The sequence below is a fragment of the Furipterus horrens genome, unplaced genomic scaffold (genome assembly GCF_987537825.1).
Source record: "Furipterus horrens unplaced genomic scaffold, mFurHor1.1.pri manual_scaffold_20, whole genome shotgun sequence".
In the NCBI taxonomy this organism is placed as follows: Eukaryota; Metazoa; Chordata; class Mammalia; order Chiroptera; family Furipteridae; genus Furipterus; species Furipterus horrens.
Genome location: NW_028327190.1, coordinates 2,846,907 through 2,918,995, shown reverse-complemented (window position 1 = coordinate 2,918,995; position 72,089 = coordinate 2,846,907). Strand labels below are relative to the sequence as shown.

At 42.4% G+C, this 72,089-nt stretch overlaps 1 protein-coding gene across 1 annotated transcript; it reads left to right on the top strand.

The window, feature by feature from the left end:
* Positions 1–21,837: 21,837 nt before the first annotated feature.
* Positions 21,838–71,559, top strand: LOC149990257 (A-kinase anchor protein 4-like). The gene is made up of 6 exons (XM_090265511.1): positions 21,838–21,882; positions 63,278–63,373; positions 64,677–64,727; positions 65,254–65,355; positions 68,514–70,649; positions 71,288–71,559. The coding sequence occupies exons 1-6, from the start codon at positions 21,838–21,840 to the stop codon at positions 71,441–71,443; spliced, it is 2,586 nt and encodes an 861-aa protein (XP_090121637.1). The 3' UTR covers positions 71,444–71,559.
* The last annotated feature ends 530 nt before the right edge of the window (positions 71,560–72,089 follow it).

Genomic DNA, 72,089 nt, shown 5'->3' with positions numbered 1-72,089 from the left:
TTTTTTTTTCATATTTAAGCTTACAGAATGAGAGAAATAGGAGAGAAGATAGAATTTAAGACCAAAGTAAGAAGAGGAGATCGGAGGTTAAGGTGGGGTAATACAAGGGGGGAGCAACATATGATGTTTGGAATAAACTATAATATAACAACTGATATAGTGACTTAAAATGCATAAACTGAGAGGACAAACAATAACTCACGAAAAATACCATGGTGGAATTTTCCCCAGTAATATCTGGTTTTTACTGCTTTCATCTCTTTCTGGATCTGGCCCTGGTCAGAGTTCCATGGGTTTCATATCTTCCTTTCCAGCTCTCTGTCTGTGAGGAGATATAGCTAAATTCTAGGGCTGCTATTCTCTCGCTCGTGAGTCTGCCACAGCTCTCTGCTATGACCTGCACTGAGTTGGGGTCTCCCCCCCCACTGGTTCTGTGGTACCTTGTAGTGCTCTTCATTTTTGTTTAGCAACTCTACTCTGCCGATGAGCTGGTGTGCATGCCCATAGTCCTTGCCCAGTCTTGGGCCTTTTTTCCTCTCCTTTTCCAAAAAAGTCTCTGTGTGGCTTCCAAAGTGCAGCACTGGTCTGTCTGTGTTTTTTCTGGCAGAACCTTTGTGTGTGCATGCTCGTGGGTACAGGGCTGCCAGACCATGGTCCCTACCAAGTCCCAGGTTGTCCCTCAGGTTTCCCCCATGTGCATCCCTCTCTGTAGCTCAATTCTGCATTTGTGTCTGGCAGAGCCTCTGTGCGCATGCGCCCATGGGCGCAGGGCTGCCCGCCCCGGGGGTCCCTACCAAGTCTTAATCCACACAGTTCCTTGCAGTCAGGGCTGGCCTCTGTGTTCCTGTGCCTCCGACTGTTTCACCAAACCTTCTGGCTGACTCCATTCCCGGATGTCGCTGGTCAGGACGCCTACGGTGGTAGTGCAGTTTCCAAGCAGCTCCCGGCTAATGAGCCGGTCAGCAGCTGCCCCTTTTGGTACATCAGAGGTGCTGGGCTACGAAGCCCAGTGACTCTGCTTGGAGAGTGCAGGCCATGGTTACTGGCCTCTCCCATGCTGTTCCCACACTCCCATCCCTGTTCGCCCTCTCTGAAAGCTGCTCTCACTCACTCTCTGCTCCATGTGTATACTCCAAGTCCTTCCGCGATGGGAGCAGGCAGACCACACTGCTATTTACTCTGCCACCATCTTACTCTTGTCTCTCCCACATCTTTTTTAAGAGATAAACTGGCACGACCTGCAAACCTGTTAAAATTTTGTTCATGGACATGAAGCTCCTCACGGTCCTGCACTCCTAAGGTGGAGGGGTGTGGGATGAGCTGTGAGGTGGGGAGTTGGGGCTCTAGCTTCAGGCCCCTCTATTGACACCCCTCCTCGGTGAGACAGATGCTCAAGGTGGGTCTCTATTGTATATTTTTAGTTCAGCTCCCCTCCAGGATTTATTTTTGATTCTATCTTACATTTTCTGTTTCTTTTGAAAATTTCTCATTTTGTGTATCTTGTTTTCCTGAGTTTTAGTTATCTACCTGTGTTCTTTTGCTGCTCACTGAGCTCCTTTATAAGTATTGTTTTATTATTGAAGCAGTTCATGGGTCTCCATTTTATTTTAGTATTGATTACAGGAGCTTTATTAATATTCTTGGGCCATTATGGTTGCCTGATGTTTGAAATCCAGGGAGCCTTATGCTGATGTAACTTTGAAAGAACTGAAACATCATCCAGTCTGTGCAGAATGATTGTAGCTGGCGAACACCTCTCTTGCTCAAAACTGAAGTGATTGCCTCCATAATTGCTGTCCCAGAGGACTGAAGCCTGTTCACAGGATTGCTTCATGTACAACCCTGTCTGAGGTCTACATCCCTGTTATGGGAACACTTATAGTTGTGATTTCTACTGGGTCTCTTGGGTGGTCCACTGTGCATGCAGTATTGACTTGTGATTCTGAGAGAGTGCTATTACACTCAAGTTATGAACTGCTTTAATGAACATAGTTGGGTCCACGATTCTCAAGCCTATTACCGATGGTACAGATGGTCACGGCTCCTCCTGGTTGGCAAAGGGATCGCATAAGGGAAAAACTACACCTGAGTTAAGAGAAGGGTAGGACTTCTTTCTGTCCATAGCAGAGTCCATGGTTCGGCCTACCATTGCTGTGTGTTTTTCCCTTCAGAAAGCAGTCATCCTTAGTCTTGGGTTCCGCTGGGATTTCACAACCTTCTGCATAGATTTTAAAGCTACCACAAAGTCATTTTGGTCTATGGATGGCTGAGAAATATTTGTTTCTTTGGGGGATGCGGGCTGGTGATCTGCTATTCTGCCATCTTGGTGACATCACTCCTCAATTTTTAAAATTTTGCCTATGATGTAACTTATCAGAGATTTATTCAGTTTATCTTGTTTGGATTTCCCTAAACTTCTTTAGTCCGTAGACTTCAGTCTTTTAACAAATTTGGAGAATTTTCAAACAATATTTTTTGAATGCTTTCCCAGATACTCTCCATTACTCTCCCTTTGAAGAAATAAGCCAAGTGCAAAAACATTAGATCTTTTATTACAGTCTTCCAGGTCCCTAAAAATCTGTTCGATTTCTAGAATATTTTTGGTGTAGTATTCAGATGGCTAATTTCTCTTGAGCCAATCTCAAACGAAAATATTTTAAAAATTCAACTAACACACAGGTAAGCAGAGGAGATTTAACAGAACAAAAAAGGAGCCAACTAAAAGAAAGGTAATAGTAAAGTGGCATAATTAAATCTTAAGTTATAAATAGTTGTATTTAATATAAATGGCCCATCTAACAGAGACTGTCAAATTAATACCAACCAAAATCATCCCATCTATATTCTATGAGAAATTTACTTCATAAATAATGATGTAGATATGTAAAAAATAAAATAGTAGAAAAAAGAATTCCATGCAAACTAAGAAGAATAAGCCTGATTTTGGACAAGACGGCAGAGTAGGTATACTATGAGCTCACCTCTTCCAATAAGCACATTGAAATTGCAACTAAATTATGGAAAAACAGACATTGAGAGCTACTTGAAGAGGAGCTGAACAGAACTCCTGTAACTAAGAATATTAAGAAGAAGCCATGTTGAAACTGGTAGTAGAGGCAAATATGTGGACCCTGCAGGTCCACACCCACAGGGTGGTGATTATAAAACAGGAGAGGAAGCTCAATAGTGAATCCCCCCCCCACTGAGAAGTGGGGGATCCCAGGCCCACACCCAGCTCGCCAGTCCAGGTAACCAGTGACATGAAGAGGAATCCCCATAATATCTGTCTGTGAAAACCAGCAGAGATTGCATTTGAGAGACAAAAGCTGTGGGAGATAGATACGCTGCTCTTAAAGGATCCAAGCACAAACTCACTCCTTCTAAGTTCCAGTGCAGCTCAGAAAGTGCCAGGAACATAGGAGGTAGACCTTAATTGAATGTCAAGGGGAGGACTTAAAGGCAGGGGTTGGGGCAAATCTCCGAGGAAGGAAGTTCTGGCATGTGTCATTGTTACTTGGTTGAATTCTCTTGCCACTCAGCTGGCCCTGCACAGGTGGGTACCAAACGTGTTCTCTCCACTAACCTGGTTAACACTTCTCCCTGCCCTGGCGACTCCCTGTGATTCTGCACCACCCTCCTTGCTCCCCTGGCCAAACATTTCATGGCAACTTCTCCAAACAAGCAACCTGCCTAGCCCATGAGGCGGACTTTCTCCCAAATTTACAAACCTCACACAAGTGGTGGCTGCCTACAGTTTGCACTGCAGACTTTCTCAGAAGTTTGCAAACCTCGCACAGATGATAGTTACCCTGGGCTCATGCTACAGTCTCTCAAAGATCCACAAATGCCACACAAGCAGTAGCCATTGCAGGTATTTTAGCTCCTGCCAAGTGTCCCAAAGCCCAGAACAGCCAACTACCAGTTTTAACCTGTATTGTAAATCCCATCAAGTAGCTCACAGCTTGTTGTAAGAGGCAGCCAGTCATGGCCTGGAGTATAGTTCTAACAAAGCATATCTGAGCACATCACGACTGGCAGCTGGAGTCTTCTCGCATGGTAGTGTCCACTGAAGACTCTCAAGCCTGGCACAAATGCCAGCCCGTCTCGGTTCACGCTGCAGCTTCTCCCAAGAACTTCCAAACCTAGCCTAAGTGGAAACCAACTGAAGATTACTTTGTAGCATCTCCCAAGTGGCTCTGAAGTTTGGCATAACTGGTGGCTGCCATCAGCTAGTGCCTCAGACTCTCTTGAAGGTCGGCAAACCTCACACAAGTGGCAGCTGCATTTGGCTCACATTTCAGACTCTCTGAGAAGTCCAAAAGCCACAGACAAAGAGTGGCTGCCCTCAACTCATGCTAAAGAATCTCTCAAAGTTCCACAAACCCCCCACACAAATAGCAAAGTTCCACAAAACTTCCACACAAATAGTAGTCAGCTTTGATGTACATTGTAGCTCCAGCCAAGTGACCTCAAGCCCAGCACAAGCAGCGACCAAGCTTGATTTGCATTGTGAATCCCACCAAGTGGCCCCAAGCTTGGCATAAGTGGCAACCGGTCTTGTCCTTTAACAGCTTGTACTAAGCAACCACAAGACTAGGGAAAGTGGCAGCTGGCCTCAGCTTTTAGTGTATAGCCTCTTCCAAGTACCTCCAAGTCCAACACGAGTAGCAAGCAAACACAGATCACCTTTTAACTTGTACAAAGTGGTCGAAGCCTGCCAAAGTGCCAGCTAAGTTTGACCCGCACTGGAGATGCTCCAAAGAGTCTCCAGGCCCAACACACAGATGACCACTTTCAGACTGCAGCAGAGCTTTAATCAACCAGTTCTGAAACCAACACGCCTGAAGGGTGGCATCAATGGCACCAGAGGATCACTAAAAATAGTCTTGCACTATAGATCAGCCCGTGCACAACAGCTCTTCTTTTGTACCACCTGGTTTTAGGACTTATTATATAGTTACATTAACACTTACAGTTAATAGTTATAGATATGAGACTCACTGTCAAGATCGTGTATATTGGCATAGGAACAAAAACCTAGCTCAATCAACCATAGTGGAAAGTTTAGAATATGTCTCAAACAAGTATAGCCAACAACTTTTGACAAAGGTGGAAAAGTAGTTTAATGAAGAAAGGATACTCATTTCTATGAATGATGTTCAGAAATTGGAACTCCATACATAAATTAATGAATCTTGACCTTAATATCTTATACTTTAAACAAAAATTAACTCAATATATAACTTTTAGAATAAAATAAAATCTTCAAAACTTGGGTTTAACAGTTTTCTTAAACATGATACCAAAATCATGATTCACAATTAAAAAAAAAATTACATCTCGTTAATGAGGCTGTTACAGTTGTCCCCATTTCTTTTCCCTTTGCTCCCCTCTGCCCAGTACCCCCCTTCCCTCCAGCAGTCCCAACGCTCTTAGTTCATGTCCATGGGTCATGCTTGTATGTTCTTTGTCTATTGCCTTTCCTATACGACTCTTAACATCCCCTGGCCTATTTTGTACCAACCAATTATGCTTCTTAATCCCGGCACCATTTCCCCATTTCTCCCCCTCCCCCTTCCCAGCTGATAACCCTCCAACTGATTCCCATATCTTCGATTATGTTCCTATTCTGGTTGTTTGCTTAGCTTGTTTTTGTTCTTATTTCTCAGATCCTGTTGTTGATAGTTGTGAGTTTGTTGCCATTTTAATGTTCATAGTTTTGATCTTCTTTTTCTTAAATAAGTCTCTTTAACATTTACTATAATAATGGCTTGATGATGATGAACTTCTTTAGCTTTACCTTGTCTGGAAAGTACTGTATCTGCCCTTCCATTCTAAATGACAGCTTTGCTGGATAATCTTGGTTGTAGGTCCTTGCTTTTCATCACTTTGGATACTTCTTGCCAGTCCATTATTGCTCACAAAGTTTCTTTGGAGAAAACACCTGATAGTGTATAGGGACCCCTTTGTAGGTAACTATGTCCTTTTCTCTTGCTGCTTTTAAGATTCTCTCTTTATCTTTAACCTTTGACATTTTAATTATGATGCGTCTTGGTGTGGTCCTCTTTGGGTCTAGCTTGCTTGGGACTCTGTATGCTTCCTGGACTTGTATGTCCATTTCCTTCACCAAATGAGGAAAGTTTTCCTTCATTATTTTTTTTTCACATAAGTTTCCAATTTCTTGCTCTTCCTCTTCTGCTGCTGGCCCTCCTATGATTTGGATGTTGGCACGTTTGAAGGTGTCCCAGAGGTTCCTAAGCCCCTCCTCATTTTCAAAAATTGTTTCTTCATTCTCTACTGGTTGACTATTTATTTCTTCCTTATGTTCCAGATTGTTGCTTTGAACCCTGGTTTCCTTCCCTTCACCATTGATTTCATGCATATTTTAATTCATTTCACTTAGCCTAGTCCTCACTTCTTTCCTTCTGCATTTGCAATAGTCAAGCGTATTTGTCAAGTCTGTGAGCACCTTTTCTTTTTTAGAACTTTATTTATTTTTTATAATATTAATTAATGAATTAATTTTTCACAAGGGTGACTTTATTTATTTTATTTATCTGTTTGAGAGAGAGGGGAAAGGAGAAAGAGAGGGAGAGAAACATCAATGTGCGGTTGCCTCTCACGCATCCCCAGCTGGGGATCTGGCATGCAACCTAGTCATGTGCCCTGAATGGGAATCAAACCAGCGACACTTGGTCCGCAGGCCAATGCTCAATGTGAGCACCTTTATCACCAGTGTTTTCATCTCTGCGTCTGTTAGGTTGGCGATCTCCTCATCACTTAGTTCTCCCGCTAGAACCTTGATCTGCTCCCTCTTTTGGGCGATACCTCTGTGTTCTCAATTCACATCTTCCTGTGTTTGCTTCTGTGTTTTAGGTGGAGCTGTTGCACCTGTCACATTGTAAGAAGTGGAGCTTTAGGTATTTGTCAGTGACAGGCGACTTGTTTCACCGCATTGTGGTGTACGTGGGGGAGGTGTCTGCGTGGTAACAATGCCACTTGCTCAGCACTTGCCCCTTTTCCAGGCACTTGCCCTACTTCCTGTATGGGACTGGCACCCTTCTAGCTGTTGCTCTGGTTGTGGTTCCCAGAGTGGGTAGGTTTGTGGATATTCTAGGACCATGGAGGCCTTCTAAAGAAATGGAGTCTGCTGAGAGACCAGCAGTTTCTTCTGCCACCCCACCCCCCACTGCTTTGCACAGTCAGAAGCAATGAGGCTTTGTTTTCCCTGGAACCAGAACTGTGAGCTGTGCAGCCTTGTCTGGGGCTCGGACCGTTCCCCAGATGTCCCTCCCTACTTTTTTCTTAATGTGTGACTGTGCTTTCTGTCGGCCAGTCACAGCTGCTGTCACTGCTGCCAACACACCACATTCTCTCCACCCCAGCTCTGCCCCTCCTGCCTGTCTGAATGAGTATTTCTTCTTTATATCTTTGTTTGTTGGACTTCCATGCAGCTCGGATTTCTGGAACTTCTGGTTGTCTACAGTTTTGAGGTAGTTGTATTGCTTCTCAGTTGTGGAGGGAGACGCAGCGTGTCTGTCTACCTACACCTCCATCTTGGCTGGAAGTCCTGAAACATTTATTTATAACTACTCTTTTTTTCTTTTAAAATTATTTTTAAGTATATTTTATTGATTATGTTGTTCCAGTGGTCCCAATTTTTTCCCTTTGCTCCCCTCTGCCCAGTACCCCTTTCCCTCCAGCAATCCCACCCCCTTAGTTCATGTCCATGTGTCATACATATAAGTTCATTGTCTTCACCCTTTTCCATATTGTTCTTAACTTCCCCCTGTCTATTTTGTACCAAACAAGTATTCTTCTTAATCCTTCCACCATTTCCCCATTTATCCCCCTCCCCACTCCCAGCTAATAACCCTCCAAATAATCCCCATATCTTTGATTCTGTTCCTATTCTGGTTTGCTTAGTTGGATTTTGTTTTTACTTTTTAGATTCAGCTGTTAACAGTTGTGAGTTTGTGTCATTTTAACGTTCATAATTTTGACCCTTTTCTTAAGTAAGTCCCTTTGATATTTCATCTAATAAGAGCATGGTGGTGATGAACTCCTTTAGCTTTAACTTGTCTGGGAAGCACTTTATCTGCCCTTTCATTCTAAATGATAGCTTTGCTGGATAGAGTAATCTTGGTTGTAAGTCCTTGCTTTTCATCACCTTGAATACTTTTTGCCAGTCCCTTCTTGCCTGCAAAGTTCCTTTTGAGAAATCAGCCTATAGTCCTATAGGCACCCTCTTGTAGGAAACTCTTTGCTTTTCTCTTGCTGCTTTCAAGATTCTCTCTTTATCTTTAACCTTTGGCATTTAAATTATGATGTGTCTTAGTGTGGTCCTCTTTGGGACTAGTTTGTTTGGGACTCTGTATGCTTCCTGGACTTGTATGTCTGTTTCCTTTGCCAAATTTGGAGAGTTTTCCTTCATTATTTTCTCACATAAGTTTTAAAGTTTTTGCTCTTCCTCTTCTCCCTCCAGTACCCCTACGGTTTGGATTTTCACATGTTTAAAGTTGTCCCAGAGGTTCCTAAGCCTCTCCTCATTTTTTTTCTTAATTGTTTCCTCATTCTGTACTGGTTGACCGTTTTTCCCTTATGTTCCAAGTCATTGATTTGAACTTTGGTTTCCTTCCCTTCACCATTAGTTTTGTGTGGATTTTCCTTCACTTCATTTAGCATAGCCTTCACTTCTTCCCTTTTGCACTTGCTTGCCATACTTAAGTATATCTGTCAAACCAGTGAGTATCTTTATCACCACTGTTCTAAACTCTGATTCCATTAGGTTGGCTATCTCCTCGTCACTTAGTTCTCCCACTAGAACCTTGATCCATTCCCTCTTCTGGGCCATACTTCTCTGTCTCCTCATCTTGGCAGGCTCCTGAGTTTGTTTGCCTCTGTGTCTTAGGTAGTGCTGTCATTGCTGTTAAGTTATAAGGGGCAGAGCCTTAGGTATTTGTCAGTACAGGGCTACCCGTTTCACCACGTTGTGGTGCTGTTTGTGGGGGAGGGGTCTGAGAGGGAACAATGCCACTTGCTCAGCACTCGCCCCTTTTCCAGGCACTTCTCCCACTTTGTATGGGACCGGCGCCTCTCTAGCTGTTGCCCTGGCCATTGTTCCCAGAGTAGGTGGGTCTGTGGACGTTCTAGGATTGTGGGGACCCTTTCAACAAGTGTACTCTGCTGAGACACTGGCAGTTTCTTCCTCTGCCTCAATCCTCACTGGTTTGCAGAGTCAGAAGCAGTGAGGCTTTATTTTCCCCAGTGCTGGGACTGTGAGCTGTGTGGTCTGGTCTGGTGCTGGGAACGCTCCCCAGGTGCCCCTCCCGACTTTAAAAAATGTGTGACTGTGCTTTCTGCTGGCCTGCTGCTGCCGCCACCGCCGCCGCCGCCGCTGCCACGACACCGCATCCTCTCCACCCTGGCTCTGCCCCTCCTGTCTGGATGAGTATTTCTTCTTTATATCTTTGTTGGACTTCTATGCAGCTTGATTTTCTGAAACTTCTCATTGTGTTTAGTTTTGAGGTAGCTGTATTCCTTCTTAGTGGTGGAGGGAGATGCAGCGTGTTGGTCTAGGTCTCCACCTTGGCCAGAAGTCCCTATTTATAACTACTTTTAACCATCACTTGAGCTATTACTTAAAGATTGTTTTTAGCTAATCAATCACACATATTTAGTATCGCCCCTGGCTCAGTTAGATTTATAGGGCTACAGTATCGATTGCCCCTGTACTAATGCTTGTTATGGAAGAGAAGGCATGCCTTTTTTATACTATATCCATTTCCATATAGCAAAGACTTTGTGTAATTCAGTAGAGAAAACAATGCTCATAGCTCAACTTTTAAATCTAAACCAAGCATTCTGAGCCCACAATGAAATATACTAGTTATACTACCGATTACAAGCCAAAATTTATCTCATACATTAAGTATTAAAATAAATAAATTCAATAGAACATTTCATAATTCAAAATTGTCCATCATATTAGAAAGTGTTACTAATTTGCATTTTTATAAACCACTGTGAAGTGAAGAGCCCCACATTAAGAGTTATTTTATTTTCTTTATTATTGGTGAACTCAATATATTGATAAAAGCTGGTTCATAGGAGGCCACTATCATAAGTCCAATCGTTACAAAGGAAGAAATCTTATGAAGAAACGAACTATTATATCATCACCTCCCAAACCACAATCCTGACTAAGTGACTCAAAATTACAAGTTCATGGTGTAAAAAAAAAAATAATAATAATAATGAGGAGAATAAAAGCTAATAACTTAACATACATTCAACATTATATGCCTAAACATTTCATTATCATTATTACATATCACCTTCAGAATAATACTATTAAAACTACAATCATTGTTCTCTGTTTTTACAAATAAACTACAATAAATCTGTTAAATAAACAGACTTAAACCGAGGGTTATAAATTTAGAAACCTTAATATCTTTCTTTTCAGTGCTAAGAGGTTTCTGATTCACGTGAATTCAAATGTGGGAGCATTTCTGAATCCATTGAGATATTGCGTCCTGGCCATCAATTTGGCTCAAATAAACTCTCCAAAAATTCTCTGTATTTTCAAATGTTTCTTACATCGATAACAACTTGACAGAGTCAGCAGGATTCCGAAGAATCTTACCCCGGACCACGTTGCAGACCCAGACTCATGCTATGTATCAGCAGAGGCCCATTGTGCCTCACTGGCTCTTCGTTTTGCAAAGGGTGAACTAGGGTGAGTTTCAACTGGAATTCCAGACCTCCCTGTTTTAAGGTATGAGACCCTGACTTTATCTGAGTTGTCTTTTTAAATCTTCAAAGTGGAACTAAGATTAAAGGTTGACAGAACCCAGGTTAAGGCAGGGCTGGAGGGGAAAAAATGAGTGGGTGGTTTTTTAATTTTGCTTTTCAATTCGTATTGCTTTCTGTGAATGTGAAGTACAGACTGTACAGATCTCAAAATCAAACTAAAATTAACATGGTAAACTGTGCCTCCAAAGCCAGAGAAACTCCCACCCCCCAGCCCTCATTAATACTCCTGGTAGAAAGCCTTGACTTGTACGTGCATTAAAGAAAGGGGAGGGTTTAACCAGAAGTGTTACCAACTTAAAATGGACAAACTACAGTTTTCTTTTGGAGCCTAATTTTTTTTTGCATGCAAAATTAGAAAATACTGGCTCTAAAACTAAACTGAATGAATGAGAAGCTTATTGATTTAGAAATTAAAAGCCTCTAGGAGGAGCACAGATAAACTTTTCAAAGGTTAACAAGAAAATTTAGAGACTATCTCTGAGCTAAAGAAGGCTTCTGAAGCCTGTGGGCTCACCTCGCGCCCACAACTCCAAAACCAAAGTTTGCCTTTGAAATGCAAATGCCTGGTGTCCAATAACTCTTATCTGGACTATCTTAATGTGCAAATTTCTGGAAGGTAAATCTTATGAAAAGTGTTGAAAAAAAAACCTCGAGCCACACCTGATCACCTTGATTTAATTTACTTCACCTATTCCTCTCTAAATTAGTGAATTTTGGTGAAAGTTATTGGATATCTAGATATTTTGAAATGCTAAAACGTTGATTGCTAGACAAGTCTTGGGTTTGCCTGCTTTGGCTTTTGTTGCAGAGGCTGTAGAATGGATTTGGAGCTGTTAATGAGTGCCTTGCTGATAAATGTCTTTGTTAGAGGTGTGATTCTTGAAAGCGAGTGTATTTGCCAATAGAAGAAACTATGTTTCTACAGGTTGTGAAATGTGTTCATAAGAGTCAAACTAGACTTCCCTCTGGTGCCAGCAGCCCTGGGCGCGTGCCCAGGTGAGGTGAGGTGACTTCAGCGGGGAAACAGAGGCAGAGGTGGACCGCCACCGGCCCCGGACACTGAAGGGGTGAGGGATGACGGGCCCGAAGGCCAAAAAGCACGTGGTGCTGCCCACTCGCCCAGCGGCCCCCACGGTGGAGCAGATCCTGGAGGATGTACACGGGGCGCCCGCTGAGGACCTGGTCTTTCACTGTCCTGGCCCTGGAAGACTCGTCAGACCCCCTAGGAGGGCTGAGAACCCTGAGGCCCAGTAGGAGCAGCTCTACCAGCACGGGCTGATCAAGTGTTTACTGCATGCTGAGATCTCATTTACTCACAGGTGGGCTATATGCAGATGATCCCTTCACTTGGTCTGGATTTCAGATTGCCTTTCCAAGAACCATCTGATGGTAGTGATAATATATAGAAAAAGATCTCTGTCATTGGTCTCACATCTCAGGGATGTTCCCGCCCCCTTCCCCCAAAGGAATACACATAGCAGGGGAAACTCAGGAATTATATTGGGAAGGAATTCAATCGTTTATATGAATGTATCACAAAAAGAACGAGCAGCTCATGTGACGTTTCTGTAAAATACGTCTCAGAGTTTTAAAACAATTGTTGCTTAGTACCTGTTACCAGGGCTCTTTCAGGTAGTGACAGAGTGTGTGTCTTATAAGAAAATACAAACTATATACGGTCAAAAGCAACTTTATTAAATGACCTGGAGAGTCACACATCTGAGCAAGCAGAGGCAAGTACAAGTGTCAGTGATATTTTAACAAATTAATTTGTGAACAAAAAATGATGAGGACCGTGCCACCCACAACTGCCAGAGAAAGATCTAAAACAAACTTAGCACATTCTCGAATTTCCAGAATGTCTTTATGTGTGGTAAAGGATGGAGGGATCACACGTTTCGTGCAGTCGGGGTTTCTTACTAATGCTACGAGTGAGAGGTCTCTTGGCTAAGGTGTGGGTGCAGGGGGAGAGTTATTTCGCCTTGCTCACGATTGCTGATCTCTTTTTTATTTCCCTTAAGATATTTTTATCAAATAGTTCTTTTTCCCGGTAATGCACAGGTGGCCCTTGCAGGTACTTTACTTCTGCCTCCTTGTAATCTAGCCCATCAAGGGCAGCAATTGAACAAATTATGGCTTCTGGCAGAAGGACTTCCAGAACAAAACTTACTTTGTCATCCCTTGTCAGAGACAGCGCCTTCTTGTCTATTTGCTTGTAGAGCTCTTGTAAATGCCCTACCACGTCATCCAACTGGTCTTCATCCTCCAGGTATGTCTCAACGCAGATCACATATCTGGCTGATTTCATAAATGACACCAGCCACCTGGACTGTTTCCTGCCTTTGAGGATGTCCAGAAGATGGGAGTCGGCTCCCTTTCTCCTCACGATGAAGTCCACGAGCTTCTGGTTTTCTCGGTCCCAAGCAGCCCTCATCTGGTCAGGGAGCGTTTTCTTGCAGGGCCCCTTCCCGCCTGGGGAGCTCTCCTCCTCGGAATCTTCCAGGTCGGCGTAATTCACCTTCGGGAAATCAACCTCAAGATGCGCCTCTTGGATGGCTTTCCTAATTGGGTAGCTGATGTCGGCGGCATAGTAGTCCAGGAAAGAACCCACAAAAGACCCGTGACTGAGCTGTTCTCCGTAGTGGGAAATCAGGGAGAAGCACCAGTTCACACCATGCTCGTACACTTTCTTGGCTCTCTCCATTAGTTTCTCCTTCTCCTTACAATGCAGATGCTTTAACCTGCGAAGAGGCACTCGAATGCCGCTCCATGCTGCGCACATGTTTGCATCAATCAGAAGCACCCTTGCAGTCTTCTCTGGGTGGCTGACAGTCTTCACCACTGCTGGCCAAAACGGGTGGTTTTGAAATTTAAACCAGACCACCATTCCTCTTTCAATGGGGCCGAGCTCCTGTGGGACAGCCTTGCTTATCAGTTGTGGCACATCCTTGGCGCCATGCTTCCTCATAGCGGTGGTGGGGTTCAGAGCCTTTGAGTCAACAAAAGGTTGAGGTTCCTGCCGTGTTCTCTGAAACTCTGGTGCCCACCGCTTCCTTGGTTTGCATGCCAAACGGCGTGAACACCGCAGCTCTGGGTTAGGGGCACTGGAGGGTGCTGCCACACCTTCAGAGCCTGGCTTCCAGGCACCCTGTGCAGGGTCCTTGATGTTCACGGAACAGTCAGAGGAGACAGTTGGGGTCTTGGGGCAGGTGCTACGTGATGCCTTTCTTTTCGGAGCCTTGGGCACAGTGACTATGGAACTGTGTGGCAGAGATGGAAGGATGGCTCCCCTTTCAGCCCCTGCACTGTTCTTCCTGACGATCGGTTGTCCCACATCCTCAGCAGCATCCTTCTTCATAGCGGTGGTGGGGTTCACAGCCTTTGAGTCAACAAATGGTTGAGGTTCCTGCCATGTTCTCTGAAATTCTGGTGCCCACCGCTTCCTTTGTTTGCATGCCAAACGGCGTGAATACCGCAGCCCTGGGTTAGAGGCACTGGAGGGTGCTGCCACACCTTTGGAGCCTGGCTTCCAGGCACCCTCTCCAGGGTCCTCGATGTTCCCGGAGCAGTCAGAGGAGACAGCCGAGGTGTTTGGGCAGCTTCTGCATGGTGCCTTTCTTTTCAGAGCCTTGGGCACAGTGACGATGAAACTGGGTGGCCGACATGGAAGTACGCCTCCCCTTTTAGCACCTGCACCGTTCTTCCTGACTGTGCAATTCCGGGACCTAGCTTTTGAGGTGTTTGTCTTTTCCTTGCCCTCTTTCTCATGGTTGTCTTCTGAAAGCAATGGGGAGTTTGAGCACATGCTGAAACTCTCTGAGGACTTTGTTTGCTTTTTTCTTGGAACAGGAGTGACACATGTGTGTACCTGTGATTTGTCACCATCAGGGGTGTCTTCATCCCCTGAATGTACCAACAGTGATCTGGGGGTTTTCCTTTGGCTAAGACATCTCAGTGAATGCCCTTTGGGCTTCCGAGATTTTTTATGAGACTGTATCCGTGGCCCCTTTGGAGACATTGTAATGGTCTCTGGATCATCTGATGCTCTGGACGGACCCAACTTTGCTCTCTTTTTCAGAATCTTCTGTGCCAATGTCAAAGCTCTCCTGTAGGCTGCTCGCTCTCCTGGTGGGACGCTGGCCTTTGGCTGGGCCACTATCGAAGAGAAGATGGATTCAACTTGAGACTCATTTAGGATCTTTACTTCCCTGCGTTTCACTTGAATAGTTTTACCTACTGAGAGTATTTCAACTTGTAGATAACATGGCTTTTTCTTCTTATTTTTTGGTGAGCGTCCGGATCTGGACAAAACCCTTGCTGGCCAGAACTGGCCTTTCCAACTGCACAAGACATATTTGGAGTCCATTATGACTGGTCTTGGGTATTGAAAGGTAATTAACAGAAGTCTAGGGGTGCAGCTGTCCCACAGCTACAGCAGGTTTGTCCTCAGGCAATGTGTTTCACCACATGTTTTTGCCTAGGACTTGAGAGGGATTATTGCTTGTGTGACCTGTTCTTCTCCACCTGAATCTCCCAGAAATGCTGGAACTTGTGTTTTGATAGACTGAACTGAAGAATACTGGAATATGGAAAAGGAAAAGAAGAAGAGTGTCAGAAAGAACTGTTTTGGTGTGTAACAGACAGAGTTGGGCGAGGCAGAGTACAAGGCAACTATTTGGGAAAAAATATGAAAGATACCAGAAGAATTCCACAGCCCTCTGAACCCACTTTGTGTCCTGTTGTCACTACTGCATAATAAAGATCACTTGTGTGTGGAGGTTGGCGTCATGTCCAGGATCTCATTTGTGCCATTGGACATCCAGTGCCTTTTGTGCTCCTCGGGGCTCATCCTAGGGGAATGCTTCAGGGTCTCTTTTCTGGTGTGCGAGCATGGCCCTGTGCACCCAAGGAAGTCAGAGATGACCTCCGATCTACAGACATGGGTATCAGCATGATAGCATGTCCAAGAGTGGGAACATAGAAGCCAGGGGTTCATGAAGTTCTTGTGGGTGTTAGAGGTATTCCCGTTCATAAGGATCGCTGCAGGCACAGGCCACTGGCTGGGACACACACCTCTTTGCTTCTCCATGGTGGTTTAAATGGATCCCCACCCCCACCCTCAAGCACCAAATCAGTGTGAAGTAGTGACTGTGCAGTGAGGAGCAAAAATAAAACACATGCCAAATGTCAACATGAAACAAATGATTGCAGATGAGATGTGTAGTACAATGGGAAAGTCTTACCGAATGCCAGGTGGACTGTGGTAGGCGAGGTTCTGTGAGCAGGATCTGTTGAACTCCAACTGCTTGTGGGACAGGCCCTTTACCCTTCTCTGGGCTTCTGAAGTGCACTGCTCTTCCAGGGATAAAATGGTACCAAATGCACCTCTATATTAATCTAGGAAATCCAAGCGAGTTAGTTAAATGGGGAATGAGAGAAGAGGGTGTACTTCCAGCCAAGATGGCAGCACAGGTACACATGCTTCCCCTCCCTCCACAACCATAAGAAGGAATACAGCTACCTCAGAACTAAAAACACCCAGAACTACCAGAACATTGCACGGCATGGAAGTCCAACGAACAGATACACAGAAGTAATACTCATCCACACAGGTAGGAGGGGCAGAACTGGGGTGGAGAGCAGGTGGTGTGGTGGCGGTGGCAGAGGCAGCGATGGCAGTGGCAGCAAGGCAGTGGCTGTGGACGGCCAGCAGAAAGTGCAGTCACACATTATGAAAGTCTAGAGGACAACTGGGGAATATATCCCAGCTCCAGACCAGACCACACAGCTTACGGTTCCAGGGCTCGGGAAAATAAAGCCTTGTTGCTTCTGACCGTGAGAACCAGTGGGGATTGGGGTGGAGGAAGAAGCCGCCAGTCTCTCAGCAGTCCTAGAACATCCACAAATCCACCCACCCTGGGAACGACGGCCAGGGAAACAGTTAGAGGTGTGCCAGTCCCATACAGGAAGTGGGAGAAGCTCCTGGAAAAGGGATGAGTGCTGAGCAAGCAGCATTGTTCCCTCTCAGACGCCTCCCCCATATACAGTGCCACAATGTGGTGAAACAGGTTGCCCTGTACTGAGAAACACCTAAGGCTCTGCCCCTTACCATGTAACAGGTACAACAGCTCTACCTAAGACACAGAGGCAAACACAGGAGCAGGTCAAGTTGGGGAGACAGAAATATGGCCCAAAAGAGGGAAGGGATCAAGGTTCCAGTGGGAAAACTAAGAGATGAGGAGATAGCCAACCTAAGAGATGCAGAGTTAGATACTGGTAATAACGATGCTCACAGACTGGAAAGACATGCTTGAGTATGACAAACTCTTAAGGGAAGAAGTGAAGACTATACAAAGTGAAATGCAGGAAAATCCACACAAAACCAATGGTGGAGGGAAGGAAACCAGGGTTCAAATCAATGGTTTGGAACATAAGGCTGAAATTAACAGTCAACCAGTGCAAAATGAAGAAAAAGAATAGAAGAAAACGAGGAGAGGCTTAGGAACCTCTGGGACAACTTTGAACGTGTCAACATCTGAATCATAGGGGTGCCAGAAGAAGAAGAAGAAGAAGAAGAAGAAGAAGAAGAAGAAGAAGAAGAAGAAGAAGAAGAAGAAGAAGAAGAAGAAGAAGAAGAAGAAGAATAGCCAGAAATTGAAAATGTAGTGAAAAAATGGTGAAGAAAAACTTTCTTAATATGACAAAGGAAACAGACATACAAGTCCAGGAAGCACAGAGAGTCCCAAACAAGCTGGATCCAAAGAGTTCCACACCAAGACACGTAGTAGTTTAAATGCCAAAGGTGAAAGACAGAGAGACTCTTAAAAGCAGCAAGAGAAGAGATGAGTCTTCTACAAATGAGTTCCTATAAAACTGTCAGCCGATTTTCCAAAAGAAACTTTTCAGGCAGGAAGGAACTGGCAAGAAGTATTCAAAGTGATGCAGAGCAAGGACCTACAACCAAGATTACTCTATCCAGCAAAGCTATCATTTAGAACGGAAGGGGAGATACAGTGCTTCCCAGACAAGGTAAAGCTAAAGGAGTTCATCATCATCAAGCCATTATTATATGAAATGTTAAAGGGACTTATTTAAGAACAAGGATATCCAGACTATGAATATTCAAATGACAACAAACTCATACCTATAAACACAGAATCTAAAAGTTAAGAACAAAAGCAAGCTAAGCAAACAACCAGAATAGGAGCATAATCGTCGGTCTGGGGATTAGTTGGAGGGTTATGAGCTGGGAGGGGGAAGAAGGAGAATGGTGGAAAAGGTGCAGGGATTAAGAAGCATAACTGATTGGTACAAAATAGACAGGGGGAAGTTAAGTATAATATAGGAAAGGGTGAAGCCAAAGAACTTACATGCACGACCCATGGACATGAAGTAAGGGGGGTGGGATAGCTGGAGGGAAAGGGGGTACTGGGTGGAGGGGAGCAAGGGGAAAAATAATTGGCACAACTATGACAGTATAATAAAAAATATATATTTAAAAGAATAAATGGGGATAGAGTCATCATTTTCCCTTCCCCAACCTTGGAACGCATGCCATTCTTAAACAGAAATGTTAGTTAAATCTTATTTATAATGTAGATGCCATGCTTCTTTTCTTCCTTTTTTGCATTTCAATCTATTTCCAACTGAAGCTACTCCATTGATGCCAGTCCCTCCTACTCCACAGGAGTGGGCACTACTGCTTTCATGACAGTCCTCCTTTTCCTTGGACTCATAGAGTCTTTCAGAGTAGCAGCATGTGTGTGCGTGGTGTGTGTGTGACACAAACATTGGGTCTGTAATGCTAGTGTGTGTTGTTTTGTCCATCTAAAGACACATCACATGGGCTTGTGGAGAATGTAAAACGTGCAGAGCAATGTATGCAGGAGATGACACATTGTAGATGCTCGCTCTCAGTATGATGGCGAATGGGCTTCCCACACATCTCCCGTGCACTCGTATGCACATACCTGCACCTATGACCTACCATTGCATTTCCTCACTCAAGAGCATCTTGATCACCGTTTCATGTGAGTGCCTACTTTCACACCATTCTTGTGAATCTCTTGACAATGTGGACCTTCCGAAATTTAAGAACTTGAAGTAAATTTCAGACATTTAGTTGTATGGGATGCACATGCAATCCTTTTCTTAATCCTCCTCTTCCCACCCAGAAGTACCATGTTCATAGGTTCTACTTTTCTGTATTCACCGTACAGATAGGCATTATAATTCACTTATAGATTTTAGCTCATCCGTTATCAGTCTCCAATGATGCTCTTTAGAAGATGGAATATGATTTCGGTAGTAAATGCCTGCATGTGCAGCTTTGTTCACACACACTCATAGATATATGAACTATACCGTGACTTAATGTGTATAATTTGGACATAACATGGTCATGCAGGTTTCAGGTTCTCTGCCTTAGAGAACTTAGTGTACCTGCTCTGAGCACAGAAAGAAAGGAGGAAGGAAAAACAGGTAACTCAGTCCTTGCAGCCTCTCTGCAACAAGACTTGCCAGCCTGTCACACAAAGCAGGAGTGCCTGGGTGACCTCAACTCCAACCAGAGAGCAGCCAGCATCCCAAGGCACATGTACATACACACACACACACACACACACACACACACAAGCAAGCGCGCGCGCGCAATCACCCAGAATCACATTAGAGACACAGATGCCTGATATTGATACACGTAATCCTTGCTCTCTGCCTCCACACACGCATGCACATGTTTCTGCTTCTAGTATAGATGTTATTTGCAGTTTCTTTTAGTTCCTTATTTCAAAAACGCACATGGAAAACCCAAAATGATGTTTCAAATTAGAGAGTGGGACAAATACTAAGCGTCAGTAATCTAATCTAACACCTAGGAATGCTTACTGCAAATGTGTAATGCATGGACTCGAGACATTTTATTCTGTTTATACATATATTATGTAACATAGAAAACCACTTTTGAAATTGTAGAAACATTTTGAATATTCTCTCATATTCACATGTGTGTACATCTTTTCAAGTGTCAAACCCTTTAGTGGACCACTTTCAGGAGACAACCAAAATATCAGCCACAGTTAACTTTCCAACTAGTAAAACAACACCTCCTTAAGTGAGACAATCACCAAATGGAAGGGTGTTGAATGAAAACAGTAAATTGTCCTGCCATCGTATGCTTTGATCCATGGTTCAAACATCTTCCATTAAGGGTTGGTACATAATGTTGCAGATAATTTTCCTCTCCTATTTTGTACTAAGATTGCAACTCAATTCTCTCTCTAAAGGTGTGTGTGGGTAGTGGATACATGATTGGTAGATAGATAGACAGATAGAATAGTATGTAAATCTCGATCCTCTTTTGCACACCAGTCACAATGTGTTAAAACCAGAACTCTGAACTACACAAACTAACATTTAAAGTAACGCCAGGGCAAAAGTGGAGGTGTAGGTGGACACATCATACCTCCTTGCACAACCGTAAGGATTACATCTACCTCAAGACAAAGAACCACCTAGAACTGCAAGAGAATTGAACCACATAGAAGCCCAACAAACAAATCTATAAAGAATTAATACTCATCCAGATGGTGGGAGGGGCGGAGACTAGGAGCTGGGGCGAGAGGATGAGGTGTAGCTGCAGCGGGGGCGGCAAAGCAGTGGCTGCAGCTGGCGAACCAGTGGTCATACATTATAGAAACTGAGAGGGACACCTGGGGAGCGACCCCACTCCCAGTTCAGACCGCAAAGCTCATGTCTCCAGCACCGGGAAAATAAAGCCTTTCTGTTTCTACTGTGAAAACCAGAGGGATTGGTGTGGCAGAAGAAACTGCTTGTCTCTCAGGAGAGTTCAGAGGGCCCCCACAGTGCTAGAATGTGTGCAAACCCACCCACTCTGGGAACCATCACCAGAGCCACGGCTACAAGGGTGCCGGTCACATATGGGAAGCAGGTGAAATGACTGGAAAAGTGGCAGGTGCTGGGCAAGCACCATTGTTCCCCCTCTGACTCCTCCCCCACATACAGCATCACAAGGCGTTGAAACAGGTCGCGCAGCACTGACGAAAACCTAAGGCTCCGCCCCTTAAAAGTAACAAGGTCAACAATTCTACCTAAAGCGCAGAGGCAAACAAAGGAGGCTGGCAAGTTGAGCAAACAGGAGTATGGCCCCAAAGAAAGAGTAGATCAAGGCTCCAGAGGGATAACTAAGCGAGGAAGACAGAGCCAACCTAATTGACACAGAGTTCAAAACACTACTAATAAGGATGCTCAGAGAAACAACTGAGTATGGCAAGTGCATAAGGGAAGAAGCGAAGGCTACACTATGTGGAATGAAGAAAAAGCCACATGAAACCAATAGTGAAGGGAAGGAAGCCAGGGTTAAAATCAATGTATTGAAACATAGGAAGAAATAACCAATCAACCAGTACAGAATGAAGAAACAAGAATATTAAAAAAAAAAATGAGGAGAGGCTTAGGAACCTCTGGGTCAACTTTAAGCATATCAACATCTGAATCACAGAGGTGCCAGAAGGAGAAGAGGAAGAGCAAGAAATCGAAAGCTTATTTGAAAAAAATGATGAAGGAAAACTTCCCTAATTTGGTGAAGGAACTAGATATACAAGTCCAGGAAGCACACAGAGTCACAAACAAGTTGGTCCCAAAGAGGACCACACCAAGATGCAAGATGTAGCAAGGCAGGGGAGACATCCCGAAAGTCCCCACAGCCCATGGTTGGAGGTTGGGGAAGTACTTTTAAAGTACTTTGCATGCCAATGGCAGGCTGGGAGCTAGATAATAGCTGTGCTGCTGCCTGGGTGAAAGGGCAGATGATAAGGCTTAAGATACTTTTCATAGCAATGATTTATGGTGGATAGGGTCAGCATTGAAAATTGGGAGAGCCGTCAGGAAGGGGGGCATGCTGTTTGAAAAGATGTAGAAGGGCCCCTCCATTGACCATGAGGTCTGGTGTGAAAGAAGGGGCCATGCGGTTTTGGGCTAAGAGCTGGAGTAAGAAGGAGCATGGAAGAGAAGTGGAAAGGAGTGCCCCATGACGTGGTGGAGCAGGTTGTAGGAGCCATGTGACAAGAAGCAGCTGTGCAGTGTGCAGTCAGGAATCAGCCATGTGACCTGAACTAGTAAGGATGCAGGCATGCTGCTGCTTTGAACGTGCCCCCTCCAGCTCACTCCGAAGCCACCAAGGACGCTGCCTTACAGACCCAGACTCTATATGGACTCCTGAAACTTGGGCATCCCAAGAGCGTCAGGCTCAGGAGATCGAAGAGACTATACCACTGAATCCCCAAGGACTCCTATAAAAAATCTCATACCACTAAGGCGGGAAATCGAAGCCATCAATTTTAATGAACAAAAACAAACAAGAAGACTCCAACATGGGGAGACACAGAAACATCCTCCCAATGAAAGGAAAGGAGGGATCCCCAGAAAAGAGAGAGTGATGGAATAGACATAAGCCAACTATCAGATACGGAATTCAAAAGAATGGTTATAAAGAAGCTCCATGTACTTGACAATCTCAAAGAAAACTACAAAAACCTCCAGGGAAATTACAAGGAACTCCAAGGAAACTACAAAGAATCTCAGGGAAGCTACAAGGAACTTACAGAGAACTACAACAGCATAAAAAAGGACATAGAAACTATTAATAAGAACCAGGAATAAATGAAGAATACAATTTCTGAACTGAAGAACACAGTAGAATCCATCAAAAGCATGCTAAATGAAGCAGAGGATCAGATCGGTGAGTTAGAGTACAATGTAGAAAAAAATTCCCAGACAATACAACAAAATGAAAAAAGATTCAAAAAGAATAAAGAGGGTTGAAGCGAACTGCAAGACAACATGGGACTAAAGAGCATTAGAATCATAGGGATACAAAAAGGAGAAGAGGAGGAGCAAGGGATAGACAACCTGAGAAAAAATAATGACAGACAATTTTCCTAACCTGATGAGAGAAAAAGTCATGCAAGTTCAGGAAGCACAGAGGGTCCCAATGAAGATGAACCCAAAAAGGCCCACTCCAAGGCACATCATAATTAAAATGGCAACATTCAAAGACAAAGCGAGAATCCTAAGAGCAACAAGAGAAAAACACCAAATAATATACAAGGGAGCTCCGATAAGGCTAGCAACCGATTTCTCAACAGAAACACTACAAGCCAGAAGGGAATGGCAAAAAATATTCCAAGCAATGAAAAACAAAGGCCTGCAACCGAGACTACTCTACCCAGCAAGGCTCTCCTTCGAAATGGAAGGTGGAAATAAGGAGTTTCCCAGACAAAGGAAGACTAAAAGAATATGTCTCCACCAAACCAGCATTGCAAGACATGCTAAAGGGAATGCTTTAAGAGAAAGAAGAAGGAGAGGGAGAGGAACACAGGTACAAAGGGAAATGAATACATACATGTCAATAATAACCTTAAATGTAAATGGATTAAATGCTCCAACCAAAAGGCATAGGGTCTGAAAAGGATACGAAAACATGACCCACATATATGATGCCTACAAGAGACACACGTCAAAACGAAAGATTTACACAGACTGCAAGTGCAGGGATGGATAAAGTATTCCAAGCAAACGGACAGGAAAGAAAAAGCTGGGGTAGCAACACTTACATCAGACAAAACGGATTTCACAGCAAGGGCCATAAAAAGAGACAAAGAAGGACATTTCATAATACTTAAAAGAACAATCCATCAAGAAGATGTAACCCTGGTAAACATATATGCACCCAACGTAGGAGCACCCAAATATATAAGGAAAATTCTAGAAGACTACAAGAAGGATATCAACAGCGACACACTCAATAGACAGATCTCCGAAGCAAAGAAACACCAAGGATATTGAGGCATTGAACAACACACAAAACCAAATGGACTTAACTGTTATATAGAACTTTTCACCCCAAACAAGCAAAATATACATTCTTTTCAACGGCACATGGGACATTTTCAAAGATAGACCACATAATAAATAGGACACAAAACAATCCTCAACAAATTCAAGAAAATTGAAATCATATCAAGCATCTTTTCGACCACAATGCTTTGAAACTAGAAAGCAACCTCAAGGGAAAAAATCAAAGACTTCCAAACTCATGGAGAATGAATAACAGGATATTAAGAAATGAATAGTTTAACAATGACAGCAAGGAAGAAATCAAGAAGTTTCTGGAAACTAACGATAATGAATACACCACAGCCCAAAACTTATGGGACACAGCAAAAGCAGTCCTGAGAGCGATGTTCATAGAAATACAGGCTCACATGAAAAGTATAGAAGAATCTCAAATAAAAAATCTAACCCTACATCTACAAGAACTAGAACAACAACAACAAACAAAGCCCGGGAGAGTAGACAGAAGGAAATCATCAAGATCAGAGCAGAATTAAATGACAGAGAGACTAAACAAACACTTCCAAAGATCAACAAAAGCAGGAGCTGGTTCTTTGAAAAAACAAACAAACAAACAAACAAACAAAACCAAAATCGACAAGCCTTTGGCCAGGCTAATCGAGCAAAAAAGAGAGAGGACCCAAATAAACAAAATCAGAAATGGAAGAGGAGAAATCATGACTGATACCACAGAAATACAAAGGATTGTAAGAAATTACTACAAACAACTGTATGGCAAGAAACTTGACAACCTAGATGAAATGGACAAATTTCTAGAAACATACAATCTTCTAAAACTGAATCAAGAATAAGTAGAAAGCCTGAACAGACCAATAACACAGAGTGAAATTGAAATAGTAATCAAAAGTCTCCAGGCACACAAAAGCCCTGGACCGGATGGCTTCACAGGTAAATTTAACAAAACATTTAGGGAAGAACTAACTCCTACCTTAATCAAACTATTCTAAAAAATCCAAGAAGAGGGAAAAATCCCATACTCTTTCTATGAAGCCAGTATCACCCTAATTCCAAAACCAGGTCAAGACACAACGAAGAAAAAAATCTACAGACCAATATCACTGATGAATATAGATGCTAAAACCCGAAACACAATATTGGAAAACTGGATTCAGCAACACATTAAAAAGATCATACACCACGATCTAGTGGCATTCATCCCAGGGATGCAAGAATGGTTTAATATTTGCAAATCAATAAATATAATACACCACCTAAACAAAATGAAAGACAAAAATCACATGATCAATAAATGCAGAAAAAGCATTTGATAAAGTACAACACCCATGGATGATGAAAACATTCAGCAAAATGGGAATAGAGGGAGCATACCTCAACATATTTAAGGCTATAATTGAGAAACCTGAAGCCAACATCATATTCAAGGGACAAAAATAGAAAACATTCCCCCTGAGATCAGGAACAAGACAAGGATGTCCACTCTCTCCACTCCTATTTAACATAGTGTTGGAAGTTCTAGCCACAGCAATCAGACAAGAAAAAGAAATAAAAGGCATCCAAATTGGGAAAGAGGAAGAAAAACTGTCATTATTTGCAGATGACATGATAGTGTACTTAAAAAACCCTACAGACTCCACGAAAAAATTACTCGACACAATAAGTGAATTTGGCAAAGTAGCAGGGTACCAAAATAAATATACAGAAATAGAAGGCATCTCTGTACACCAACAATGAAATATCAGACATAGAAACAAACAAAAAAAAATCCCATCGACTATAGCAACAAGAAAAACAAAGTACCTAGGAATAAACTTAACCAAAGAGATAAAAGACCTGTACTCAGAAAACTATGTAACACTGAAGAAAGAAATTAGGAAGGTACAAATAAATGGAAGCAAATACCATGTTGGTGGGTAGGAAGAATCAACATCATTAAAATGTTCATACTTCCCAAAGCAATATACAGATTCAACGCAATCCCTGTTAAAATACTAATGACATATTTCACAGACCTAGACGAAATACTTCAAAAATTTAGATGGAACCAAAAAAGACCCCGAATAGCCAAAGCAATCTTGAGACAGAAGAACACAGCAGGAGGAATCAGAATACCAGGTATCAAACTATACTCCAAAGCCTCTGTGATCAAAACAGTCTGATACTGGCATAAGAACAGACATACAGATCAATGGAACAGAATAGAGAGTCCAGAAATAAACCCGGGTCTATATGGTCAACTAGTATTTGACAAAGGGGGAAGGAGCAGAAAACGGGGTGAGAAGAGCCCCTTCAACAAATGGTGTTGCGAGAACTGGACAGGGACATGCAAAAAAATGAAACTAGACCACCAACTTACACCACACATGAGAATAAACTCAAGATGGATCAAAGACTTAAATGTAAGTAGTGGCACCATAAAAGTCCTAGAGAAAAACAGGCAGGAAAATTTCAGATATCCCATGTAGCAATATTGTCACTGATACACCTCCTAAGACAAGGGAAATAAAAATAAATAAATAAACAAATGGGACTACATCAAACTAAAGAGTTTCTGCTCAGCAAAAGAAAACATCAGCACGATGAAAAGGAAACCAACCATATGGGAAAACATATTTGCCAATGATACCTCAGACAAGGGGTTGATCTCCAAAATATATAAAGAACTTACTCATTAAAAACCAAGAAGACAGACAGCCCAATTAAAAAATGGCCAAAAGACCTGAACAAACACTTCTGCAGGGAGGATACACAGCGGGTTCATAGACACATGAAATAATGCTCAACGTCACTAACCATCAGAGAAATGCAAATAAAAAAAATCACAATGAGATACCACTTTACACTTGCCGGAATGGCCATCATGAACAAATCAACAAACAAGTGCTGGCGAGGATGTGGAGAAACGGGAACCTTACTGCACTGTTGGTGGGAATGCAGACTGGTGAAGCCACTATGGAAAACAGTATGGAATTACCTCAAAAAAAACTAAAAATGGAACTGCCATTTGAACCAGCGATTCCACTGCTAGAATTATACCCCCCAAATCCTGAAACCTCAATTCAAAAGAACTTATGCACCCCTATGTTCATAGCAGCCCTGTTTACAATGGCTAAGTGCTAGAAACAACCTAAGTGCCCATCTGTAGGTGAGTGGATCAAAAACTGTGATACATTTACACAATGGAGTACTATGCAGCAGAGAGTAAGAAGGAACTCCTGCCGTTTGTGACAACATGGATGGCACTAGAGAGAATCATGCTTAGTGAAATAAGCGAGGCAATGAAAGAAAAATATCATATGATATCCGCTAATACAGGAGACTAAAGAGCAACACAAACAAACGAACTGAATAGGACAAAGACTAGAATAGCAGTCAGTAGTGGGGAGGGGGGAGGGAGAGAAGGGGGATAAGTAACGGAAGGGTTTAATCAAAGAACGTGTATAAATGACTCATGGACATGGACAATGGGGTGGAATATGACTGTGGGAGAAGGGGTGGGCTGGGTGGGGCGGGGAGCAAGGGGGGGGAGAATGGGACAACTGTAATTGAAAACCAATAAAAAATAAAATAAAATTATATATATGTATATATATATATATATATATATTCAAAAAAATAAAGTAACCCCAAATTCTCGGAGACTTGGACATGAAGATGCTTCTAATGTTTTAGTTCACAATCACATCTGACATGCCCGAAGAGAGAGGATACACAGAAGAAGACAAAACAACAGGGGGCACAATCAATAGCAACTCCGTAACCTCTAGCTTCATAGTTCATTTCAGGCCATTGGGAAATCAAGTTCTCAAATGCACTAGCTTTGATATTTCAGGTCCTGGTATAACTTCTGTTCTATCCCATCTGCTCTTTGCTTGAGCAAACAAAGAAGTGGAAGACAGAGCTTTCGTGTCCCCAATCAACAGCCACGAGTTTTGGAAGAACTATTTGGAAGCTCTATTCTCCTTTCCCCTGTGAGGGCTGTAATCATTTCTGAAGGAAAAAGGGAGGAGCCAGTGCTCTGAAGGTGGTGTCTCCAAGAGAGAGCCCCCAACACCGCCCTCAGCACCACCCCCAGAGCCAGACGTTCTTTCATGTTCACCCCAACTCCCCCTCCCTACAGTGACTAGAAGTTTCGTGGAGCTTCTTTGAAATGGCAGGTTTTGTGATTTGAACTGTCCCCCAAACTTGTATTTCCATAAAAACGTGACTTGGCAGTTCCCTTTGTTATAACAGAGCAACACTCTCAATGTTCTGTTATGAAGAAAATACATTCTTGCCTATTTTTGCACCCCTCATTCCCAGATGAATTCAGCATAAACCTTCACACTGCTTTTTTTGAAGCTTCTCATACAGTCATAGGGCAGATATTGTCATAAGAAATTTAAATATGAACAAGCAGAAGAAATGGTTAGGAGTCTGGAGCCAAATTAAATATCCATGGACTGTCTAAGCTGCATCGTCTGAATACTTTAAGCATTGTTTTATATATCCTTTTAACTGAAATGTTATTTTGAGATCAATATCTACAGTTGGCTGTAAGAAATAATAATAAAAAGAACAATAAAGATTTCATTGGGCTTAAATTCTATTTGTAGAATGATTGAGTGAGATGTGATATCTTGGAACATTTTTTCTTATGTCATTCACTAGTTTCACAAATGCATAGATGGCACGCCTACCTGGAGATGTGGGTTGTTCTTATACATACTATTTAAACGAGAACTACTACAAACTGGAAAAGCATGAACTGTCCTGAGTTTTCTCAAAGGAATAAAAAAGTTAGATTTCTGTCTCACCTGCAAATAATCAGATCTGACTCTAAAGATACATGCATCAGCCAATTACCAAGCTCTGTCTCCCAATTTCTCCTTAACAAACAAGCAGGAACTCACTTTTTGGGCCATCTACTCAGAGAAGGAGAAGCATGAGCACTTGAGCAAAGAAACACACAAAGATAATTATAGCAGTCCAAGCAGAGAGAGGGGTGTTGCAGAATGTGTGAAAGAGCAATAGCCAGCAATTTTCCAAGATAAAGAATCATTTCATGTGGTATAGTTCGTGTGTCCAAACCACTATCTTCATTCATTCACACACACACTCACACACACACACACACACACCCCTACACAAGCACAGTTATGCAAGCACATGTACAAACACATATAGGCTCTTCATAGTAAAACTTCTAGGAACCAAAGCAAAATGCAAGACCTTAAAAGCGAAAAGAAGAAAAGCCAACCTGCTTATTGGCAGGGCCGTCTTATTGTTTAATAGAACGATTTGGAGTCCAGGAAAAGCAAAGAGGGAGCAATGGGACACTCAGAAGGGTGCCACGGTTGGTACAAAATAGACAGGGGGAAGTTAAGAATAATATAGGAAAGGGGGAAGCCAAAGAACGTATATGCACGACCAGTGGACATGAATAATGGGGGTGGGATTGCTGGAAAGAAGGGGGGTACTGGGCCGAGGGGGAACAGAGGGGGTAAAATTGGGACTACTGTAACAACATGATCAATCAAATATACTTAAAAAATAAAGAAGGATGCCATGGTAGGCAGAGTGGGCACCTGTAGGTCTGGAAAAACCAGGGGAAGCAATGGTGGTTCTGAGAACTCATGACCCTAGAGGAGGAGGCCTCAGAGCTTGGGCTCAGATTTGTAAGGAAAAGGGGCTGCCCAACTCTGTGTGGTTTCTCCAGGAGGTCAAGGGAAGGATGCTCAAACCCAAGACCCCTCCCACTGTTGATGGGGAAAAGTGAAGCATTCCAGCCGCAGCTCTGGGATCTGAGAGGGGCCACCCCCGCCCTTGACCTGGGACTCCGATGTGTCAGGAGACTGTTCACCAGTCTGTCGGTGCTGGCCCCTACTGCAATCACATGCCCTGCCCCTGTCATATGAAGGGCCGTTATTGGGGTGGCCCCAAGAGGAGCAGGAATGGAGAGGAAGGTACAGCTGCTTGTGTCACTGTGTCATGTCCAGACTGCCCGTGGCCCCCTGGTTGAGCCTCACAGGCAGCTAGAAGGCAGAGGGAAAATGGAATGGGCAGAGTGCAGTGTCAGGATCATACAGCAGTGTACAGGACTGAGCTGAAAGGCATGGGTAACCTTTACCTGGAACCTGCTTCTTCTGGAGGCGCATCCCTGATAAAGAACGCAATGGTACATACTACAAAAGCTGTTTTTCTTTAGAAACACAAATAAACATATACAAACTGTAACATCAGCAGCATTCACTTTCCAACACATAACCAAAAAACACAGAGCCTTCAAGAAGGAACTTGTATTTATGCTTGTACAATAAAGAAGGAGCCATTTACTGATCTGAATTGTTTACTTAACTGTAATTAATGGTATGATACGAGGACATTTGACTGGTAGAGAACACACTTCTTTGTGTGTGTGTGTGTGTGAGCGACTCAGGGTGAGCACAATATCATCCCGCAGGTTACACAAAGTTACCTTACATCTTCCAACCCTGCCTATTTGTCTTGTTTGCAGGCTTCAAATCCTCTCTCTCACATCACACACATAATAGCTCTTTACTATGAGCAGGTGTAAATGAATAAGCTTATGGCTTTAAGGGTTCATGTGACAATCACTGTAAGTAAGCAGAGGTGTAAAAGAGAAATACTTGGGGATCTCTGCTTTCAAGAACTCAGGTGACAATACCCTCATGCAACAGATGTCACTGAGGACACTGACATGGGGATGGGGTATGACAGGTTACTCAACCACCCTAGCCCACAACAAGAGGAGCTGCCATCCTCTCTTATAAAACAGGAAGGATCAGAGCTCTTAATGTCCAACTAAAGGCCAAACACTGGCAACACACACACACACACACACACACACACACACACAGGACTCACATTGATTGGAGACACCGACTAGTCTTGATGTTTCTACCGTTACTGCAGCTCTCCAGTCTGTAAATGTTTCTGCCACCAGAAAAAAATGGCTTACCCTAGTTGCCATGGAAACTGGAATGGAATGTCAACAAACCGTTCTCTATGGAAACTGGTTTCCATAGATGCACAGCATTGATCTAGCTCTCAGTCAGTTACACCCCAACCAATCCAAGGAATGAATGGATGAATAAATTAATAAATGAATATAGAGAGAATACCTGATGTTCTCATGGAATAAGCATTGAGGGGCAGGAGAGTTTTTAACAAAGGGTGCCATGGAAAACCAAAAGGATAACAGCTCTGTCCTCCCTTGATTGAGACACATACACACACACACATCAGACACACAATCACACACATGCAAGTTTGTGCACTCAGACACACAATTCGGTTCCACGTCCTGTTAAGGACCTCTTCTCAACCTGCCAGGACATATGAGGCATGATATGTTTGTGCAGGTGATATCCAAGGAAACTCTGTCAATTGAAAATGACCTAAAGAGCCCTGGCCAGGGTGGCTCCGTTGTTTGGAATGTTGTCCTGTACACCAATAGGTTGCAGGCTTGATTCCTAGTCAGGGCACATACCTGAGTTGGGGGTCTGATCCCTGTGTGGGCCATGTTTGGGAGGAGACCGATCCATATTTCTCACATCGATGTTCCTCTCTCTCCCTTCCTCTCTCTAAAATCAATAAACGACATATCCTCAGGTGAGGATTTTGAAAGTAAATAAAAATGAAATGAAATAAAATAAAGTAAAACAGAGGGGACAAACTGAATGGATGAAGCACCTGGAAGCCAGAGGAAGGCAAATCAGGGACCCAGGGTCCCGTGGCACGACCAAGGACCTTGGGTCTACCCTCAGACAAATGTGTATTGACAGGGTCATCAGCACAACATGCTTCCTGGGAAGGGATGAGCCCACAAAGAGCCCTTGACCTAGGATGATCGGAGGTCAGGATGAACCTCTCCCATGTGGAATCTGAGCTCAGTGTGTATTGCTCTAAGCACACTCACTGCCAACGGACATTATGTTCAGAGACAGGCTCCTGTCGTCGGGGCAGAGGGCACACACTTCCTCTCTCATAGTCATTTACAGTGGGGGGCAGAGCTGCCCTGTGATGTAGCTCTCCCTTCCGTTAATGAGCTCCAGGTGACCTTCTGTGGTCAGTCCTGGGCAGTGACGTGCTGGGGACAGGCCCTTGGGAGGGGAGAGTGCAGGTCTGATTTCTAGGGTCTTCTTATTTTCACGATGTAAATTCTCCCATCATGGCCGATTTCAAGCCACCAACATGGGGTCCACTGGATGCAGAATTGGCAACTGATGCCCCAGATAAGCCTTCATGGGCTGATGGCTCCAGACAGACCCAGCACAGCCCAGGATCCCAGCCTCTAGGGCCAGACAAAGCCATCCCACTCCACATGCAATCCACAAGAGAAGGCCAAGCTGGACTTTTCTATAACTGTAGGCTTTCAACAGGTTGTTAGTGTGGAGGAGAGGGAGAAAGATATCAAGACCTACCCTCTAGCCTATCCAGTTTTGGGGGACGGTAAATAGTGTGGTACATTCACAGTCAATGTTTGTAAATCAGAGAGGCTTTCCAAAAGACGGATACGGGTTTGAGTCTGAGCTCTGCTTCTCTTCAGCTGCGTGACTCTCATATTGTGACCTGACATCTCTGTTCCCTAGTCTATAATTTTGACAAATCAATTAATAGCGCTTCTTCTCTCAAGAGGCTGCTTAAACACCATTGTTGATTTATTGGTGATAGCCATTCTGATAGGTGAGAGGTGATATCTCATTGTGGTTTGAATTTGCATGTCTCTGATGATGAGTGACATTGAGCATTTTTTCATAGGTTTCTTGGCCGTCTGTCTGTCCTCTTTGGAGAAGTGTCCACTAAGAGCCTTTGCCCACATTTAAGTCAAAACCACACTTTCAGTACTTATTTTATTTTCAAAAAGTAGAGTGATTTTGACCTGGCTGGTGTGGCTCAGTTGGTTGGGTGTCATCCCACAACCCGGTCAGGGCATTTCCTTGCCTCCCTCCCTCCTTCCCTTCCCTTCTCTCTAGAATCAATAAAAGGAATGAAATATTTGAAAGGAATAGAGTGATATTTTTCATCAAGCACGTTTACATGGAAGCAACAATGGGCTTCCTATTATTTTAAATTGATGCATTAAAATCAATAGCTTAGTTTTCCCCAAATACTGGACTATTTTATGACAGTGGACTGAAAAGTGTTATTTTTATAGTTAAAATTGCTTGAAATCAAAACTGACACATTGTAAAATTAATCATTGTAAAGTATTCCATTCGGTGGCATTGCGTAAGTTCACCGTATTGTGAAACTATCAAGCCTGTCTTCTTACAAAACACTTTGCCAAGTCCTGAAAGAAATCTTTTACCCAGTAACAACTCTTCATTCATTCCTCCTGCCCAGAATCCCTGGCAACCACTGAACTACTTTCTGCCTTTACGGACTGGCTTATTCTGGACACTTCATGTACATTGAATCATACATTATGTGACCTCTGGTGTGTGGTTTCTTTCACTTAGAATAATGGCTTCAGAGCTCATCCACATTTTAACACTCTTTCTTATGGCTGTATACTGTGCCATTGCATGGATAGTCTGCAGGATGTTTATCCATCCGTCAGCCCATGGGCACTTGGGTTGCTTCCATCATTGGCTGTTTTGAATGTTGATACTTCCGTGTTTTTAAATGTTTTTATTAGGGGGGTGGGGGTGTATCCCTGGGAGTGGAATTACTGAATCATGTACTTATTATATGTTGAAGCTTTTGATGGAACACCAAACCATTTTCAACAGCCACTGTAGCATTTAAAAGTACCACGAGCAATGTGTAAAGCCTTTGTTTACTCCACTCTCCCCATGACACTTGTTATTTCCCCTTTTTTCTGAGGGGTCATCTGGAGGTCATGTGATAGCAGCCTGAGAACGACATCTCAAGGGCGTGAGGACAAGATGGTCCCCATGCAGGAAGGCTGCCCTAGAAATTTCCTTCCTGTTTTGATTCAAGAGAAATTGTTAACTGCTTTTGTGGGGCCAAATGGAAGGTTCACCTGTTCTGCTCATCGGCCAACATAGACAAGGAAAATCTTCATTCTTTCACATAAAACAGAGCATCTGCACTTATTAAATATTATTGCTATTCTGACACAATTTTTTGTTAGTATGTCCTATTAGACTGAAGGCAAACATTTATAAAATATGGGAAATTAATTTTTAACAGAACTCCAAAATTACTTGTACTCAGACAAAGAGAACAATGATTTTTAACCATTAACAGTTTCACCTGCTGTGTTAAGAACATGAACTCTTCCAGAAGCACACCAACGACCATTGACACTGTGGTCTTCACATGGGCAATTACTGACGATGCCTATTCGTTAGCTTTCTGCCTGGGAACTCGGCCATATCTTACACAGCTGTATAACATGCTGGGGGCTGGGGGGGGGGGCAGGTGAGGGACCAATGAACAAAGTCTTTAAGCAAAGAGGACATCGACTGTTGAAATTACAAGACATACTTAGACTTGGGCATAGCACTCAAGCCTCTGACTTGACCTTAGAAACCTGGGTTGAGCTTACTGCTTTATGGTACTAATTATTCTATGTGAGAACCAAAAAACGATGTTTTTCTTGATGCAAAAAATGTCCGACTTCGGACTAAAAATGTACTCTCTGTTTGGGCAGATGGAGAGACACGTTGCAAAGGGCTTGCTTATCTTTTGTCATTGAGTGCGTGTATGTTGCAATGCAGTTCAACATCGTTCACGCGAAGATAAAGCTTGCAAGGAGGCAGGACCAGCAAAAGAAGAGAAATAACTTTATCTTTGACTTACTGAGTGGCTTTCTGAAACCTGAGTCGCCAGTTTAGGGTTGTCCTGTGCGAAAGGGCCAGGAAGCGATAAACAAAATAAATGACAGAATCCTAATGGAAAAGCACTGTTCTGTGAGCTACCAGTCGGGAAAGAGGAAGACTGGATACAAATGTTTACGCTAGCAACACGTCCAGTACTTGGGCAAATCAGTTTCAAGACTGAAGATAGAGCTGTGTGATGTTTATGACACCATAAACTTAAAGTGATTAATAAACTTGTTCTGGGAACTATAAGCCTGGCCACGAGCCAGACTTGCCCCTACCCCCGGGGTTGTCTTTAAGTCTCAACAGGACACTGGAAGGCCATCAGGGAGACATGACTGAAGGCCATTCAGAGGGTTTCCATGGGAACTGGGTTGAAAGAATGCTTATTATGCTTTGGAGCATGCTCTGCTTTTCTTATCTCTTAGTTAACTATAAGCAATCTCTAGCAAGGAATGTATGAAACCTTGCGCCTAATGCCACAGTGCTGTCAAGATGTTTAATAGACCCTGACACGGACTGGTCACTGTGCCCTCTGTACTGGTCCACGTATCCTGTAATTGTCAACTGTAATCCAAACACCTAAAAGCTATTGATGATTTATGAGTTTTGACTTGTATCTCCCATGCGTACCCTTCTCAATAAAAAGCATGAGGGGTGGAGGTCTTGCCCTTTCTCCATTAGAGGGAACAGCCACCTCCCTTACCCCCACCCCCCGACAAAATAACAGTGTCCTGGATGGATTTGTTCCGCTGTGGTCGTGGACCTCTGCTGGACAGAAGTTTCCAACCAAGCCTAGGGTATTGGAGGCAACTGCACCTCACCTGGTGCGCAAACATGGGGCAGGTCAGCCTCATCTGGCTCCTGAATGTGGGGCCTCATCTGGTGCCTGGGCAAGGGGCACTCAAGAGAAGTGACGCCTGGAATGGCTGTGGGACCAAGAGCCTAACCATGGACAACCGCACTGCATGGACAGGAATTTTGGTGCCTCTGCCCCTGGTAAGGGCTTGCAGCCCCCAGGTTCCCTCTGGAAAAGGCTGCCTGTGTGGTTAGGAAAAGGGAGGGGGGTCTTTCTTCTTTCTGCCACTCTCTCTGGCGGGAGTTTTGGTTTCGTCTTTGTCTCCTCTCACTCACTAAGGGACCATTTTGGCTTCTCTCATTCAATAAGTCAGCACAATCTTACGGGCACAGGACAAGCACTTATAAGCCAATAGGCTACTTGCCATTTGTAAGACTCCTGTGACAGGATAAGCTGGCACATGGACCGGGTTAGAGCACTAGGCACCTGCCAGCCACAAGCCAATGTCCGTGCAACCCAGGAACACAGTCACAAGCACTCACTGCCCGACCCCTGTGGTGTTTCCCCCTGAATAGGATTTTGTGAGAGCCAGAGAAGCTTTAGGACAGAAATGGGATTTGTATGAGGGCTCTGGCGATGACCGAGCTCTGAAGTAAGAGGCACTTCCTCCCTCTGGCCCGAATTCTCGGGTGTCCCTACGTGAGTTGGGACCTAGCAGAGGTGTCGGGGGGTCAAACCATGAGACATGCAAGGGCCTCGTAGGACATTCTACTCACAGTCATATCATTCGTGGCTCGTCTGGGGACGTGCGAAATAAGAACTGGTCATTCAGCACGCCGAGACCTTCCAGTTGTTCTAGACGACTGGGAGGGAAACCGAGACACGTAAGAGAGGTTGGGATGACCATGGTGTGACACCCTTGGGAGCCCTTTTCACAAGCAGCACACTTCGACCCACTACACCAATTAATCCCTAGTTTAGAGTCAGAAAAAGTATGGTCCACTTCAAAAGAGAGGCAGGATAAGAGGGCAAAACCAAAACTGACAAAAGGGGGCCCACTACCCATGAAAGAATGGGGTCAGGGTTATCCGAAGAACAATAGCTTTACTTTAGATTACTCCAGCAACTAATACAAGGAACTGGATGCCAGATGAAGGAAAGGCATCTGATTAATTTACTGCATACTGCTGTGGCTCAAAGCACTGTGGTCCCAGAAAAACAAAGGGAAACTAAAGGAAATAACTCAGGTTTAAGAGGTGCCACAGCTGTGACAGAAGTAGGAAAGGGGGAGGAAAAGGGGAATATGTGGAGCACTGCCAAACGATCGACACTGCAGACCCCTTCCCTCTGGGATCCTGGAAAGTCATCATGTCTCTTGCTCCCTCCACTGACTGACCCATGTCCGCCTACTCCTGCTTGACCGAGACCTTAACAGAAAAACTGTAAAAATGTTTTTCCTCTAATTGCCTAAAAACTAAGGTTCTGTTTAGTAAAATAATTATATAGTGTGGCATATTACTCAAATATTCAGCTACTATTCAAAAATTCATGTCTCTCAACTGAATTTTTGTCAGTCTATATTAATATTATAAACCTTTTATTATCACTTTAAGTAAATAGTCAAATATCATTTCATAATATATATTCCGTAGTTGATAAGATTTCAAAGATTTAAAATGTGAAAGACTTCCTTAGAGCCTCAGGGGTTTCAAAGGGCCCTTGAAATATCTCAAAGATTTATTATTTTCTTCTTACCAGAAAGAAGAAAACTCCAGACCAATCAGGCTTAATACATTTTGAAATACTTGGATAGCTTTGTCAAAGAAGAAAATGTTACAAAAAAGCTCAGAAACAATTGGCTAATACCTTTGCTCATTTCCAGCAATCTACAGCCCAGGCAGGCTTACAAGCAGCTCCTAAGGAAGTACAACAGTTGAAGCCTTGGCAGCCTCAAATGCTCCAAATTAATTCTCCAAAGTCTTTAACTCGCAATAATCTCCAACAATTGTTAGGTGTTATCAATTGGCCAAGGCCTAGCCTCGGTATGACTACTCGCCAGCTTATTTATCTTTTCAACACCCTTACCTCAAATTTATTTACAAGCTTTTTGTCAACCCTTGAAATTTCAATGCACAATAACTGATTCTATCAAAAAGCTCAAGATCAATCTTCCTTCAGATAAACTTTTATAAAATATTCCTCAATTAAATTTACATATTAGAAGTAAAATTAGTCCTACCGCAATATCTGGAGCAAAAACTATTTATGTAAATGAATCAGGAAAAACTGGAAAAGCAGCCATCACATACAGGGAAGGACAGAGTTGAAAAAATTGTGTACCTCACAACTGCTCATCCACCCAGAGAGCTGAACTCTCTGCAGCCATTACGGCCCTCCAACAATGGCCAAATGAACCCCGGAATCTCGTCTGTGATTCTGGGTATCTGGTGTATACTATACTCCACATAGATCAAGCTTTACTTAAGGGGTCTATAGACCCCCACTTACTTCGTTTATTCCTAACTTTACAAAGTTCGGTTGATAGGAGTGCGCATCCCATATTTGTCACCCATATTCGCTCTCATTCAGGCCTCCCAGGCCCTGTGGCAAAAGGCAACGAACATGCTGATGCCTTAGTCAGTGTATTAACTACCTTCCAAAAGGCAGTTGCCTCTCATCAGTTTTACCACCAAACTTCTCAAGCACTTCTCAGAGAATTTGGCATTTCCCGTTCTCAAGCTAAGCAAATTACCCGGGAATGCGCAGACTGCCAGGGGCTGGGTGCAGCAACACCCAGCAGTGGGACCAACCCTCGAGGATTGGCCCCGCAAGTAATTTAACAAACAAATGTCACTCATTACCCCCTACTTTAAAAATGTAAATACCTCCATATATCAATAAGTACTTACTCTAAGGTGTTGCATGCCTCCGCTCTTGCAGGAAAATCAGCCAAACATATTCGAGCATATTGGCTCCAGGCGTTTAATTTCTTAGGTCGACCACAGCAAATAAAAACTGATAATAAACCAGGCTACAAAGCCCAACATACCTTTAAAAATTTTCCTAAAAAGCTAAAAAGGGGGAGTATGGAGTCCTCCCCAAAGAATCGAAATAATTTAGCAACCTAATTAGATGTAAGTTTTAAAAAATTCATTATGTTTCTTGTAGAATGCTGGGTCAAAAAAATTACATATGTTGCAGAAAGTCCGAGTTAGTCGTAGACGGTGTGCGCAAGTTAAAAGAGAATTGTGTAGGGGGAAGAGAGGAAAAAATAAAGTGAGGGAAAAGGAAGAAAAAAGAAGGAATTAAGAAGGTAAAGAAAGGGTAAAAAGGCATAAAGGAAAGAGATTGTGCGTGGCATGGGAAGAAAGGACATTTGAGTGGGTAACTCGAGAATAGAAATAGAAGCGGAAAAGAAATAAGAAGTACAAGTAAGCATGTATGTCTTTGAAACATTGTAAATTTTAGACCTAGAAGCTGCAGTGCCAGGAACGAGCAGTGCTAAGCTTGCTATCTCCCCTGCCTTCTCTAGCCTCTGTGAAGATTATCAAGGTCCTTAAAAAATGAGAATAGCCCACTTTTAAGCACATTAAAGGAATGCAGTAATCACCAAAAATAAAATTGTTTCTCTTTGTCTAGTTTCAGAGCAGGAACAGGGAGGCACGCTACACTCCCAACTCCCTTCCAGGGAATAGCTGCCACTGTTTAACCCGTTAATTACAGAAATAGGCTGGTCTCCGCTTTATACTGAGGACGTCCTGGTTTGTAACATCATCAAAAATACTATCATTCCAGCAAAGGCCCTGTGACTGGCTAGCTCCACAGTCTTATAGACCTAAAGTCTGGTTTATAAGTTATTATGTAAATTAACCATTTTGTACAAGTTTGCTCATTGCAGGTTTATCTATCCACCTGACAAGCCCCCACACCCACTCCGCCCAGGGGCCCAAGTCTTACTGAAGACCTGGAAGGCTCAAGGCCCTGAACAGCCCCTGGCTAAACAACAGACTGGTCCCTAAGATCTTCTGTTGCAGAGCCATGTTAATCAGGAAATCCTGGCCCAATTCTCAGCCACGGAATCAGCCATACTCTGGCTGGAGCAATGACAGGATGCCCTGGTCACCCGACAACAGCTTGCCTGCAACCCTGGATTCTTAAGACTATGTGTCACTCCAGTAAAATGTAACTCTAGTCAGCATTCTAGGGCTGACAATACATCATCTATGGGATGCCTTTCCCACCAATCTAAAAGGCCCAATTGATTGGCTACAATTTAAACTTATGGACATTAAGCAGCTTGCTGAACAAAAAGTGTTTCAAACCCTAAGTAATAATCTTCAATGGCTTAACCCTAAAAATTGGTTGTAAGGACTAAATTTACATAGATGGATAATAGGAGCAGCTGGACATTTATTGGTCATTGTCGTACTGTGTCCTCCCATGTGTCTACAAGTAATTTACCCGTGATCGTATCTGAGAAAAGCAAGTAACAAGCTTTATAGGCCTTTCTACTATGGGTATTACAAAAAACAAAAAAGGGGGAGATGTGGGGAAATGATCATTGTGGCTTCGGGAATTGTAACCCTGGCCGTGAGCCAGACTTGCCTCTGGCCCCTCTGGGTTGTCTTTAAGTCTCAACAGAACACTGGAAGGCAATGAGGAAGACAGGGCCAAAGGCCATTCAGAGGGTTTCCATGGGAATTGGATTTAAAGAACGCTTATTATGCTTTGGAGCGTGCTCTGTTTTGCTTATCTCTTAGTTAACTATAAGCAATCTCTGGCAAGGAACGTATGAAACCTTGCACCTAATGCTAACGTTGTGTCAAGAGGTTTAATAGACGCTGACACAGACTGGTCACTGTGCCCTCTATATTGGTACTTGTAATCTGTAATTGCCAACTGTAATCCAGGTGCCTAAGAGCTATTGATGATTTATGAATTTTGACTTGTATCTCTCATATGTACCCTTCTCAATAAAAAGCCTGAGGAATGGAGGTCTTGCACTTTCTCCACTAGAGGGAACAGGTGCCTCTCTACTCCCCAGATAAAATACAGTGTCCTGGATAGACTTGTTCCACCATGGTCATGAAACCTCTGCTGGACAGAGTAGTTTCCAACCGAGCTGGGGCGTTGGAGGCATCTCTGCATCATCTGACACCCAGGTGTGTGGCCTCATCTGGTGCCCAAATGTGGGCAGACCAGCCTCAATAAACCTAGTGAATTTACACTATGTCACTCAACTTACAGTCTTGTACTGAGAGCAGAAAGCATTTTAGTACTGTAAAGCATCAGGAAAGGAACGGTGGAGACAGAAACTGAACTAGATAAATCTAATGGCCCTGGTACCACTAACGTTATTCCTTCCTTTCCATTAGTATGAGGAAAGTTAACCTCCAGTTCCAATGTATTCAGTTCACTTCGTTGGCAAGATGTTACCCTAATCTGGGAAGACAAGCACAGAAAAAAAAAAAAAAAAAAAAAAAAAAGAAGAAGCTGCTAATAAGCAACAGAGGGATTAATCACCTTATTGAACATGAAGAACTCTTTATGATTATCACAGGTGTGTGCAATTTCTTTAAATATTCCTCAGATACTCAAACTAAAGATAAAAGTGTCTATCCCAGTCTATTGCTGTCTTTGTTTAATGGGTCATTGGGAAATACACTCTTCAGCGTCAGAACCACATGCTTCTTTAATATATAAAGTCCATTAAAAATGTTAACCATTAATAAAACAACTGCCATTTATTGAGCGCCTATGAAAGACTGAGTAAGTATTAATGTTCCCTAAATCCAGCAAATATTAAATGTGTGACTATCCTGAGTAAGGTACTTTGATTTTCTTTTTAAAAACCTACAGCTGAGTTCTCCAAAATAACTACGTATGGAAGCGGTGCGCATTATGTTCTGTTGCTTAAACTATGTGAAAATCCTGCGCACACAGAGCCTTCAATGTCAGGTTAGAATCAAATAGTATTTGTTTATTTTAAATTTAATATTGTTTTGGTTCAAAATAAATGTTTTTCACATGGACTCACCTTTTTTTTTTTTAAGGCAGGTTTTTAAAAAAAACTTTATTTATTTGTTTTTAGAGAGAGGGGAAAGGAGGGAGAAAGAGAGGGAGAGAAACATCGATGAGTGGTTGCCTCTCACACACACCGAAATGGGGGCCTGGCCCACAACCCAGGCATGTGTTCTGACCGGGAATTGAACCAGTGACCCTTTGGTTCTCAGGCCAGCGCTCAATCCACTGAGCCACACCAGCCAGGGCAGTGTTGCTTTTGGGGGGCAGAGGACAAGAATAGGAAATATTTCCTGGGAGGGGGCCAGTGAATGGACTTGGGAAATATCATTGCCAAGCATCATTATGGGCCTAACTTAGGTTAGTGTTATAGTGATTATGAGTCCATTGGGAGACTAGCATGCAATGCTGTGGCAGAGCAGCTGGCGGGTTGGATTTTTCACGGTGGGATTTGTACATGCACATGGACAGAATGAGAAGGGGACAAGGAATATACAGCAGGGATGTAGGTATTATGATTGACCATGGAATTTAGCTGGGAAGGAGGAAAGTAAAGACATGTGACGCAACAGGGGGCAGTGAAAAGTGATTGATTCAATCGGTCTTAGGTATTGATAAGTACTGAGCTGTAGTATGAAAGGGAGTGAGCAACAAACATAGGGAGGTAGAGGACAAATGTTGGGAGACATAGAGAGAAAGCATATTGTATGGAGTGGTCAAGACCCTGGGCTGTGGAGCCATAATGTTAGAGATCCATTTCTGATTGACTAATTGCTAACTGTGGAGCCACGGGCAGATTATGTATCTCTGCGTCTCAGTGTCCCTCATCTATGAAGGAGTGTAATAAGAGTACCTACATCATAGGTTTGTTCTGAGGATAAATGAGGTCCTATATATAATAAGGTCGTTGAAAATTTTTCTACAGAAGATCTGACACACAGTTTCTATATAAGGCTGCTCTCCTTCGTATCATATAGATGTCACAGTTGTTGGGGACGACAGAATCTAGGGTACAAACATGTCAGTAAACAGTTAAACTAGGGAAGGAGACAAAATTGTTTCAAAGATTAGGTCAAAGAACTCAAAGGCCTGCATTATTGGAAAAGTCACCTGTGTGGATGCTGAATGACCAATAATTATTACGTGCTTTGAATATTGTTAGGAAATAATTTTTCTCACCTAATTACTAAGTAAGATTGTTGCATGGTTTTCACTTACTTTTTGCTAAAGCATTGATTGTAAGGGCCATATGTGGATTTTGAAACTACCTGGAATTATTGTATTTAATAACTATGTATGGTGTAGGATTGGAAATTTTCTTCTCAAGGACTGATGTATACTATTATTATATTTTTTGTATTTTACTGGGGAGCACAAATGCTTGAACTTTGTTATAAAAGTTAACACAGAAACTGTTAAAAATGCTGACTTAAAAAATGATCCTTTTGCCGGGAATACAGAATTATGTTTTGCTAGCTGTTAAACTAACCACATTTTATCTCAGCTTTTTTTCTTCTATACATGTAGATTTTGTTCAACAAGCAACAAAAGCTTTTTCAACACGCTAGAACTGTTCAGAGCCAAAGACTGGAAGAAACTGAAAAATTTCGATGAGCAGTTCTTTAAGGTCTGTTGTATTTGGTAACAGTACATTCTTATAAAACATAATGGCTATTCTGAAGCAGAAGTTAAACCGTTTCATAACTTATGAGAACAATATTTTAATTACACATTTTAGATTCTTACCTATTTTCCATTTGGACTTGCTGTTCTCAGTTTAATGTTAAGTGCTATATTTATTTTTATTAGCAGGGTTTATTTCAAGGGCTGTGATATTATTAAACAAGAGATGGTAAAATGGGAATATTACCTAGAAATAGACACATTGTGATTTAAAGTGATGCTTTGATCGTCATTTTGTATTCAGCAATCAGTTCTCAGGAGATTAGCAATGACCAGATTGTGGATCCTAAAAAGTCTATGATCAGGTTCCAATGGCTTCCACGTGTGCTGTTGCACTGGTTTATGTAAAACAGGAAGCAGTAATTGTAATTACTGAATACCTTTCTTATTTTCAAATATATTATGTGAGTGTCGTATGGCGCACTTGTTGCTGGAATAACTATAGGGACTGAAAATTGCTTTACATGCAAACTTACAATCACAGGAGAAGGCCTGGATGCATGACAGTATGAAAAAACTTCAGGAGAGCAAAAAGCTTAGGAATTGAGAGTCACGTACTGTCTCATTCTCACACGAGCAGATTGTCCTCGTGACATTATCCTCTGCTTCGTATGGATACACACCTATTTCGGAGGTGGTCGAATCCTGGATATACCCCTTCTTTTTTGGATAGGATGCCCCTTTTATTAATCTTGCTCAAGTATCTGTCATATGTCACTCTTCTAAACTAATTGAGGTGGCTTAGGTAAAGCAGTAAAAGAGTTTTAAAATCCATATTCTTTTAACACTTTAGAATTACATATATGAAATAGCTGTCTTACGAGTGTTTCCAAGGACACAGTGGATTGCTCTAATGTTCCCTGGGAACCAATTATTGATTGGTGTGAAGATTTGATGAAGTACTAAGGAAGATTTCTTCTAAAGTTTGCTCCTACGTGTCAGCCCTTGGAGTAGGAACTTTAGTATCATGTTTGACTCATCCAGAGCCCCTTATCCTTCCCATCCAGTTATTATTGCTAGGCCCTGCCTTTTTTACCTCTTCAGCTGTACTCTTTTTATTTTACTGATTTAATACATTTTTATTTTTCAAAATGTATAGCTGATGGGACCTGTTGTCCACTCATCTTCACCAACAGCTGGGACAGCTGGTGTAAATTACTTGAGCTCTGTGCTTTGAAACTAGTTGGATGAGGCCTTTACTGAGGATCCCCTGAAGGGTGGAGGCCCTGGCCAAGGAACTGCACATCTTCAGTCTCTCATAGACAGCAGCTGGGGTTATAAGCTTGTACTTAGGAAGTTCCTAACAGTTTTTCACATGTTGCTTTGTCAAACAAGACTTGGTTATGGAGCTTGGCCTGAAATTTGTCTTTGGGCCACTTCTTCTTTTTGGCCTTGTCCCCAGGTTGTTCACTGGATCTTTTGTCTTTTTAGCTTTCTCACATCTTTCTTCTTGTTGTCATCCTTGGGCGGCAGAGCGAAACTAAAGGAGCAGCTGCTCTCACTGCTGCTTGAGAAGATGTCACTGCAATTGGACTTTAATTTCTTTCTTTAAATTCCTACTGCTGCTCCCCTGTTCAGGACCTCATCTTTCCTAGATCATACTATTCAATTCTTACCTGATTTCTCTCTTCTCCAATCCATTCTTGGTAGTTCTGCAGCATCATCTTCCAAAGTGTATACCTTCCATCCTGAAAACCTGTCATGAGCTATATTGTGCCCTCTGTGACCTGGACTCCAGTGACCTGCCCTAGGAACCTGCTGTGTGTGACATGCTCTCTGAAACCTTCATTCTTTGACTAGCCTCCTGGATCTCCCCTCCTTGACCTGCATTCTATGACCTCCCTCAGTAACATGCTATGACCGCAGTCTGTGACCTGCCCCCTGGGAGCATCCATCTGTGACCTGGACTCAGTGACTGTCCACTGTGACCAGGCCTGTGTGTCCTGCTCTAAGCTCTGGCTTCCTTCATGTGGTATTTGTGGCCTGCTCCCCATTACCTCCCTCAGTGACATGACTTCTATGACTTGCCCTGGTGACCTACCCTCGGAGACTTGGCCCTAGGTCCTCACTCACTACCCTGCCCTCTTTGACCTCCATCATGACCTGCCCATTGTGACCTGCCTTGGTGACCTTCCCTCTGTGACCTGTCCTATGCGACCTCCCCCACTCAGTTCTTGGCCCTCTGTGACTTCACTTCTGTGACCTCTCTCGGTGAGCTGCCCCAGTGACCTGCCGTCAGTCCTGCCATCAGTACCCGGCCCTGTGTGACCAGCCATCAGTAACCAGCCCTCACTCACCTGCCTTCAGTGACCTGCCCTCTGATGCCTGCCCTCTGTGACTGCCTCAGTAACATGCTCTCTTTGGCCTCCCTCAGTGTCTTGCCCTGTATGCTCTCCCTCACATCTGTGACCTCCTTCATGACCTGCCCTCTGTCATCTGTCTTTTGTGAGCCACCGCCCTGTCACTCGCACTCTATGACCTCACTCAGTGACTTGCTCTAGTGACCTTCACTCAGTACTTCCATCAGGACCAGCCCTCTGTGACCTACCCTCAGTGATGTGATCTGTGTGTCCTGTCCTCAGTTCGGCCATCCGTGACCCAACCACGGTGATCTGCCCTGAGGCCTTGCTTCCTTCTCCTGGGATTTGGGATCTGCCCCATATTACGTCCTTCGGTGACATGCCTTCTATGACCTGCCTCTGTGACCGGCCTTCAGTGACCTGCCTTCGGTGACCCACCCTATGGGACCTCACTTAGTGCCTGAGCCTCTGTGACTTCTGTAACCTCCTTCAGAGACCTGCCCTGGTGAACTTCCCTCATCCTGCCATCAGTGCCCAGCCCTGTGTGCCCAGCCCTGTGTGACCAGCCTTCAGTAACTTGCCTTAAGTATCCTGCCCTCTGTGACGTGACCTCTGTGATCTGCCATCTGCAACCTAGCCTCTATGACTTGCCTTAAGACCTGGCTTCCTTCACCTGGGCTTTCGGACCTGCCCCCTCTTACCGCCTTCAGTGACATGACTTCGAGGACCTGGCCTATCTTACCTACCCTGGGTGAAATGCCTTTGTGACCTGCCCTCTCTGACCTTCTCTGTGTTACCTGCCTTCTGTCACCTACTGTCTGTGACTTGCCCTCTGTGACCCTGCTCAGTGAGCGGCCCGAGTGAACTTCCTTCATTCCTGCCATCAGTGAGCAGCTCTGTGTGACCTGCCTCAGTCACCTGCCTTCCGTGTGTGTGGCCCTCTCTTACCTGCCATCTGTGACATGCCCGGTCTATTGTACCCTCTGTGACCTGGGCTCCAGTGACCTGCCCTAGGGACCTGCTGTCTGTGACGTGCTCTCTGAAAGCTTCATGCTTTGACTAGCCTCCTGGGACCTGCCCTCCTTGACCTGCATTCTATGACCTCCCTCAGTAACATGCTATGACCGCTGTCTGCGACCTGCCCCCTGGGAGCATCCATCTGTGACCTGTACTCAGTGACTGTCCACTGTGACCAGGCCTGTGTGTCCTGCTCTAAGCTCTGGCTTCCTTCATGTGGTATTTGTGGCCTGCTCCCCATTACCTCCCTCAGTGACATGACTTCTGTGACTGGCCCTGGTGACCTACCCTCCATTACTTGGCCCTATATCCTCACTCACAGACGTGCCTCTTTGAACTCCCCCATGACCTGCCCTCTGTGACCTGCCCTGGTGACCTTCCCTCTGTGACCTGTCCTATGCAACCTCACTCAGTGCTTGGCCCTCTGTGAAAGAGGAGAGAAACATTGGCGTGAGAGAGAAACATCGATCGGGTGCCTCTGTCACAGGTGCCCCAATGGGGACCTGGCCTGCAATCCAGGCATGTGCCCTGAGCAGGAATTGAACCAGTGACTTCTCACTTTAATGGATGATGCCCAACCAGCTGAGCCACACTGGTTAGGGCTCTCCTTGGCCTCTTGACCTCTTGTATATCTTACTCTGAATGCCAGGACTAAAACATTTTTATTTTAATCAGTTTCCCTCAACTCCAAAATTATTATGTATATGTTTTCAGGGATTCCTTGAATCTCCATGTTTATTCCCAAGTAACTTATTGAACTCCCTTACTTGCTATTAAGTTGAAACCTGAGCCTGCCAGTAGTACCTGCATGTAGGTATCCCTTCCAGATTTTTCATGAAATTTACCCTGAGGGCCCTCATGGGTGGGCTCCCTTCCTCTTTTGAATGCTGATTCTTACATTGGTTTGGCCATATCTCTGCAGGGCTTTTCTTAAGGGACAAAGAAAGCGTTTAAGGCCTGTCTCTGAAGTATTGTTATTTCCAAACACAATTCTTTTATTTTTTACTCTTTTCAAAGCAGCAGAAATGCATATGTTTTTGCCAAGAGATGAGAGGTTGTTTAGCTATTGAACTATACTTTGGCTATTACAATAACTAATGATTAGACGAGGGGATTACCCTGGAAAGGGCTACCATTTGAAAACTTCACCTTTTTCATAAAGTAATTAAAAATGATTGCAGACAAGTTTCCTCTTCTTCTCTTCCCCCAGCTCCCTACTATTCTTTTTGCTCACTCCTCTCTCCCTCCCTAACCTGAACTTGATTGACTAATTCATGAGGTATCTTGACCCCCTTCTTCCTTGCTGCCTCTTACCAAAGGATATGGGAAGCCAGAGTTTCTGGTGGCCAGGGCTGGCCACGTGACCCAATTATGGCCAAGGAAACATAAATGGAAATGTGTTAGGGGGCTTCCGGGACAGACCTGGCTTCTCCATGAAAAGGACAGAGAAGGGAGATCATCGGTAGAGCCTATTTCCCCATCTTCCTGTCTTGAAGGCAGACAGAATCTCTGGGTTTGCAACAGCAATCTTGTCCCCGCGACACAACCAGCATTCAGATGAAAAACGCAAAGATGGCAGAGTAGAAATAGTGCAAGAGCCTGGTCTTTGACGACCTTTTTTTCCCAGCTGAGCCAGTGTTGGCACACCACCCCCATCGAACTTAATGTCAGTGATAAAAACAAAGCCCTGGTTCAATACTCTGTGAATTACTATGACCTGCAGAGGAAGCCATTCAAAACTGATACATACCCTTCACCCTTTTTTCCTTCTTTTCATCTGCCTCCCCTTTTGTGTTTTCTTCTTTCCCTGTATGGGCTGAATGCTCCCCCCATTCATATGTTGAAGTTCTAACCTCTAGTACCTCAGAATGTGACTGTATTTGGAGTTACTTAAAGAGGTAATCAAATTAAAATAAAATCAAAGTGGGCGTGGATTTAAAAAGAGGAAATTTAGACACAGAGATGGACAGAGAACAGACATGTACAGACACAGGGAGATGGTCATCTATACGCTTAAGAAAGACACCTCTGAAGAAATCAACCGTGATGATACTTTTATCTTAAGCAAGCCTCCAGAAATGTGAGAAACTACATTTCTTTTGTTTAAAAAAAGTAATAAGTAAAAAGCAGCTGAAATTCATTCTCTCATAGTTATAGAGGCCAGAGAAGTCTAAGATCAAGGTGTTGGCAGGTTGGTTTCTTGTGAGAGCGTCCTGTTTTGCTGGAAATCTGTGGTACACCTGACCCCCAACTTTGTCTTCGCATGGTTTCTCCCTGTGTCCAGGGCAGCAATCATAATGAATCGAGGCCACCCTAATAACGTCATTTTAACTTGATCACTTCTGTAGAGACCGTCTCCAAATTAAGGTCATGTTCTGAAGTTCTGCACATTAGGACTTAGGCATGTGAATTTGAAAGGGACACAATTCAACCTACAACACTACCCAAGCTAGAAACCCTAGAGTGAGCTTTGAGTGTTCCCTCTCTCTGCTCCCTGACTCCAATCTTGAACCAAGCTCTGTTGCTTCTCTTCTTGTCCGCTCCCAAGTCTGCACTTTCATCTTCAGGTGACCTCTGTCCCCAACACATATTCTCCAGTAAGCTTTTCCTGAAAACTGCTGTAGTCCTAATGTCACACAGTACTAGGTTTGTTACATTGCTCTAGCTGTTCGAGGACACACAGTGACTCTCTAGCACTTCTGAAATCAAATTGAAAGGCCCCTTCCTTGTTCCAGAGCTCTCCATACCTCCCTCAAAAATCACCACTCCCTGGGGAGGCTGCCTCGTTCTCAGGAGACACCACGTCCTATGTGTTTCTTCTTCCAAGCCTTTATGCAATTTCCATTGCTTAGAATACGCTTCTCTGACTGTTCTAAACTTATAAAGACCAGCCTAAGTCATACTTATTAGTGGCAACCTTTCCCGATGGTTCCCTTCTTAGAATCTTACTAGGTTGTACTATACTCAATATCTTACCATTCTGTTCTTCCTTCCTTCCTTCCTTCCTTCTTTCCTTCTTTTCTTTCTTTCTTTCTTTCTTTCTTTCTTTCTTTCTTTCTTTCTTTCTTTCTTCCTTTCTCTCTCTCTCTCTCACTCTCTCTTTTTATTTGTTTCTCTCTCTCTCTCTCTCTCTCTCTCTCTCTCTCTCTCTCTCTCTCTCTCTCTTTCTCTCTTTCTTTTACCATTTTAATATGTGAGTCTGTTCAAGCAAGCTGGGTTATCAAACTAAAGAGGTTCACCACTTGAGGTGCTCTAATCAAGAAGGAGGCATGGTAGTTTTATTTTGAGGTAGATGGAATAGACATAGTCCAAATGTCAGACATGGAATTCAAAACAATGATGGTGAAGAAGCTCAATATACTCGACAACCTCAAAAACAACTACGACAACCTCCAAGGAAGTTACCAACAGCTGCAAGAAAATTACAGGGAACTTGCAGAGAACTACACCAGCATAAAAAAGACATAGAAACTATCAACAAGAACCAGGAAGAAATGAAGAATGCAATCTCTGAACTGAACAACACAGTAGAATCAGTCAAAAGCAGACTAAACGAAGCAGAGGATCGTATTAGTGAGATAGAGGACAATGTAGGAAAAAATTCTCAGACGATACTGCAAAATGAAAAAAAGATTTAAAAAGTATGAAGAAGAGATAAGGGAGTTGCAGGATAGCATAAGGAAGAGCAATATAAGAGTAATTGGAATCAAAGAGGAATCAGAAGAACAAGGAATAGATAAACTGATAGGAAAAATAGTGACAGAAAAATTTCCCAACCTGATGAGAGAAAGAGTTATGCAAGTCCAGAAAGCACAGAGAGTTCCAATAAAGAGGAACCCCCCAAAACCCACTCCAAGGCACATCATAGTTAAAATGGCAACATTCCAAGACAGAGAATCCTAAAATCAGCAAGAGAAAAACAGCAAATAACTTACAAGGGAGCTCCAATAAGGCTGTCGACCGATTTCTCAACAGAAACACTACAAGCCACAAGGGAATGGTCAAAAATATTTCAAGCAATGAAAAACAAAGGCCTACAACCAAGAATATTCGACCCGGCAAGGCTCTCACTCAAAATAGAAGGGGAAATAAGGAGTTTCTCAGACAAAGGAAGACTAAAAGAATACATCTCCACCAAACCAGCATTGCAAGAGATGCTAAAGGGAATAGTCTAAGAAAAAGAAAGAGAAAAAATATATATATATATATATATAATGTATATAAAGAGTAGAGGAACAGAGCTACAAAGGGAAATGAATAAATACATGTTGAGAATAACCTTAAATGTAAATGGATTAAATGCTCCAATTAAAAGACATAGGGTAACAGAATGGATAAGAAAACAGGACCCACATATTTGCTTTCTACAAGAAACACACCTCAAAACAAAAGATTTACATAGACTGAAAGTAAAGGGATATAAAAAAGTATTCCAAGCAAACAGACCTGACAAAAGAGCTGGGGTAGCAGTACTCATATCAGACAAAACGGATTTCAAAGCAAGGGCAATACAAAGAGACAAAGAAGGACATTTCATAATACTTAAAGGAACAGTCCATCAAGAAGATATAACACTGATAAACATATATGCACCCGACATAGGAGCACCCGAATACATAAAGCAAATACTAGAAGACCACAAGAAGGATATTAACAACAACACACTCATAGTAGGGGACTTCAACACTCCATTATCAACAACAAACAGATCATCCAAGCAAAGAAACACCAAGGATATACAGGCATTGAACAACACACTAAACCACACGGACTTAACTGATATATATATATATATAGAACTTTTCACCCCAAAGAAGCAAAATGTACATTCTTTTCAAAGGCACATGGGACGTTTTCAAAGATAGACCATATGATAGGACACAAAACAAGCCTCAACAAATTCAAGAAAATTGAAATGATATCAAGCATCATTTCAGACCACAATGCCTTGAAACGAAACATCAACCTCAGAGAAAAGAATCAAAGACACCCAAACTCATGGAGAATGAATAACACGCTATTAAATAACGAATGGGTTAACAATGACATCAAAGAGGAAATCAAGAAATTTCTAGAAACTAATGACAATGAACACACAACAGCCCAAAACCTATGGGACACGGCAAAAGCAGTCCTAAGAGGGAAGTTCATAGCAATACAGGCATATCTGAAAAGAACAGAAGAAGCTCAAATAAAAATAAAAATAAATAACTAATCCTAAAGCTACAAGAACTAGAACAACAGCAACAAACAAAGCCTAGGGCAAGAAGAAGAAAGGAAATCCTCAAGATCAGAGCAGAACTAAGTGACATAGAGACTAAACAAACACTCCAAAAAATCAACAAAACCAAGAGCTGGTTCTTTGAAAAAATAAACAAAATCGACAAGCCTCTAGCCAGGTTCATCAAGAAAAAAAGAGAGAAGACACAAATAAACGAAATCAGAAAGGAAAGAGGAGAAATCACGACTGATACCTCAGAAATACAAACAATTGTAAGAAATTACTACAGACAACTGTATGGCAAGAAATTCGACAACCTAGAAGAAATGAACAAATTTCTAGAAACGTATAACCTTCCAAAACTGAACCAAGAAGAAGTAGAAAGTCTCGACAGACCAATAACAAAGGAGGAAATCGAAACAGCGATCCAAAAGCTCCCTGCACACAAAAGCCCTGGACCGGATGGCTTCACAGGCAAATTTTACAAAACATTGAGGGAAGAACTAACTCCTACCCTAACCAAACTATTCCAAAAAATCCAAGAAGAGGGAAAAAATCCCAAACTCTTTCTACCCTAATTCTAAACCAGGTCAAGACACAACGAAGAAAAAGAACTACAGGCCAATATCACTGATGAACATAGATGCTAAAATCCTCAATACGATTTTGGCAAACAGGATCCAGCAATACATCAAAAAGATCATACACCATGATCAAGTGGGATTCATCCCGGGGATGCAAGGATGGTTTAATATTCTCAAAGCAATAAATATAACACATCACCTAAACAAAATGAAAGACAAAAATCACATGATCCTATCTATAGATGCAGAGAAAGCATTTGATAAAGTACAACACCCATTGATGATGAAAACACTCAGCAAAATGGGAATAGAGGGAGCATACGTTAACATAATTAAGGCTATATAGGAGAAGCCCGAAGCCAACATCATACTCAATGGACAAAAACTGAAAGCGTTCCCCTGAAATCAGGAACTCGACAAGGCTGTCCACTCTCTCCACTCCTATTCAACATAGTGTTGGAAGTCCTAGCCACGGCAATCAGACAAGACAAAGAAATAGAAGGCATCCAAATTGGGAAAGAAGACGTAAAACTATCACTATTTGCAGACGACATGATAGCATACCTAGAAAACCCTATAAACCCCACTAAAAGACTACACGATATAATAAGTGAATTTGGCAAAATAGCAGGGTACAAAATAAATATACAGAAATCTAAGGCATTTCTGTACACCAACAATAAACTATCGGAGACAGAGGCAAAAGAGAAAATATCATTTACTATAGCAGCAAGAAAAACAAAATACCTAGGAATAAACTTAACCAAAGAGATAAAAAGACCCGTACACTGAAAATCACGCCACAATGAAGGAAGATACAAAAAAAAAAATGGAAGCAAATACCATGTTCTTGGATGGGAAGAATCAACATCATCAAAGTGGCCCTACTACCCAAAGCAATTTACAGTTTCAATGCAATCCCTATTAAAATGCCATTGACATATTTCACTGACCTAGAACAAATACTCCAAAAATTCATATGGAACCAAAAAGACCCCGAATAGCAAAAGCAATCTTGAGACAGAAGAACACAGCAGGAGGAATCACGATACCAGACATCAAACAATACTACAAAGCCACTGTGATCAAAACAGTCTGGTACTGGCATAAGAACAGACACATAGATCAGTGGAACACAATAGAGAGTCCAGAAAACAACCCAGGCCTCTATGGTCAACTAATCTTTGATAAAGGAGGAAGGGACATAAAATGGAGTGAGAAGAGCCTCTCTAACTAATGGTGCTGGGAAAACTGGACAGGGACGTGCAAAAAAATGAAACTAGACCACCAACTTACACCACACACGAGAATAAACTCAAGATGGATTAAAGACTTAAATGTAAGACGTGACACCACAAAAGTCCTAGAGGAAAACGTAGGCAGGAAAATTTCAGATATCCCACGTAACAATATCTTCACGGATACATCTCCTAAGGCAAGAGAAATAAAGGAAAAAATAAACAAATGCGACTACATCAAACTAAAGAGTTTCTGCTCAGCAAAAGAAAACATCAGCACGATGAAAAGGAAACCAACCATATGGGAAAACATATCTGCCAATGATATCGCAGACAGGGGACTGATCTCCAAAATATATAAGGAGCTTATATGACTCAACATCAAGAAAATAAACAACCCAATTAAATAACGGGCGAAGGACCTGAACAAACACTTCTCCGAAGAGGACATACAGAAGGTCCATAGGCACATGAAAAAATGCTCAACATCATTGGCCATCAGGGAGATGCAAATAAAAACCACAATGAGACACCACTTTACACCTGTCAGAATGGTCATCATCAACAAATCAACAAACAACAAATACTGGCCAGGATGTGGAGAAACGGAAACCTACTGCACTGTTGGCGGGAATGCAGACTGATGCAGCCACTATGGAAAACAGTATGGAATTACCTCAGAAAACTAAAAATGGAACTGCCTTTTGAAACAGCGATTCCACTGCTAGGATTATACCCGAAAAATCCTAAAACCCTAATTCAAAAAAACCTATGCACCCCTATGTTCATAGCAGCCCTGTTTACAATAGCTAAGTGCTGGAAACAGCCTAAGTGCCCATCTGTAGATGAGTGGATCAAAACACTGTGGTACATTTACACAATGGAATACTATGTAGCAGAAAGAAAGAAGGAACTCCTGCCATTTGCGACAACATGGATAGAACTAGAGAGAATTATGCTTAGTGAAATAAGCCAGGCAAAGATAGCAAAATACTGTATGATATCCCCTAATACAGGAAACTAAAGAGCAACACAAACAAACGAACTGAATAGGACAAAGACTAGAATAGCAGTCAGTAGTGGGGAGGGGGGAGGGAGAGAAGGGGGATAAGTAAGGGAAGGGACTAGTCAAGGAACATGTATAAACGACTCATGGACATGGACAATGGGGAGGGATATGATTGTGGGAGAAGGGATGGGCTGGGTGGGGGGAGCAATGGGGGACAATGGGACAACTGTAATTGAAAAACCAAAAAAAAATAAATAAATAAATAAATAAAAGGAAAAATAAATAAATAAAACAAACCAGCAAACATAAAACAAGCGAAATTATCATTGAGTGTTACCTCTGACCACAAAGGAATCGATAACAAAAGTAACAGGAATATCCCCAAGTACTTTGAAACTAAACAATGCACCTCATTGATCAAAGGGGAAATATTAAGGCAAATAAAAACGCATTGAACTGAATGAGTATGAAAATACAATACATCAAAGTTTGTAGGACACAGAGCAGTGCTGCAAGAGAAGTTTATAGCCCACTGTCTATATTAGGAAAGAGGAAACGTCTAAAAGTCAATCTAAGCTCCACATCAAAACTAGAAAAAGAAGAGCAAAATAAATCCAAAGCAAAGATAAAGTAGGGAATATTCAAGATAAAAGCAAAAATTGATGGAATAGAAAATAGAAAAATCAACAGAGAAAATTAATGAAACAGAACGCTGGTTCTTTGCAAAGATCAATAAAATTGACAAACCTCTAGCAAGACTGACAATTAAATACAAATTAACAATAACAGAAATGAAACAAAGGATATCATTACAGACCCTATGATAGATATAAACTTGACAACTTAATTGAAATGGAAAAATCCCTTGGAAATCACAAACGACCAGGATATACTCAGTATTTAATACATAATTTGAATAGTTCCATTGTTTTAAAGGGATTACATTTGTAATTAAAAAATGTCTTTCGGCCCAAAATATTTCACTGGAGAGTGAAACTAAATGTTTAAAGAATAACTAACATCAATTCTATACCATCTCTCTAAGACACAGAAGAGGAGGAAATACCTTACAACTACTTATATGAGAACACTTTTACCATGATACCAAACCATACAAAGACAGTATGAGAAAAGAAAACTACAGACCGATATCCCTCATGAAAATAGACTCAAAATCTTTAGCAAGCTGTTGCAAACAGAACGTATCCAAATATAAGAAGTATATTATATGCCATGACCTACTGAGGTTTATTCTAGGGATGCGAGGCTGGTTCAAAAAAATCAATCCACGTTAATAGGCCAAGGAATCCATGAGCACAAAAAGAAAGCTATGAGAGCTAATAAACCAGCTCAAGGGTACAGGACATAAGATCATACAAAACTCAGTTGTATTTCTATTGAATTGTATTTCTATTTCAATTGTATTCATTTGCAAGAAACAATGTGAAAATAAAATTAAGACAATTCTACTTACGATGACATCAAAAATAATAAAAGATTTAGAAAATAAATGTAATCAAAGAACTACAAGACTTGTACACCGAGACGCACAAAATATCGAGAGAAATTAAAGACCTAAACAAATGTAAAGACATCCCATGTTCATCAAGTAGGATACTTAATATTGTTAAGATGGCAGCCCTCAAATTGATCTACAGAATCAATACAATCTGTATCAAAATCTGTGCAGAGAAGAGTTAACATAGTGGGCCTGACAATGCTATCGTTTTTGAAAATCCTGCTTGCAAGGTTGGCCCTTGGCTGGGATCTAGGAACTTGGATTTGGTCGGAGGGAAGGGCTCCCACTATCCCAACTGATGAGAGTAGCTTATTGTACCTTAACTGTTTGTGCAAACAATATGATTTATGGTGAACAACAGCTTTCCCCCTGGGACTCTGGGATTTTGGTATGTGCTAGGCAGAGGGTGCCTGGAGGACCAGCCCCTAATGAAAGCCCTTGGCACTGTCTCTAATGAGCTGTCCTCATAAACAGCATTTCCACACAAGTTGTCACAACTCTTCATTGCAAAAAGCTATACTAAGTGAAAGCAGTCACAACAGACTACCTATTATATGGTTCCATTTATATTAAATGTCCAGAATAAGTCAATCTATACATCCACAAAGCAGATTACTGGCCGCCAACAGCTGGAGAGGTATAGAGTTGGGGGAGTTACGATAGCTAAAGGGCATGAGGTTTCTTTTTTTGGTGATGAAGATGTTCTAGAATCTATTTTGGTGATGACTGCACAACTCTGTGAGTACACTGAAAGTCACTGAATTGTACACTTTATATGGATGGTATTTGAATTAGGTGTCAATGAAGCTGTTATACAATTACAGTGGGTAATAAAATATATTGGTTCTTTAAAAAGTCTGTTGAAGAGTGACAGGAAAGACTCCATGGAACCAGTGAGGAAGTTGGTTCAATAAGCCAGGCAATTTGTACCAAAATAGTCCAATGTTCTTTGTCACGGCCAAGCAGTTCTATAAGGTTCTGGGCACAGCAATTCTTGAACAACCGTTATCAGTAATTTTCTTTCTTTTAAAAAAAAATTGCGATATAACAGACATATAACAAACATATCAGTTTTCGATGCACACACTGATTTTGAATTATATAAGTAGCCTTAAGCACTTACTAATATATATGAACCTAATAGTACCCCTGGCAGGAGAAATGACAATGAGTAAAACACACTCATTCTGTATTTGGAAAGGTAACGCTCATAATGAAATAACTACCAACACACGAAAGAACATGATACGTGCCAAAGCAAGGCTAAAATACAACTGCTAAGGATTTCAGAGGACATGTTGTTCGGCACACCATTATTGCCAGTACAGTCACTGTTGTCATATTCAGCCCAACATCACCAAGAATGATTACTGAGTGTCTAAGTACATGAGCAACTCTTAAGAGTCTATACAGAGAGTTAGGCGAAGTTCTTCCTTGAACCTAACACATCTTTTTGATGGGACTACTAAGGAAATAGTACATTAATGTTATAAGTGTGTCATCTCTATTATAAATAATTATGAAATATTAGGTTATAAATGTAACATACATAAAACGGCAGGTTTTCGGATGCAAGTTATTCTAGAGGGGGGATTCGCCGAGTTCCCTTTTAATTTGAGGAATGCCTTGGCAAAATGGGTTTTTGTATGGAGTGATCTTGTACCGTGTGGAAACACGTTTCCCAAGCAGCTGCGAACTCCTAGTGGCCACACGAACTCATTACCATCTAGCTTTGAGAGCAACAGGCACAGAAAGGTTAAGTCTGACATCCCTGCGGGGCAACTACCTGACAAAGCTGAAGACTAGGGCAGTCTTCATCCTATTTAAATGTCCCTAAAACCAGGGGCGATCCTGAAGGGTGTGTGGGCGGATCGATGCCTATAAGCACTATGAGGGAACCTGAAGAGGTTTATGCTTCCAGATCCCCTTTCTTTCCTCCGAGGCCTTTGTTTGAAACATTTATTGACAAATAAAGACACTCTCTGGAGGGAAGGAGAAAAACTGTCAGCAACTAATATTACATTTAAATACTTTTCTGTCAGAAAAGTTTGTTGGTCTGATAAAAAACGAAAAAGAATCCCGACTAACAGCCTAGTTTCCTCAGCCACTTCTCCAGCTCTGACATAAACATTTTTTTAAAGCACCATTAACAAGCCATACATGGATTGAAAGCTAAAGCTACACACGGGAGAGCCGCTCCCCACCAGTCAGTAACGGAAAAAAGACGAAACAAAACAGAACATAACAAAACAAACAGATGAGGGGCAGAGGGATAAGGGACTAACCGCCTCGGAATTACCACGTCAGACCAGCGGCCTCACGACCGACGGTTTCAGACCAACCGCCTCACACTAACGGCCAACAGGTGGTGCGCGGACCCTAGCATGCTCACCGGCAGGGCGAGATAACCGATCAACACTTTTCAATCAGGCTTGAAACCACCAGAGAGGGCCAAAAATTCAGACTAGGTACCTTTTACCCTTGCTTTTTTTGCTATGGGGATTCCTCTTCTGCATCTTCGGACCCTAGAAGAGAGTAAACGCGTGCTAATCTCTGAGCACACACACGTAAACCCCCGTCCCCAAGATAATGGAAGCGGCTCGTACTGGAAGTGGCTCATACCGGAAGTGGCTGAACCACCAATCAAATGGCCTCTCTGGGCTCCATTTTGCCGTTAATAAAACCTGGATTAAAATAGTACCCATATCATACAGCTGCGTGAGAAATAAATGAGAAAATGCATGCAAAACACAGCACCGGGCAAATGTTCAGACCTGCAGAGTTAGAAACGCTGGGAGGGGGCCCAACTATCTGTTTCAATACGCTCTCCAGGTGATTCTGAGGCATGCCTGAAGTGTGAGTTTTTGCTTTATGAAGAACGCTGCCCACTCAAATAGCTAACCAAAATCTTTGTTATTATTTCAGATTCCATGACTCCATGCTTTCTGAATTATGTTTCCTGCCTGAACTTTCAAAACCGTTATTTGTTTCTTGAGCCCAACTCTGTAGCCCGTATCACCACGGATACGAAGAGAAAGAGAGAACCTGTCTTCAAGGTTTCAGTGTAGGTGATCCAAGAATAGGAAAAGTTGATTAAACCTAATGGTCACAGTAGCATTGCATAAACTAAATTAGGGAGGCTAAATCTGAGGCTGAAAGATACTTGGTGGCACTGACAGGCAGACCAGTTTCATGAAGGCTGATAGTTCGGTTCAGTTCAACTTCATGTTGCCATTATTCATAATAATTACATTACAAACACAGGTTCCATTTTTATTAATAGCTCTTTCAAATCAAATACAAACTGAAAGCATAGTTAAAGTGTGATTTGTATGGCTATTCACAAGTTTGTATGGAGGAGAAGATATTTGGATAGAATAAACAAGGCTAGAAAATGAATGATGGTCTTAGGGGGAAAAAAAGGTGACCAAAGCTTCTGGGTTTAACATATTTATGTTTGTCTCTTAGAGGATAACCTAAGTGCATACTACTTTACACATATCCACACACTAATGTAGCATGTTCCTTTTTTTTTTTTTTTTTTTTTTGACTCTGAACATCCTTTCTTCCCCATCTGTCAGTACGGGACACTCTGAGAGCCTCAGCAGCTTAAGAGAAAGAAGAGGCAGTACCATATGACTGAGCCTCCTTGCATTTTCATTACTGGTTTATCATCCAAAAACTGCTCTTGTTAGCCTCCAGGATGACAAGGTTGGGGTACCATGGGACAGGGCTCTAATCATCAATAAGAGTTCTCTCTTTGTCGTTTGGAGGATTTGATAAGACATTTTTCCAGGCCCAGATCACAGATTTTCCCTTCTGGGCTTGGAGACACAGAGGGTTTTTTGTTTGTTTGTTTGTCCGTTTGTTTGTTTGTTTTGTTTTTTTAACCTTAGGGATATACATTCTTGTGCTTGGAGAATAAATAAACATTTCCTTTCTTTGCTTCTTATTCCATAGACATGAGCCAGACACAGGAGCTCCAACTTAAATATCAGAAGTTCCCCGTGACAAAAGAGTGGTAAAGGAAAAACAAGTTCTATACTGTGGATTTTAGCCCATCGCTATTGACGAAAGCTCCCTTCTTGACCAAAATTAATTTTTAATAAAAGCTGTGTGTATTTAAGGTATATAACATAATGGTTTGATATAGTCAGGCTTATCTGAACCTTCTTCTCAATTAGGCCTCACCTTTGGCTTATAAAAACTCCAACTTTCGGTTTTTATGAGCTCAAGGCATGTCCTTAGAATGATGATCCCAGCCTCCTTAATATACCGGCCTGAGAAAGCTCAACATTGCCAAAAGAATTCCCTGTCTGTTTCAGCCAAAACCTGACCATGGGCCCCTGCCTCCCCTCCCTTTTCATAGAGCATTTACAGAACTTGTAATTGTAAATCCTTTCTCTGTCCCTCTGAGACATATCTTCTACAACCCAGAAATATCTGTTTCCAGGACCTGGGAGCCATCCCTTCGAAATGTAATCATCAAGAAAGACAGAGCCTCTGTTTCCCAATCTCTATGGAAGGATAGGAGTTCAACTTTGATAAGTGCCAGTTAGCAAACGCAGAGGCCCTGATCATGGTGATCAAACTCCGTTGGCCCCCAAAATGTCCCTCAATACTTTTCCTTTAGCACACCCCAGCATTTAAAGGGCTCCTGCCTTTTGTTGCACTGGAGTTGAGCTCTAGTTATCTAAAGTCTCTCCTCTACTGCAGTAGCCTGAATAAAATCTACCTTGCCACCTTTAACAGATGTCCAGCTCTGTTTCTCTTCGATGCCATGAACTAAAAAGATCAGAACTGGACAACAAGTTTAAGACATGAAATCCTAGAGGTAACAGGGAAAGTAACAAATGAAGTCAGACCAAGACTATGAAACCCTAGCGTTTAGGAGAGTCATCTCAACCGATCTTTTAAAACTTCAGATGCAGTTCTTCTCATGTAGGAGGTTAAAGTGGAGACATGTGGAAAAAATAAAAGGAGAGAACAAAATAACACTTGAGCGCCCTGCAAGTCATTTGGTTGTGGGCGAGTGGTTCCACACTGGGGATAAGCTAAAGGCACCCCAAAGTGTAATGGATGACCTTCTAAAGAATACCGTACCAAGAAACCCAGCACTGGCGATAGTGGAGAATAATAAAGAGGGGCTTGAGGAGCCTCTGAAAGGCTGACCCTGTCCCAAGACTATTGGCTTTTATTCTGGGCTAATAATGTTTCATGATGAAGGTTAGAGCTTGTTGGACCAGTTAGGCACCCAGGATCCTAAGGACACCCAACTTTGTGCTGTTATTGTCAGCTATAGAAAGAAACAGCAATGTCATGAAGTAGAAGTCCTAGTACTAGCTGGTGGTCAAGGCTTTAGGAGAGTATGGGGAGTTGAGGAAAGAACGAACATCTTATGTCAGACTGGAAGGATTATCATAGCATCCAAATGCACGAGAAAAGAATTATTTCAAGTTCTTATGAAATAACCTACTCCAATATTGCACAAGTCTTCTGAACTTCTTTTTGACTAAAAGTGTCTTAATGGCGAGATAAAACCACAGAAGCTGCTAAGGAAGTCTCCAACTTTCTATTTTCATACCTTCATTCAGGATACCCAGAAAGGACTTTGATTAACTCTGTCTCTAACTCTGAACCTTCAGGGGGGAAACCAAAGAAAATTAAGCTAAGATGTGAAAATCAACACTGCTCTGTGAAAAATAGACTCTACTGGTAACGAGTATGATTAGATTGTTCTGGAAGTCCAGCAAGAAGAAGAAAGAGAAAGGAGGTTTCAAGGTGTTGTGAACTGGACAAAACATGAAAGGATTATGTGTACCCTTCTAGAGAGAACAGAAGGTTGTCATACAGAAGGCAGCTTGAGGTGGTTTTCATATGAAGAGATGTTGAGTTTGCCAGCCTGCTACACTTTTGCTGCAGTTGCTATGGTTTCAGGCATTGTGACCCAACAAACTCTGGTGTCATGTCCCAGGGTCATAAGCAGCAGGAAAGGCTTTGGCCCTTCAGTCTTGTCCAACTGCTGACAAGGGCAGCAGCCAGCTGCGGGTACCCGAGAACTTGACACTGCCCAGATCCATCTAAAGGGACACATCTCCTTTCTTGGTGGCACATTTTCAGCCAAAAGAACTTCATTATCAAGGTAATGAGTTTATATATTTTGTTGTTGTTGTTTTTTGTTTTGTTTTTTTTACAGTTCTTTAGAATCTGGACACGAGAGACCTCTTTGCCTCCCTCTCTTTGTTTCTAGGCTAGTGATCTCTAGTTCTGGGAAAAAAGAAACCCCCTCTTTTGAGGGTATGGGAAGCCTTTTCCTAAATGTTTGGGAGAACCTCAAAGATCTTGGAGGGTTGGGGGGGTCATAAAGGGTAGGCATGTAATACTATCCGGTGAAAGGATAGCTGAGTATAGGAGGGAGAGAGGGAGAGAAAAATGGAAGAAGGTAAAGGGAGGAAGGGAGGGGGAAAAAGAGGGGAAGAGGAGAAGGGAGCTAGAGGTTAAAGGGGTCTAAATTTTGAAGGAAGTTGGAGGAGAGGAATTCAATAGCCCTCTACCATTTGGCAAAAAGTTTCTCTTGTTAGTTAAAAAACAAAGTCAAATCCAAGTACGAGGTACCAAAACAATTCTACTGAACCCATAACTGTGTCTTCCTGTACATGGGTCTAAGGTCTTACATAACAAACATTATTTAGGGCTTTTTCCACTTTCTTTTTACTTTTAATTCCAGGCTGGGGTGGGAGGTGGTGGGGAGTGGTAAGAGAAGTTGGCAGAGATGATTATTCTTTCAAAAATAAAATTAAGTATGGTTCTATGGGATCGGGGCCTGGTTTTTATAGCTGTTAGACCGAGTTTTCTCAGTGTTCAGAATCTTGTTCTATTGTGGGATCTCATATGTTGTTTTAATTAAAAAGGTTATTTTTTCACTCTACTAGTGTTGGCCTTAGTCTTTTCCAATGGCTCTATGTGGTAAGTGTTACAGCTGTTTATCCCATTTCACTCCTTATATCATGAGAAAGGCTCTGGTTGAACTGGGGTTAACTAAAATTCAATTAAGGGGGATGAGGTATGCTTGATTCCATGAAGGTGCTTAAGAATGGCAAAGGAAGTAGAGGCAGGTGAGATTTAGTGGAGTTTAGTAGAAATAAGTCTCTAAAGTTAATCTCCACGTTCTCTATACTTCCTTTTAAATTTGCTTCCCAACGAAGTATGCTAAAATGATCCTGATAATTTCAGAGAATCCCTTTCCCACTACTCACCCCACCAGTTTCTAGCCTAACCCAATATGAACTACATAGCTGAGTTCCAGGGCCTTCTTATCCAAACTGAGCCAGTTTCTAAAAACCATATATAAGCCTTTCAGATTCCTTTTCTTTTGTCTTTCCAGAGGCCTGATAATATTGAGTGGTTACACAGCGCCAGGGGTGTGTGCAAGGTCAAGCTCCATAGCCCAAAAGGACAGCAAGAACAGGAACGGAAAGTGGTAAGATACTAAATTACTCCCACTAAGGGGTGGAAAGGATTGCTTTATGGATACAGATATCCTGGAACCCAGAATAGACTAATGGAGGGTAATAGTGTCGTTTCTCTAAGATATCAAGTTCAGTAAAGTTTGTGGGCTGGGGGGTGGGGGTTGGGGTGGGGGCGGGGCGCAGTATGCTTATACATCACAGAGGGACACGTGAAGGGAGGGAGAGAATGAAGAGTAGCTGGGGAGGGGGGTGGGGGGAGCCTCAGGGGAGGGAGGAGTGGTGGTTGCCTAGTTTTAGCAGCCTAATGGAATCATAATAATATCAGCTAGCTACAAGTAAGTTGCACTCAAGTGGGACTCCCACAGGAGGGCAAAATGTGTAATACTTCACATTTTTTATCACGTTCAAATGCCATTCGTACTGTTATGTATTTAATGCTTTTTTAATTGACTGACGTTTAAAAATTACCATCAACCTAAGCAATATTATCCATAATGTCACAGGTTTTATGTTTTAGTATGTATTTTTCCTACTAAACAACAAAAAAGTACATATATTAAACACAGAAATGTTTATCCATGTATCACTTAAAGTTTTCTATAACATCAGTAGTAAAAACACCACTTTTGGGGAACACTATGGTAGTTGAAAGTGCTCTAACTGAAAGTCAGGGAATTGGTTTCTTTTTTTTTTAATGTTTATTTATTTATTTATTTATTTATTTATTTATAATTTTATTTTTTGGTTATTCAATTACAGTTGTCCCATTTCCCCCCATTGCTCCTCCCTCCCAGCCCATCCCTTCTCCCACAGTTATATCCCTCCCCGTTGTCCATGTCCATGAGTCATTCATATACGTTCCTCGACTAGACCCTTCCCTTACTTATCCCCCTTCTCCCCCTCCCCCCTCCCCCCTACTGACTACTATTCTAGTCTTTGCCTATTTAGTTCATTTGTTTGTGTTGCTCTTTAGTTTCCTGAATTGAGTTCTAATGTAAGTTTCAGCTTTGAGTTTGCGTCAGTTGGGCAAGGCACCTTTCTTCTTACTTTTTTCAGTAAATGTAGGTATTGTAATTTGGGCATCTCTGACAGGTAGGTATTCTTATCTAGGAAATACAATAATGATAAGATTCTCTCTGCCTAATAGCATTTATTGAGTACTTACTATGTACAGGTACTCTGCTGAAAGCTTTGTATTCACTCTCAATCAATCCTCACAAGAACCCCTATGCGGTAGGTGCTTTATCGTCTCAAAGAGAAACCGCAGTCTTTTCTCTAGAATTTTCCTCAATACGCTGTCCTAATTTGGTGCAGATATGCTTTGTCGATGTGTCCACCCTGAAAGTGGAAGATAAAGGTTCCAAGGTGAGTATTCTCTGCTCCCCTCAGAGTTGGAATGAGTGAGAAACTGCTGAAAGAGTTATCAGTGGCAGCATAATAAAAGGGAAAGTCTGTGCCAGAGGGTGGAAGGATGGAGGAGATTCAGGTGGGCAGCCATCATTTTTGAAAACCCCAAACCCCCGGTTGAGAATATACTGTCACTCTTGATGCCAAATCTCATTCTAGAAGGAACTTAATTTGCTGGTAGGCCTGAAAGAATTACAGCATGGAAGGTAGCATGTCAGAACAGTGAGAAAACTGTCCAAAAGTTTGACGATTCATGAAATATGATTCCTAAGATTTATGGATTTGTGAATGCCTCTGGAGGGGTAGTAATTTGTGAGGAGAACAATATCTCATTCTTCAAACATTAGCTAGCATCACAAGCCTACTTATCCTTCTCCATTGAAAGGAAAAGATAAGAGATATGACATTCATGTTTTGGAGAGGGCAGCTTGGAGAAGTCTCAAAAAGCAGTTATTCATAAGAATCTCACCACTTCATCCCATAGGATGCTGGTGGTTCCTGTTCCGGAGGTGACCTAACGCAACACCATCTGAAAGAGAAAGAAGTTATTATAATCAAGGCTACCGAGAAGCAAAACCAGTCTAAGGTATGCTTAGCTTCCGAGTCCACCCTTTCTAATTCCCAGAGTCCAGTGCTGACTCCGAAGACTCTGGTTCACAAAAGGTAAGAGAAATATTTCCAAACAAGCCCCTACATTTGACTACTATGATATTCCAGAGTTCACAGGCCTAAGTTCAAAGTCAGGTAAGTTTAATGTCCAGGTATCTAACAATGGCACTAATCACAGAGGTTCAGAATGCTCTTCCCTGATTGCAGGTCCCTACTCCAAACAGAATCTTGCTACCCTTATCCTAACAAAGATGTGGAATGAAAGCATGATCTTTTTCAGTGCTTTCTGTTGTCTTCTACTGGGCTTGTGTGCTCCACATTGCCCAGTGTCCAAAAAAAGAAAAAGAACAAGCATATATGGAACAGAGAGAATCCACAATGACCAAGAACTGTAGTGGCTTGTTCCCCAAACCTGTTGCCTAAGAGATTACAGACTGTTAGGTAGCGTAAAGTTAGAAGCAATTCGATTTGGATACCACTGTCACATGCAACTCCTTTTGTTTTTCTGTAACTACCTAAATTATATCTGTTGGGCTCCTGGCCCATGACAAGTCACCTTCACAGTCCTACAAACTTGGAGTAGTTGATATTGAAATAGGATATTTGGTTTTATCTCAAAGGAGTCAATTTTTTTTTTGTTCTGCATCTCTATGCTTATCTTATAACCAGGAACAACATTTCTGACCTCAGACACATTTGGAGAGGTGAGAGTGGCTCCTAAGGAAGAAAAAAAGTTTAAAAATATTCTTCAAAGAGTTTTGGGTTTTGTTGGAAGGAGGACTCCATTTTGAAGTCTTCAGAAAGGGATAAATTATACCTAATGTTTATTCTTAAAAGTGCAGCACGTATTTCCTACACATAATGCAGGTGTCCTTGATTGTAACCTAAACCAATTTGCAAAATGTTGAACTTATCATGACCTCAAAGTTCTAGGGATTCAGTGGAAAGAAAGGAGATGAAGCAATGGAACGGGTAAAGAGGACGATGGTACTTAGCAAGGAGTGGAAGACATGTATAATACATATACACATATCTAGACATGAGCATATGCACATAATTTACCCTGACACACAGCAATATATACAAAATAATTTATACGAGCAGTGACACACACATCCCTGGCTACGTGTGTACATATGACACTGGTGAACACACACAAGCATTGAAACAACAAATGTGTGTGTATATTCATAAACAATGACTCACCTACACAAAGGTATAGAGTCAGCTGCATTGACATACCCACATGTGGCATATCAACATCTATATATGCATCCATGCACACTATGCATAAACATGCACACTACACATAAACATACACACATGAGCCTCGATCAAAACACAGTGACTGTACAAGTTCAGGTGATAGGCATGCACTCTTACACAGGGTGGGGCAAAAGTAGGTTTACAGTTATGAGTATGTGAAACGGTTTATTCTTGAATTATTACTTATTATTTTCCATACATACAACTGCAAACCTACTTTTCGCCCCACTCTGTAAATATACCTCATGTTGATACGCACACATACAAACTTAAGCAAAGTGACACTAACAACATTTGAATGCACTGATACATACCTTGACACAAATACAATGACATCCCCACTCACGTATTCACACAAGTACTCAAATACCCAGGGTGTGTGCAACACTGACACACATTCTCAATCATTCACATAGCATATAAATATAACATAAACTGATACCCAATTTATTGACATACACAGTCATTATATTAGCACCTATCCACATTGAACATAAACATTTATTGATGTATTATCTATTATCTATTAATTACTATATATGTTAACATGTGAATTTATTCTTTTTTTATTCTTTTTTTTAAATAAATAAATGATTAATTAGTTATTTTAACAATAGGAAATAACAATCCCTCCCTCTCAGACATTAAGACCCTTTATAATCTTATAAAGGACAATGGGCGAAGGTCTCAAGCTCCTCTAGCTGCTTCAAGCTGGACATGGTTGTCGTTCGTCCTACCTACCCTTGGGTCCAGACATCCCTAATAAGAGTGGGGGTGTGGAGGGGAGGGTTGCCTTCCCACATGGGGAAGGATCGTGCAGACTCCAGGTCAGTTGGCTGTCCCCAGACAACGGCGTGCTTGGTTTAACAGGCTGGCATCCTTGTTGTATTCTGGGGGCAACAGATTTGGCAAAAGGGTTTAAAGACATCTTCAATCCATAACCACTAGATGGCAAAAGGCAGGGATTAATTTTTCAATGTTCCACATTAGGGAAAAGAAACGGGCTTCTTTGGAGGAAGGTGTGCCAGGCGCATCTCACCTGTCCAAAACCCTTTTGCCCATTCTACTTAGTTTGGGCTGAGGGAAACAGTTTAGCTTTCCCCTCTCTTAGACCTCTGGGCCCTTTCGGTCCAAGCCATTAGGATAGAACAGAGAAACCAGTTTTAAAGTGAAGCCCACAAACCACCCCATTCTTCACCAATCCAGCCACTTAGTTCAGCCAAACCGTTGAGTCTCAGGAGGCCGCGCTGCAGACAGGATTAATACACATATAGGTATAGCTCCATGATACATTCTATTAGATTTGTATTATAAACAAACATGCAGATCACTCAAATCGACACTTGTCATTTACATATTCAGACACACTGACATACACATTCATTTTTACATTCACACAGTGTACAAAATGTACACGCTATCATGCACACGTTGGCCCGTACAGGAAACATATAAAATCGGTATTGATGTCAACACATTGTTACACAGGCTTACACACAGGCAGGCATACATGTGCACTGACATGTGCACACGGACACACACGCTAACAACACAGACTGAACATTCTCACATCTACTGAGATGTCCCCACTTATGAATTGCTATACTGTTATTCACACACACACACACATGACAGACACATTGATACATTTTTGACACATGTTGAGATAAGCACACGTGCTCATGTGAAATTGACACGCTACCACTTGTGCTCAAAGGGATATAATTATGTATTATGTTTCCATGCAAATCCTAAAGGCTAAACCCCTAATGTATGCAGTTTAGAAAGATATGTCTTCTAAATAAAATAAGGGGGGAAAGTAGCCTCCCCAAACTCTTAGGTGTTCTTTTTTTTTTTTTTTTTTTTTAGATGGACGGATCTATATGCCTTTTCACACAAGCTCCCTCTGATCCTATAACTGTTGTAAATTGGCTTCTAAATGATATCCAGAAGTATGCCTTGGGTTTCGAACATGCACTAAGTCCCTCAGCCTCTAGCTGCAAACATAAAATAGGAGATGAAGATGAACATCACAAATTACCCTCTGCAAACTGCTACAGCATCTATGATGATAAACTGAATATCGATTACATGGCCAATAGACCTCAAAGCCCACATGTAGACATGACTGCAGCCAAGAATACCAACAAAAATCAGAGTCCTTCCACCTCTCCAGCAAAATCTTCTAGCACTAACAGGGCAGTAATCTCTCCTGAGGGAGAATGTCCCATGGATGACCTTTCCTTCACCATCATCCGGCTATCTAATCTGGTAATGGAGATGCCTTGTAATGAAATCAAGAAGTTGGAAAATGGAAGCAAATGCTTTCGTCATTCAATCTATCCACCCTCTGGGAACAAAGGGAAAAACACTCCCCGCAGCGCTGTGAGCAAGATCGTTTCTGACATGGCCCATGATGCTGAGGAAATATCCTATGTGGAAAGGCGGGGCACTGGAGAAGAGGGCAGGGAAGGTGGCAGGAAAAAGTTTATGTATAGTGAATTATCCAACAAGAACAAGGGGGTAGACAAAGAGATGTGCCAACAAGAGAGCAAAGATTTTTCACACTCTATCAGTAAAGGACTCACGGTTTATGCAAATCAGGTGGCATCTGACCTGATGGTCTCCATTTTGAAGACCTTGAAAGTGCATGCTCCTGGGAAGCCAATTCCCGCTTGTGTGGTCCTGAAGAGGGTGTTGTTAAAACACACCCAGGAAGTTGTCTCTGATTTGATTGATTCCTGCTTGAAGAACCTGCATAATATCACTGCGGCCCTGATGACTGACTGCGACTTTATCTCAGCTGTCAAGAAGAGTCTGTTCAACCACGGAAAACAAAATGCTACACATATAATGGAGGCCATGCTGAAGCGCCTGGCTACTGTTCTGCTTGGAGAGAAGGAGTCTAAATCACAGCCTCTGTTGTACGCATCCTTGAAGGCCGGCTCCCACAGTCTCAAATACGAGAACCAAAGTCAAAACCAAAGTCTTGAATTCTCCACCATGAAAACTGAATTGAAGGGGAAGGACAAATGCAAAATAAAACCAGAGGAGTGCAAGTCATTGATTAGCGCTGAAAGAGTTGCTGAACACATCCTCAAGGAGAGCCTGTCCATGTGGAACCAAAAACAACGAAACCAAGGCGAGATGGCTGGCAAAGCATGCGTGAGTAAGGAAGAAAAAAGAGAGAAGATCAGCCCTTCCACAGAGTCACTGGCGAAGGACTTGATTGTCTCTGCCCCTATGCTGATTCAGTACCACCTGACCCAGCAGGCCGAGGCCAAAGATGCACTTGAAGATGACTATCCTGGTTCCACCATAGGCCATAGGACTCAGAGTGCCCAATTTGAAAAGAACGCAAGTGACCAAAGTGCCAAGGCACTTTCAGTGAAACATCTAGAATCTTGTGGAGCTCCTGGGCCATCTACCTCTGTAAAGGAGACTCAACAACAGGCGGAGTGCCAAAAGTCCGATATGTCAAACATCATTCTATCACTGATTCAGAAACTGCTCAGTGAGACCTCCTTCAACAGTGAAGAGCAATCTGAAGGGGAGAGCAAGCCTTCTGAGCCCAGGCCAAACAAAGCAACTTCAATGTCCAAGAGAGGGGAAAAACAATTCCAGGAGAATTTAGACCTTGGTTTTGCCAGCGGGATGATGCAAATGAACTGGCAATTCATCAATCAACTGGTAGAACCTGTGAGGAAGCTGTGCCTTATCATGGCTAGGTATCACAACAACAGGGAAGCCCTGGCCGAATTGGAAGAACAAGCAGCCTTGGTACACAACCCAAGTTTCCAAGTTGGTGGCCCCAGATGCAGTCACAGTAGTGCAATGTCACAGAACTATCGAGAGTTTTCTGGGCCGGAAGTCATCATCAATAATTGGTGCTCAACAAGTAGCTTGCAGAAACAGCTCCAGGCTGTCCTGCAGTGGATTGCAGCCTCCCAATTTAAGGTGCCTGTGCTCTGTTTCGTGAGAGATGATGATGGACAACTGGAGAAGGTAAGCAATGGCAAAGCACAAGAAGAAAGATGGTTAGACTGGGCAGGGGAAGGGAGGCAAAACTGTACTTAGGGCTCATGAGCAGTCCAAATTTTTCTCAAGTATGCTCTTTACTATGTGCTTTATGAATTACTTTATCCTCATAAAAAGACACAAAAGCAATGAACCATTAATTGAGGCTGTAGCACCTTGGGGTCTGCACATTTCAGCCAAGAGGAGGCGAGAAAGATTAGCTTTTTTTTTTTTTTTTTTTTAAATTCAGTGACCCTTTAAACAAACTACTTGGTAAAATATGTTTTAGGAAGGTGGGGGAGATGGCCACCCCTAACCTTGACCTAGCAATCAGCACAGACTAACCAAAAGACCCAGGCCTTGGAGAGAAGTATTTAGTAAAGACAACTGATTCCAGGTTTTGTTTTTTGATGCTCAAAATGAAGTTATGTTTTTCATTTTGATCTATGACATTAGAGGAGGGTCAAGGAAAAAGGAGAGGGAAGGCAGTCCTGGATCAGCGAAAGCTTTTACTCTAATCTTAGTCATGGGCGGAAAGGTGGGTGCGGGGGGTAGTTCACTTTATCCACCTGAGACCTTTCTTCAAAAGTATCACATGACTCAAGCTATCTCTGCTCCCTCCACAGCTTCCAGAAGTTTCAGCTAAGGCAGCAGAGAAGGGGTACAGTGTTGGAGATCTCCTTCGAGAAGTAATGAGGTTTGCCAAGGAACGACAACTGGATGAAGCCATGGACAACATGGCTAGAAAACAACTTCTGGACTGGCTGCTCACTAACTTGTAAACTAACAGTCCCTTCAACAACTCTGTAGCTAGTCACCCCATCCCCACAGCAGCATTCCATGCCATCTGGGCGCCCCTTCATTAGGCAAGTTGAACAACACACTACACGACTGTCTTTCCCAATACGTCTGAGCAGTTGGACTATGCAAGTACAAGGTGTTAAATAAGCTAGGCAACAACATGAATTTAAAAATTTAAAAAAAAAAGTCGTTGTGTTCTTTTTTTAAAATATACGTTCTATTGTTAACTTTTTTATTATTATTTAGATTTTATTTATTTATTTATTTCCAGAGTGAGGGGAGCGGAGGGAGAAAGAGAGGGAAACATCAATGTGTGGTTGCCTCTCACGAGCTCCCAACTGGGACCTTGACCTGCAACCCAGGCATGTGCCCTGACTGGGAATTGAACCAGCGACACATGGCTCGCAGGCCGATGCTCAATCCACTGAGCCACAGCAGCCAGGGCTAGAAAAAAAAAGTCGTGTTTCTTAATCAGATATATCTGAGGCAAAAGAGGGGAGTGGGTCTAAATCCAAGGATTAGTGATACAGTGTTGGGCTTGGGTCTATATCTGACCTTAGGCAATTTTCTGAGCACCCAAGACATAAAGATATAACTCATGTCCAAATCTCTAAGTAATATGGTTTG

Bases quoted from the DNA above. Each gene is read 5' to 3' on its own strand.
- LOC149990257 (XM_090265511.1), top strand. From the start codon at position 21,838: ATGGAAGAGAAGTGGAAAGGAGTGCCCCATGACGTGGTGGAGCAG. The intron at 21,883-63,277 runs GTTGTAGGAGCC...TTGTCTTTCCAG, and splicing joins CCCATGACGTGGTGGAGCAG to AGGCCTGATAATATTGAGTG. The intron at 63,374-64,676 runs GTAAGATACTAA...AATTTGGTGCAG, and splicing joins AAGAACAGGAACGGAAAGTG to ATATGCTTTGTCGATGTGTC.